This window comes from Cyprinus carpio, chromosome A4 (assembly GCF_018340385.1).
Source record: "Cyprinus carpio isolate SPL01 chromosome A4, ASM1834038v1, whole genome shotgun sequence".
NCBI classification, from domain to species: domain Eukaryota; kingdom Metazoa; phylum Chordata; class Actinopteri; order Cypriniformes; family Cyprinidae; genus Cyprinus; species Cyprinus carpio.
In genome coordinates this window covers 4,237,501-4,309,589 of record NC_056575.1, presented here as the reverse complement: position 1 = coordinate 4,309,589, position 72,089 = coordinate 4,237,501, and the positions used below count along the sequence as shown (strand labels likewise).

At 36.5% G+C, this 72,089-nt stretch overlaps 1 protein-coding gene across 2 annotated transcripts; it reads right to left on the bottom strand.

Annotated features, from left to right (window-relative positions):
* Positions 1 to 35,538: 35,538 nt before the first annotated feature.
* LOC109049808 (transcription factor EC-like) lies at positions 35,539 to 50,741 on the bottom strand. Of its 2 annotated transcripts, none has more exons than XM_042747728.1 (8): positions 50,499 to 50,741; positions 46,093 to 46,332; positions 45,644 to 45,745; positions 43,234 to 43,279; positions 41,161 to 41,217; positions 40,270 to 40,345; positions 39,321 to 39,468; positions 35,539 to 36,528 (listed from the first exon to the last, which is right to left on the bottom strand). In XM_042747728.1, the coding sequence occupies exons 1-8, from the start codon at positions 50,553 to 50,555 to the stop codon at positions 36,076 to 36,078; spliced, it is 1,179 nt and encodes a 392-aa protein (XP_042603662.1). In that variant the 5' UTR covers positions 50,556 to 50,741; the 3' UTR covers positions 35,539 to 36,075. The 2 variants fall into 2 exon arrangements, with proteins under 2 accessions (XP_042603662.1, XP_042603654.1); XM_042747720.1 differs by lacking the exon at positions 50,499 to 50,741 and adding an exon at positions 47,242 to 47,686.
* Positions 50,742 to 72,089: the final 21,348 nt, after the last annotated feature.

Sequence of the window (72,089 nt, the reverse complement as noted above, 5' to 3'; positions counted from 1 at the left end):
GCATTATTCCATTCATCATTGCTTTGTTCCTTTAAAAATTCGTAGGGCAGTGGAAGGGTCCGTCACTGGTGCGATTTATCATCTGGAGGAAAAGAAGAAAGATGTGCATGGGCCCTAGTTGCATATTTCACATAAGATGCGTACACACACACACACTTCTACTACTGAAGCCTGTCCTTTCACAGTTTTTATTTGTTTTACCACTTTAGTGGCTGCAGCAGAAGTGGTTTGAAAAAAGCCGCTGTTTGTAATTGTGTTGTTTTGCAAGAGATCCAAATGTATTCATCTCCTTTAATTAACTGCTTACTCTCTGTCTGCACCTTAGACATTAACGGCACGCACCATTTACTGCAGATTATTCCGACTACACTGCCTTTATCACGTACAGCTCATTAGGAGAGGCTCTAAATAGCCAATATCTTGCCATGTTGTAAATTCAAAATTTTTAGACTTGCAAGTTTTTAGGTCTTTAACAATATGCAAATCTGTAGATCTGAGTGGTGAGATCAACTGATTCTAGCAGATTTTATAAAAGGCAACTGATAATCCAGAGATGCTGCTTAAGTTTCGCTCCACCCTAGACTGAACGAACTAGCCGTTATCAGTTTCAAATATTGTCCGCATAAGTTCTGTCTTCTGCAGAAGTGTTCTTGCAATCGCAGGCCAAGACGTTGCACCGGAGCCTGTGATTTACCCCAAATGGGCTGCACTGTCGCGCTCTATAATATCGACTATTATGTGGTCTCACCACTGACACTAATGGGATGTTACAGCGATTTAAAATGATTTAATGGCTCCTAGGTGTGGCCCCTAATGGCCCTCTTTATACTGCAATGCCTATTATGAATGTGAATGACAGTGTTGTGAAGTACCTCCCACATCTGCTCAAACAGTGTGACAGGTGCCGCTTTACCGGCCGAGTGGAGGGATCAAGGGAAAAGAGGAGAAAGGCACATGTTGACTGCTCAGTCCCTCGTTTGATTGGCTTCTTCCCTTACTGTCCATCCTTCCTGTCTTCCTGACACAAAAACGACTTTGGAGTTATGATAACTGGAGGTTTATTGTCTGATGAAAAAGACAGGACAGTACGGAACTGTCCAGTACAGCTCTGGTTTGTTCCTGTGAAGTTTTCCATATACAGTCCAGGTTAGAGCTACTACATGGTCAGAAAAAATTTGCAAAAGTTTAACCTTTTCGGGGTACAACCCCTGGGGCAGTACCCTTAAAGGTACATCTCTGTACTTTATCTTCCCCTAAAAGGTGCATATTAGTACTGTATGTCAAGAATATTTTAATATACTAACTTGGGCACATAAGGTCACATACGTTATAAAAGAGAACTTTCAAGGGCACTGTCCCAGTGACAAGCTAAAGTAGTTAAAATCCAGGCATGTTAATCTGATCTTCTCAAGGAGGCCCAGACAGAATCTCCAGACCTTTCCGCATTACCTGCTGATTTTAGCATATTATCAAATTAGCCAAGCTATTTAGTTAACAGACACGTACAAAACTTGTGTGCAGCCAGACATATCCAGAGCTTTCTCTGGTTCTGCAGGTGCAGATTCTGTGTGGGCTTGGTTGTGACCCCTCACCATTGTCCTCTTGAGCAAGGCACTTAACCTCGAGTTGCGCCAGGGGGTTTGTCCCTGTAATAGGATCATGGAACCGTTGTATAGTGGGGCAGTGAAAGCCCTGGATATTGTTGCACCGACTGTGCATTACATTTTTTTATCACGGTTAAAGTATCAAACTGATGTTTTATGGAACTGTCAGTAGTAATGACTTCGCTTTCAATTGGAATGTGTTACATTAATAATCATGAACAACTTGGCTAGCAATGTCCTTTATAGATGGCAAAGCAAAGACTAGAGGGTGTCATCATTACTGCAAACACTAGCATAATAGCATGTTCATAAGGCTAATCTAGCAAGCTTTTGAGCAGAATTTGACCTATTCAACATGCAAGCCCCTCCAACACACATTCCTCACAGTCATCATGGACAGTTCACCGCCTGGGCAAAGCCTATTGATTGGAGAGGTCAGAGGCAGCCGAGGGGTTAAGCTAACTGTGTCACAGTCCCAAACAGTCTTGTATGAACTTTCCTCCCTAAAGTATCTATCCTGCCCTCATTAGCATTAAACAACCACAAGCAGTTTGGCAACAAAGCCCGGATCACTCATTCCCTCCTGAAAGGTGAGAGCCAGTGTCCAATCAGAGGGTGACACTGAAGGCTGAGAGGGGTTAAAGGAAATCGAAGGCTAGAGGACGATGGCATCACTGGACACGATCTGCCACTCATCGTTTTCAAGCTGCTCTTGTTAAAACCACACTGTCCACAGGCATTTTGAGAGCCAGGGAATGAGAGAAAGCCACTGGATTGACATCGCTAACAGTCATTACACGCTGGGTTGAATACTAGATTACTCCAAAGTGGCTCAGGGTCAAGTGGCAACGTGTTCGCTTTTGGCACGCGATGACTTTAATACCAGCCCCCCATATTAGACAATTGCCGCAAATCCCAGCACCGCTCCAACCTAAAAAAAACACACACACAAAAACCCGCCTGCCAAATGGAGCTTCAACCTCATTCACACCAAACAATCATCTCCATTTTGAGACAAAAGTGCACAGTCTGCTGTCCAAAATGGCCACTGTGAGAAAGCATGTCTAAATTCGAACCTGTGACTTGCCATCCTTTTTCTTCTGTGTGAGTGATACGACCTTTAGGTGCTTTGGTGACAATTACAGAAAGCAAAAAATTGAATGATTAGCTTTTTCTTTGCCTGGCGGTGGCTGTGTAGGCGTAGCGGTAATTATTTAGCTAAATTGGCATATTATAATTCTTTTTTTTCTCCTCCTTTTGGAAAATGAGTAATGAAGGAGGTGGCAGGCTGGTTGTTGAGAGGGGTTTGAATGAAGGTAAGTTATTTAAATAGCTGGTGTAAGCTAGGCTTGATGTTGATTGTCAATAGGAACAATAGATGCATTTTCCCAGAGGTCACCGGGAGACAGTGATGGGAGGCCATAGTCCTCCATTTTCCCTTTCTTTGGCTTTCCTATATTCAGACAAGGTGGTTTCCTTAATAGTGTGCACTTCTCTGGCCTTCTCTCTCCCCTTCCTCTTCCTTTCCCTTTTCCTAACGTGTCTCATTGTAAGCATGTCTCCTCAGTGACTGTAATTATTTTCCCCTCGGTATGAGATGAGCGTTTTGCTTAGTGGCTTGTATCCGGCCCTGACAAGCCTCGTTTTGATTATTGTATCAAATGATTTGGCAAACCCTAAACCATGGTGTCGCTAATTAGGTAGCGTTTGAGTGGAATAGATGACTGCGAGGTCCTCTCAAGGTCATTCCTGCCTCTCCGAAGCCCGGCAATAAATTTGAAGTTTGAACAGAGAGCGGCTCAACGGGGCCAGTGAAAATGAAGATGAAAGTCCCTGGACGATTAGATTTTTTGTGCTCACTGGGTTGTGAGAGCTGTCATGTGCACTCACACGTCGGCATTAACCTTTTTCTGCCTTGCCCCTTTCATCCCTACAAAACATATTCCTCCCCCTTGTCTCCTGTCCTGTTTGTTTTTCCCAGATGTATGTTTCGGCGAGTACGTTCTTGCATTTTTTTCCCCCGGATGTTCATGTGCTCTCATTCCATCGCACTTATTCCAGTCAGCTCTTAAGATGTCCAGGGACCAAAATCCTTAATGAAGCCCTGATCGGAGACCTTCTCCATGTCCCTGTGTCCTGACACCTGAAAAGCCTGTCTAGCGTGAAATAAGATGCACCAACTGTGGCTCTTTTGTTTCATCTCCTGAAGAGATAGCCATTATCATTAGCACAGTCCCTCACTGCAGTAAGCACACAAGGTTAGACTCAAGTAAAGCATCGTAAAGTTGGAAAGCAGCTACTCAATTTAGAGTGACACTCGCACCAGAGATGATATAGTCTTCTAGAACAGATCTCTGAATGATTTCTGTCCACCTTAAAGGACATTTCTGTAGCACTACACGTCCACCATAATTCATTGTCAAAATAGTTTGAATTGTGTTGTTTGTTTTATTACTGTTCAGTAAACGTCTTGTCATATCAATTTCAATCCAACTTCTTGTTTTGTGCAGACAATTCAATTCAAATTCACAGTTATGGATTGAAAGGGAGCCAGTTCTTTAATTCTGCATTTTGTACAACTAAGGTGACAAGTTTTAGTTTGGCTGCCATGTAATTTCACTGATAATGTGCTTTCGTGCTCTTAAATCATTGTTTCTCTGCAGAGCCGATGTTTCTTTTAGGCGGCGACAATGGGGGCGCATATTTCTTGCCTTTGTGAGTCTGTCTGCAACCACAGCAGCAGGGAGTGAGCTACCTGTTATTCCGAGGGAGGCCAGAGACACATTTATCTGTTTTTCAGATGGTGTTAAATCATACAGACGCAGAAAAATGGAAGGTCACATCCTCTTGCAATGGGAGGCCCGAGACTCACCCTAGTCCAAATATTGACATGGGTATGCTAAACTCAAGGCAATAAAAATCATCAATGACTAGCTTTAACCATCGTTGTTATTCCAACGCCGTGTGTCCTTGAATTACCGTGCAACACAGAGCCAATTCTTTAGTTTTAAGTAACGCCGGTGTTCATTTGGGTTGGATCATTTTCCCGGTCCGTCTCGTAGAACGTCGTCTGCATGCATCTCTGGATACTTAGTGTAATAAGAGTGCCAAGTCTTGCAATATCAATAAAATCAGTAAAGTAGTGTGGCAAAGGGGTCTGCATTAAATCAGAAGGGGCTCCTTCTTCATTCAAGGTCTATTGCTTGTGTGTGTCTGAACCACTGGTCAACGGCCTGTGTTTTTAAATACGCAATGAGGACCAGAGGCCTTCTGGAGCTCTCTGTGTAACCCTCTTTTTGCAACAAGGGGTGAAATCTGCATTCTGTGTTGTGTTGAGAGGCCTTAAATGATCACCTGGGAGTGGACTTGACCTCATTTGTGACATCTAAAGAATTACGCTGGAGGCAGAGGGTTTTATTCCTCCTATATGGGTGCCAATGAAGCCGAAGTTGCCTCGCACACACTCGGGCACAATGAAGGACACCTGTGTCAGATGGGGTATTAAAAGGCTGACACCTGCCCACTGGAACTCAAAGGGCAACGATTCTCATGTGAGATAACAGGGGCTTTTGTTTTCAGTCTGTTATTAATATAATGAATATATATCATGATTTTTTTATGACTCATTATTTTCCTGGCCCAGGAAGAGGGCTGATATTGATTGCGATGCAGAATTCATAAAGAGACAGACTCTGCTTTTGTTCCTCTACCGTTTCCCTAGTCATGAAGTGTCCAGTCGGTCTTCCAAAGGAGAGCACGGTGCAATTTTTTATTTTTTTCTTCTGTTGTATCTCTGTTGTGTCAAGCACGGTGGAAAGAATAGATCTTTCCCCTTTCAAACTAGTACCTCCTCAGGAATTCATTTATCTTGGTAAGGCCTTGTGTGCAAAGTGACATGGAAACTGAGGCGCTTTTGTTGCGGGAGGATTAATGGGACAAACGGAGCAATAAAAACGTCCAGCACTCAGAATCCCACTCAAACGCTGATCGTCTTATGTTCAGAACATCCTGTGTTAATCATAGAATGTGGTTCAGTTGAGGTTAAAACATTCATTTAATTTTGTAGTTTTGTAGTATGTGCACACACACACACCTCACAGTATACTAACAGTATAAATATGTTATAAATATTTTTATAATTACTGCTTAGCCAAAGAAAAATGGCTATATATATATATATATATATATATATATATATATATATATATATATATATATATATATATATATATATATATATATTCTGATAAGATATATATATACTGTATATATTAATGCTTTGACATTTTGAACATATCCAAACTTGGTATTCTTAATTATATGCAAATTATGCTTTCTTTAAGTTTTCTTGAAAAAATTGCACCTAAGAATCATTTTATTTTAAACCTTTTTCTTTTATTAATAAGTAGTAGCTTCTTACAAACACTTCCAAGAAGTTAAATTTATTAATGAGAACCACAAAAACAATGTGTAAGTAAAGTAGCTAATTAGTCAAACTATACTATGTTTATGGAAACATTAAATTTAGCATATTAATATAGAATTCTGTTAATATGCAGTCAGAGTTCTGCATATACTATGTCTTCGAGCATCCAGGTTTTAAAGTAGAAACAGTCCGATCTAAATATATATATATATATATATATATATATATATATATATATATAAAAATAAAAATAATTCACACCAAAGTCATACACTGACCTTAAACAAAGTCCCACACGCTTATGAAGGGGAAAATTGTGCTTCGAGCAGATGTACAGCAGTTATCCAGTCACCATTTAGCAGAATCTTTATATTTAATGTGACTTACAGTGCACTAATTGCATGGACAGTCCCAGCGGGTCGACCTGAGGTTAAGTGCCCTGCTCAGGGGCACAGCGGTGATACAGCAAGATCATGATCACAGTAACTCGCTGATTTCGACTTTAGACGTAACTCACAATCTGTGTTAGCAGTGTAGATCTTAAACCAATAGGCTAACACCACCCCAAAACAATAAACAAGACAATTAACAATTTACCACATGGAGAACAGCTCATATTTATTCATTAAGAACAGGATTATCACAGCGGTAGCCCAATAAACGTTGCACGCTGTGTTTGGCATCAGGGTAAACTGCGCATCAAACCTTTGTTTGAAACCAAGCAGGGCTTACAATTTTTTCTGCGGAAGGGACATATCCAAATAAAAGAACCAAAGCATAGAGAGTTTTTTTTTTTTTTTAATATCTCATGACAAATGGTATCCTGACACTACAGAATTACCAAAGTGTGTCTGAGAACTAATGAGAAAAATTTCCCAAGGGAATCTTTATCTATTGCTCCTTGGAGTGTACCTTGGGGACCTGCTCACCCGCTCCTCTGTCTGTCACTCCACCCCCAACACACACACACACTCACACACCACAACTCGCACTTGACACCCAGCTTCCTTTACACTGTCGGGAAGTGAAGCCATTTCACTTTGCACCTTGCAATTAAAATCCCAGAGAGAGAGCGAGAAAGAGGGAGATACACTTACTGTTGTACGATGCGCACATACTTGCCACATTCCCCACCCCTGAAATATGTGGCATACACATGTACGCAGAATGTGTCAAGATAGTGGAGTTGAGAGCAATGACAGGTATGGAATTAATTAACAAAAGAAATCACACAGTTCCCCTTTAGCAGCAGCATTTTATATCAGCTTTTTACATTACGCCTGTATGATTGCATGAGAGATGTGGTATTGCTGTGCTATTTACAGATGTCTGTTACACTTTTAGCTCTCGGTTTTGTTAAAGTAGATGTTGGTGAAATTGTATAGTGTTTATCTTTCAAATGCACCCCTACAAAAGAGTACCATGACGGTACTGTAGTACAGTGACAGTGTTTGGTAGCAATACCGTGCCAATTTTGGAGTTAAAGAAAATGTCTGTTGATGTATTTGTAGTAACAGTTTTTGTAATAATCTAGTCCCAACATACTAGTTTGACAACCCAGAAGTGTCCACATATGTTTTGTATACATTTAAAATTTTAAAGTTTTATTATTTAGAACCTGAACGATCACATTTGGTTTGATATATTCTTATTAAATGTGATAACATTTTTAAATGCATTTTAAAATGTGGCTTTAGTGCCTTTCAAATTTCAATTTACTAAATTTGAAAGCAAAAACAAAGATTTAAAATGTAGCAAAATTAAGGCATAATGTAACTGTTATCTGTAACTAGAAATGCATAGTTAGTAAGACAGACTTTAAATGGCTTGCAAAGTATTGGTTGAAAGTTTTGAAAAAAATTAAATAACAAAGACAGACAGACTGATCATTCTAAACATTTTTAAAATAAAGCAGGTACATCTGGCCTCTCCTCAGGTGAGCTGTGTGTGTGTGTGTGTGTGTGTATGTGTGTGTGTGTGTGTACGTGTACAGTGTTGTAAGAGAGCATGTCTAATCTGTGGCGTTACTATACTGACCTCTACAGGAAGTGTATTTGTCTGTGTGTGTGTGTGTGTGTGTGTGTGTGTGTGTGTGTGTGTGTGTGTGTGTGATGTGATGTGACCCTCTTACATTTTCTGGTAAATAAAGGCTGCAGAGGCATGTGTAATAGCTTCTAGTGATGTCCCACAGTAATGTTTGAACACAGCACCACAAACAGACCCAGACAGAGGAAGCTGTAGTATAAAACATTAGAATGGCTAAGAGCAAACAAACACACACTCACACACAGCCAGCACCACAACACGCTGGTCAAAGTTCAGGGTAATGTAAACAAGATGCTTAATGAGTGTTTCATAACTGTAAAATTTTTCATTGAGAAACAAATTGGAATTTCATATGTCACATATGTGGACTCTTCCGGATATCATATTAAAGATGGATTATGAGCATCTCAAGAATCAAAAAAACAAAAAAACAAAAGCATGAGTCCTTTTGGGTCATGCCATATTGTTACAAGGGAACTTGATGCATGTTGATATGTAGCTGTTGTAAATGTAAAAAGCAGCCACTTGTCACACTGGTGCCTCTTGAAATACCAACATGCTGTTCTTAACTGTTACCTGCACATATATTTCTCAGATATTAGATGCTTAGTTAGTTTCAGTCCTGCACTGTCAGTGTGTACATTAGTGGTGGGAATGTACAGTCATTCTTTCTGCTGGTTACATCAGTACATCGATAGATGAAGGCAAGTTACTTGAGTCATTAAGTCTTTAAATCATTCACTGAACCAATTCATTCAAGCACAAAACAAGTGGATGTCTAAATTAGTAAGTCATTGAATCATTCATTCAACCATTTTGTTCAAAAATGCTGATTCGTTCAGGATCAAAACATAGCTGTTGAGAGAATTAATGAATCATTTACTCATCCTCAAACAAATTAGATTTTGTTTTTATAATCTTGTAATAATATCAATTGTTTTTCTTTAGGCAGACGTGACATTGAGGGGAAAGCAAATGAACACTTTTGCTTGAATCTCCTGATGTTTCTCTTGATGAAAATTCGGAGTTTCAGAAGAGATCTCAGCAGACTGTGCACATATTTCCAAAGTCTGCGACCAAAGGTCAGTGATTTCAATATGAATATTTCCCTTCAGATCTGTCCAAGGCCAAATGATCTTTGATATACACATTAACATTATAGTTTTCCAGCACATCAGTTTTCCCATTAGGGAATTTTAGAAGACATTTGAATGAAACAACTGGGAAAAACATAAAATTTCTTTGAAAATGTATTTGAAATGTAATACAGAATTCTATGGAAGTTTAACGTCAAAAAAATTACATTTTGCTCTGGGTGAAGTAGAACAGTTAAAACATGTAACTTCAAAGTTGATTGAAATCAACAATTTTTATACATTACTGGTCATATTCCACACAAAAAAAAGTTATTTGCCCCCCTTTAATCACTAAGCATCTCTATCTCTCATTCTCTCACACATACCTCAGGGGGTTTGTAAATTGAGGACAGCAATCTTTGAGATGATTGACAGCTGATTCGTTCAGTGATGATGAGGTGCACATGTCCAAGGAAACAGACATGATGGAAAATTTGAACGGGCTGGTTCTAATTTCTGCTTTGAGTAATTATAATAAATGACAAGCGGGGGCCAATCGGCGCGCTGTGTACTTCTCCTAGTCACCTTCAAAGCATGTGTTTGCTCAACAGAGGAATCACCATGCCTCCCAATTAACCCATCAACTGACAGGAGGACGACAATTTTGCCACTGCTGCCGCCTCCTGTTTTCATGGTAAAACTTTGATTCGATTGCTTTGATTTTATTTCCAAACTTATGAAGCACTGCACAGATTTCCAAGCTCCTCTGTTGACAATAAGTCAGTTTCAGCGAGGTGATTGTGTTGAGCAATGGATGCCTCGATTTAATTTCAATTACACTGTTGAAGAGAGCAGTGTGTTGTATCCTCTGGACCCAATTAAAGCTGTTTTAACCTGTGAGAGAGACTTCAAGAATAACCAAAAAAAAGCAGATCTTCACACACAGGGCTATGAAAAATGCATCCGCTGGTACACAAGGGTGCATCTGGAGTCAAATTTGATTTTGGAAGTGTGTGCTTGTGATTTTTTGCTCTTTTTGTAGTTCTCTCGCGGCCAATCACCTCAGTTCTTGATTTGGATTGGATTTAGATTTGAAATAAAACCTAAAATGAGTCTTTTTCTACACAGTCTTGATTAAGTGACTGTCCGGCCCTGTTTTTCAGGAAGATTTGGTGATTGATTTGGTGATTACTTCTCCAGTTCTCTTCTGGATCTTCCATCCCACCATCCACCCCTCTCTCCTTTCTCCGTGAGAGGTAGGGTCGGCAAGCCGAAGTCTCGCTCCTCCTACTGTGGCCTGTAGTGTTTGTGTGCCTCATTACCTCTCTGAACATCTGCCAAAACACGCACGTCTGTAGGCCTCTCCTGCGCGTCAGCTGCGTTTACCATGGCTTTGAACACCTGGCCCTGCATGTTTTATTGATTGCTTTGTTGGTTGATGCTGGATTCCCCTACAATGTCCAGAGATGGGCTTATGTTTTAGGAATGCGGCCCACAATGGTTCAGGCAGGATGAAAGGAGATCGGAGATGGGGCTTTTTTATGTTACCCTGAAGAACTGGAGGCTGGATCCTTCATCATATACCTACATTTATGAGCTGTTTTCGCAACTGTCTGTGTTGTCTTGTTTTTTTATTTTATTTTTTTCCAGACTTTTTTGTACTTTTTGTGGTCAGCCGCAAAGTATTATACACCTCTACTGGGCATACTGTAAAAAAAAAAAAAAAAAAACTGGAGATAACGTTGTTGTACCTCTAAAGGTAATTTTTTTGAAAATGTAGGATGTGTTGTGTTGTGTTAGTTGAATATGCAGAAGTGTGAATGAGATTTTCAAAGAATAACAAGCTAAATTTGAGCCTTTCTCACATAAAGTTTACAGAAGACGACAATTGCATGCAAGGTGTATGGACTAATTTCATTGTCCTTTAATGCCTTTTTGGAGCTTGGATGTCTTTATATAGAAAAGGGCAGCATCAACATTATGCTAAACATCTCCTTTTGTGTTCCACTGAAGTTATACAGGGTTGCAATGACATGATTTTGGTTTCCTTTAATGTTTTCTGAGTACTCACCTGTCCTTTGTGACTCAGTATTAGTTTTAGCTTCAACAGTTATGGTACCACATCACATATATAGAAACAAACCTAAAGTCCCTCAAATGCTGTTAATTACATCACTGATTCACCCCAGAGAAAGCTAGACAGCACACTGGCCAAAAACAGAGAATGTCACATTAATTAGAGGAAGAAGGAGAGCAGGGAGGAATGTATAGCTGTGAAGTCATTAATTACATGCTTAGTTTAACCTCTTGACTCGGTTTCTATTTGTTCTAGAGGGGGTAAGACAGAAACATGCAGATGTGTCAGGACCTGCATTAACACTCCATATTTTAGAGCCTCTGTAAGTTGCAAACAGTCATCAGATGAAGGGATGTTGTCAGACGGTCGCTTTTTGTTAGCTAATACATCGGCTCGTCCGCCTGCGGTACGACTCTTTTGTTAATTCTTGACTCGCGTTTCTCGTCGCATTAGTTTGTTTAAATACTTTTAGTTGTATGACAATGTTTAAGAAAGGGATTAGAGCATAACAAATGGTCATAGTTACTGCTGGCATTTATCCATGTTGGAATATAAAAATGGCTGCTATTTATTTGAATGAAAATGCTCACAGTGCCACCCGCACATCAGATTTGAGGCCGTTCTGCTGATACGAGCGTTATTTTCAGTCCGAGATGAATAATCTCCCCTCATGTAGACTAAACACTAAATTAAAAAAGCTCTTTTTTTGATCTATCTCTTTCACTTTAATAAGGCGATGGTGGAAGTGCGCACCGGTGACTTTGAGAGATAAAAAGTGGCGGCGGTAGCCGCGCCGTGGGATAAGGGGAAATACATTTTGTGCATATGTAACGGGGCTTGATTAACAGCCTTCCCAAGCAAAAACCTAATTATTTTATTGAGTCAGGAGACGGAATCTCACCCGGGGGATTTGGCATTAGCTTTCAAATAGAGAAGAACTATGTCTTTTCCCCCGCCTCTCGGACGACCAGCAGTCTGACAGAGGGATGAGCCCCAGGTATGGGTGGTCTCAGCACATGTGTATCAATAAGGAGCTTACCGGCAGAACTGCAAAAAGGAGGGAGTACAATACCAGAGCAATTTGATTCTAAGCCCCTTAGGTCAATCCGTTGAACCCTTTTTTCCCTCCACAAGAGATTTTTTTTTTATCAGAACTCTTCCTATTTTTTGTAACTCAAGTTCTGAGTAGGCAAGAATAATGTTTGCTTTCTTTCATCCAGTCCTTGATTCCACAATAGCACGGTTTTCGGGAAATGCAGCAATGTTTCTCACTGGACTTCTGTTTAACCCTTGTGCTGTGGTGAAAATCTTTACATAATTTGGTGTTGCTGGTCAAAAAACGGCCAGCCTTTTAAAAATTGCTTGTAAATTTGTCATTATGCTATATTAGTTGCACTCCGACAACAAATCACCCTCTACGTGGGTCGGTGTCTCCAAATGCTAAGGTTAGAATTTAATTGTGACGCAAGGGGGAGAGCACGACGGTTATGGACAAAATAGCAACGTACATGTCACAGGACGTGTTGCGAATAGTTCACTTAATACCACTGTATACACAGCGGACAGAGAGCGGCCACCTTTGCTCCCCACTCTGCAAATCCCTGAATAAGAATGTGACATAAATTCTGCACATATAAAATTAGTAAATGCCACTGTAGCCATAGTTAAATATCACACAATTCCCCAAGGAGGCCCCTTGAAAGTTACCTTGCCCTATTTTGCAATAAAAAAGAAGTGGGGGGGGGAAGAAATGGATGAGGAAATAGGGGGGTTGTAGGCAAAGAAAAGACGACGATGAAGAAGAAGAAGTGGTGTTGGCTACAGCTGTATGCAGTTAGAAACAGAAAAGAGAAGGGTTACGGTCCAGGAACAGCCAAGGTGGCTTTTGCATTTAGTGAGACCTCCCCTCCTGCCGACTCATATTGAAACTATCAAATAAAACACGCCATCGAGAAGGCTTTCTCATATGGCTCATTAGGGGTTAAGTGCAGCCTAATCTCTTGTCTAATAAAGTTACTTTGAAGTGAGGAAAGTGGGCGGTACAGGGGCCGCCGAACATTTTGTAAATGAGCTCAGCTAAAAGCCTCGAGTGTGTGTGAGCTTCTCAATGCAATCTGTCACTTTGAACCGCAGTCACGTTTAGATATACTCTCCTGCGATGTATCCGTCCTCTCCGGTTAAGGTTTCCTCAGCTTCGCTTTGCATGATGGGAGATTTTCCTTTCCGTTCCACCGCCTGTTGCTGGCGTGGTGCCATGTGTGCGAGGGAAAGCCCCTCATTAATTTAGCCACAGATTGCTGTTAGCTCCTCGCGCTCGGGTGAGAGGTGTTTAGAAAACAGTCAAACTGCAAACACTCACAGACTTAATTCTTAATTTAGCACGTAGTCACACTCCCTTAACATGCAATTTTCCGTTAATAGGCAACGTTGGGCCTCTGCCAGGATGCAACAGGTCCTCTTTGAATGCCTGCAGGGTGCTAAGCACTGTATCTTACACGTTGCAATATGGTTGTGATTCCCAGTGTAAATGTTATTGTACTTGTCTGTGTGTGCGCGTACGGAGTGTTTTCTATCATGATTTTTTTTTTTTGTTAGTTTTTTTTCCTTCCTCTCCAACAGGACCAGAGGGGGGTGAGATTCTTTCTTCGAACAGACCGTGTTAAATTACCCAAACCCATTTAGCGTCCAGCACAGAAATGGCATATTTAACATATGGAACTCTTTATTTAATGTTTTCCTTGTTGATATACAGAATCTATAACAAATGGTAATGATTCACAGCTGCTGAAGGGATGACAGATGTTTGGTCGAGCCTGGAATGATGAAAAGGTGCCTCGGTCCTGCAATAATGCACATTTACTGCTGATTGGACACTTAGGTCAATCGACTCAATACTCACAGAAACAATAAAAGATAAATCGAGAACGATTTTCAAGATGTGCAGTAACATACTATAAATGTCAATCAATATGCACTTTTTGACTTTTTTCAGTGTTTTCCTATGGTTTTATTATTGTTGGTATTTAATCCAATGTTATTCATTTTATTTTTCCAAATGCACATATTTTAGATTTTGCATACAAAATTATATATCTATATTATCACCTATTACTAGTGGAGGTGCTTATGTTTTGCATTTTTATAATTTTTTTTTTTTTTTGTATATTTGTATAATTATATTGATATAGATTTTGAATACCCCCCCCCCCTTTTTAAACGTATCATTTTAGTAGAAATAACTTTTTTCATTCATTTTATTTAATAGTTTTAATTTTGTATGCTAACTTTCTTTAACTTAAATGCATACTCTTGTGGACTTTCTACTCAAATTTATTCTGTATATTAACTTTTCCCATATGAAGCTGATGCTATAAAATAAATGAGACAACCTTGACAAGTGTAAATGAAATCAAACACCCAAGTACATATGCAGGGAAACTATTTGACCTCCTTTGCATTTATGTATGTATAACCTGGAGAAATGTATGTTTCTTATTCAGCACCTCTGTGATTGCCATATTCCCCCCAACTCCAGACCATCACAGGCCTAGTTAACACACCATGCCGTGTTTCAGCCTGTCATTAAATTGACTTGATGTAGCATAGCATGACAGCGAGAATGTTGATTTTCTGAAACCCCAGGCCTTGATTATACCAAGCTGACTGTGACCAAAGCAAATCATAACAATAATCGCACATTCGACAGTCTCCAGGGGGGCTGATATATGAATGTGCCATCAGTAATGTAATAACGGATGTATGGAACTTTGTTTCCAACAACAGATCTGCTGTGATCGTTATAGAGTGACATTATAGAGTCCCTATGGTGGTGCCAGTTTTCTAAAATGAGATCTCTGGAAATGAGGAATGGTGAGGTGGCAGACAGTTCTTTCAAATATGTACTCTCTTGAAAAGTAAAAAAAAAAAAAAAAATGCATTTTAAAGAAATGGTTAACCTAGAAATAAAAATTAGGTGCAAATGTACTCAACCGCAGACCAAGAAGTAGATGAGTTTGTTTCTTTATCAGAACAGACTTGGAGAAATGTAGTATTACATCACTTGTTCAACAATAGATCCTCTGCAGTGAATGGGTGCCATCAGAATGAGAGTCCAAACAGCTGATAAAAACATCACAATAATCCACACCACTCCAGTCCATCAATTAACATCTTGTGAAGCAAAAAAATAAATAAATGCATGTCTGTAATAAACAAATCCATCAAAACGTTTTTAACTTCAAACCATTGCTTCCGGCAAAAATGTGAGTCCTCTATTCATAATATTGCTTTTTTTTTTAGTGAAAAAGTTTTCTCATCTGAATCAGGAGTGAAATATGTAGTTCTAAACACGTTCCAAAACAGTTCTAAACAACTATGTTGGTGGATTTTGATGTGAAAGGACAACAAGGGATGGACTTTTTCAAAGTATAACAGGATCTTCAATGAGACAAAAATGCACAATAAAACCAGTATAACATATTAAGGAATTAAACAGGGTAACTTTTGATTTTGTGTTGACTTTTAGGTCTGTCAGAATTCTAGTGCAAAGCTTTTCAAAAAGTAGGCTTGAATCCAGCTAAGCTGTTGTTGTAGCAGCAAATACAAGGCATTGCCTTCAGAAAATACCCAATTCATTACTGTATATCTCTCTTCTGACATAACATGGTATAGCCTCTCAAAATCTCTGAAAGGATTTTGACATTTGATTTCAATGACTGACTTTGGCTATTACGAGAGCTTATTTTTTAAGGTTCTGGCCCTTTGGAAACCCAAAAGATACTGGCCTGGCTTTGAGGGGGAGGTGGATCATTTTGGTGGATTTGTCCTCAAACATTTGTAAAGCTTTTCATTGTTTTTTTTTCACCAAATTGGCTTTATTGCATTTTTGAGCAACCAGCAAAAAGCCCAAAGCTGTCAGTGACTGTCCCGCCATTACCTGCAGATGTTTGTTTGGCAGCCTCTATTGATAAAGATAATCTTTGATCAAACAGTGCGCATTGAACTACACGCAACTCCAAACCTATGCCTAGATAAACAAGGCGCTCAATCACTGCGCTGTCAGAGGAGTGTCTTCCGCCAGCTTAACCATCTGGGCCTGTTTTCCTGACAGCTTCATAAGAATTTTTTTCCTTTTCTAAGGCATCGTGGAATGATCCGTTCTGACAGCGCATGTTTGGAGTCCACAATGGGCTTGACACGTCTTTGTGTATTCAGATATTTACTTTGTGTTCATCTCATTTGGGCCCGTGGCACTGAATTCTCTTTCATATCAAGATAAATGTCAGAACACAATGTTTTTCCCCTGCTTGTTGTGATTAATCAATATTTAAGCTTGGGTGTCACGCCTGCATTGTTTTTTTTCTTTCTCGCTTTTATGCATATCTGTTTATCACCCTGCTGAGATAAGGAACGACCAGAGAGATCGTTTGAATAATACAACAAATTAGCAAACACAAGAAGTGCTTGTTATCCGTTGGCAAGCGGCAGTGAATTAAATATCTATTATTTACAGTTACATCTTGTTGCCAGATGAGAAACAGTTTGTTTACTAAACATGCAGATGCCGAAATGAAAGCATTGCGGTTGCATAATTCATGCACCACATGTTTGCGCATGTAAGCCGGGAGTCCTAACTCTTCCCCATGCATTAAAAATACACCACTGTAACGCAGCAAAGCTCCCAGTATTGTTATCATTTATTCAGTCACATTGACATTAATATTGCACTCGCACTGCTGCCCTCCCGCTCTGTTTTTCCGAGCTACCGGGGCACTGTTCGGGCCGTCCTAGGTTCTGCTCTGCACCGAAAATGAATCCTTATTATAATGACACCTAGATTAGCCCAGGTGAGATGGCCCGCTGCCCTTCAGGGCATCTCGGCATGCCGTTTAATCCAAATGCCAATTTGGCGTGGGTTTGTTTGGCGTGAGGGAAGGTTGCATGGAGAGGGGAAGGCGCTCCTCCCAGCTTGGTGCGTCTCTAATTGGAGTGCAGGGAGCGGGTGGAACTGCCTGGCGTCAGTCAGTGTTTAGGATGCCCGGGGGCAGCGCTCTCCTGTGGGTATCAAAGTGCTCTAATTAAATGCAGGGTTCATAGCATGGCCCTCTGCATTATAGACCAGGAGGAAAGCAAGAGCGGCCAGCTGTCTCCTTGCCTTTCACTAGCCTCTGCTAATTACCTATTGTCCAATTGACTTCCCATTCCACTACCTTCCAAACAATGAAACAACGACCCCCATCTTGCTGTTTTTATTTTTTTTCCCCCATCTTCCTCACCTTGTCTTAGCCTGGCCGGCCTAATTAATCTTATGGAGATCTCCTTCCTCCTCCAGCTTCCAGCATGTCTTGCCTCCTGTTTATAATTTGATTTGGAATGATAAAAGTATGTGTGGCTATAAAAGACGTGTGTCATTTTCCCGAGTGCTGGGACGTGCCAGGGCTATCAATCTTCCCAACGTGCCCGGCAAACTAATTTCTCAGAAAATTAACTTCAATTAATAGCACAAATCCCCTCGGCGTGGCTGTGGAGGCAGGCGTCGCTTTGAAGGAGAACCTTCAAAGATGTCTCACGATGGTGTTTCCCTCGCATCCACACATGCCCTTTTGTTTCCCATAGCATAGGAAATATTTGCTGCATCTACACAAATATTCCCACATCAACATGAAAAATTGATTACGCTCGCGGAGCGGAATGCTAAAACGGAGATCGGGTTAAAATAATGCATTCAGGCCGTTTGTTTTTCTCGAGCAACTAGCACCTTTGTACTTTAAATCGAGAGTTCTGGGGTTTATTTATTTATTTGGGTGGGGGGTGGTCAAAATGCAAATTTTTGGGGTTTAACCCTTCAGTGGAAGAGTTCAAACTAAGACCCAACTAAAATAGATTTATTAATTAAAACTAAAACTTTTTCAACTTAAAAAATGGTAACTGAAATTAAATAAAAAAATTAAATATAGAAAATCATTTACTAAAAGATTGTAAGCGTTTATTAAGTATACAGGGCGAATTTTGATTTCATGTTGACTATACATTGGTAATTGTTCTATGCTAATGTAGCGTTCTGTAAATCTCTAATCAGTTTCCACTTGTTAAGTTTATGTGTGGTTCTATAGTGTTTAAGGCCTTAGCTTCCGGCTCCCAGTGCTAGCTGTGTAGCATCTGTGGGCCACTCGGTTGTTTAGCAGCCAGCCTTCTTCTTCTGACTGCACTCGAGTTATCACACTACTAAAGCTGTTGGTGTCAACAACCAGCAAAACCACAGGCTACAGCGAGGAGACGCGCACACACACACATACAAATAAAATATGGATGCCATGACGGCCGTTTGAAGGGTCCATTAGAGGGGCCGTTCGAGGCAGTGATGGAGGGAGATAAGTGTCAGACCCCCGCTGCACTGCGCTGGAGCCCTGCCAGCTGTTTACTGCATCCTGGTGCAGCTGCTTGTTACTGTCTGACACAGTCAAGATGATATATCTTTCTCTATCTCTCAGCTTAAAGCGGAGCATTTCTTCCCAACAAAGCGGCTTTTGCTGACTCACAGGGCCTGCGAGCGGGCCGAGGGGACAAAATAGCACAGCCGTTATTCTTTAAATAGGATTTTTTCACATTTAGGCCATAGAATCATTCTTGGAAACTGGACTTGTGTATCTGTCAGTCTATGACTGCAAAAGAAAATAAGTATGAGCATAATGAAGTATGTGAAAAGCATGAGAAAATAACTGAGGGGAAAAAATGTACACAAGTTTGAGAAAACAGCTATGAACTTATGAAGATAACATTGTTGTCTCCATTATTAGATAATTGGACAACCAATCATTGCCTTTAGAATAAAATATTATAGTCGAGATTAATCTCTATTCAGTATTGTTTTATCATTAAGATACAATTTTTGTATTAATGTTTTTAATTTGTTTCTATTTTTATATTTTTTGTTTTTCATTTTAATTTTAAAGTTTTAGTAATTCTCTTGGATTTTTTGTCATTCTCAATAGTTTTTGGTAAATATATCTATATATATTTTATTTATTTATATTTCAGTTAATTTTTTTTTTTTTTTTTTTTTTTTTTTACAAAAGTACTTTTCCTGTCCCAACGTCTTGTTTAAACAGGAAATACGTCAAACCAGAAAAAAAGGTGTGCCTGTTAAGTTATTTTATAGGGTTTATGAAGAGGCATAAAAAGCAGCATCCTCCCCTCTCAGGTCTTGTTTGGTTACCAGAAGCATTTAAAACGCTTTTATCCCATTTTTTCACAGCAGCTGCTGTTGTTCACCTTGATTCGCTCCACAGGACCTAAGTAAACCTACTTGCCTTCCATCAGTAATGCAGGATGACGGTTTCATATAGTCTGGCAACACAATAATGCCTTTATTGAGATGTCTTGAGATGCGTCAGAACCTATCACACACCTGCTGCTCAGTCTAAAGGAATTGTTGGCATGTGTGATTGAATGAGTGTGAGAGCGAGTGGGCTCCATGCAAACCAATGTTTCCTGCCTCTCTACCCTGCCTGAGGCAGTGCCTCCATTGGGATGGTTTATATGCAATAGCAGGCTTCTGCTTATTGATCAGTGCTAATGTCTCAATGATCTTACGCTCATGAGTCAGTTCTCTCTCTCTCAGTCGGGGGATATTGCAGCCCCGGCTGTTGCCTTCATGTTTCAGACTGATTTACAACTGCTCGTTAATTAGCCACCATGCTAATGAAGAGACAGTTCTTGTCTGCTCCGGTCTCGTGCCTTTACACCTGCTGAAAATAACAGCTTAGACCAGCCTGAAGTGGTTTGCTGCTCTTAATTAGCCATCAAGCTGGTTTTCACAGTTTGGTCTTTTTTAGAAGGGATAATAACATTTAATTATGTTTACATTTATTTATTATTTATGTTATTTATTATAGCATCCTTGCTTCAACAACTCACAACTAATATGTGGTCGATAAGAATAGTTTTTTACTTTTTAAAAGAAGTCTCTTATTCTCACCAAGGCTGCATATAGTTAATTAAAATAACAGTAAATTAAACAATTTAAAATTTAAAACTTTTTTCAATTTGAATATATTTTAAAATGCTATTTATTACTGTGATGCAAAGCGGAATTTTCAGCATCATTACTCCAGTCTTCAACGTCACATGATCCTTCAGAAATCTTTCTAATATGCTGATTTGTGCTCAAAAAATATATCTTTTTATCAGTTGTTTTTTTAATGATGGTTAAAAAGATATTTTAATAGAACTTTAATAAATAGAATAAACTATTAAATTCATAGTTTATTATTAATTTAAATAAATTAAAAACGATTAAATAAAATAAAATAATACACTTTTTTAATAGAAATCTTTTGTAATTTTTTATTATGCCAATATATAGTATGTGTATGTATGTGTGTGTGCACATACACACACATTTTATATCAATACTTGCATTTTACTGCATATATAATATTCAATTAAATTCATATATCAATACTTGCAATATACATAAAAAAAAACACACAAACAAACACATATATTTATATTTATATACATATATTTAACAAATTCTGGTGTATGCTCGGAAATTTGTAGTAAATATCTCAAATTATTTCAAAGAAACAGCAAGTAACACAAACGTGAAACCTTTAAGTAGAAAAACTGAATATAATGTAAACACAAGACTGTAAAGACTGTATATTATTGTAAAACATTCTCCTATAATCTTATACAGAACAACTTTTTTTTATAAAACATAATTAGAATACAATATTATAAGTTAAACTATTTTGCAGTCTTATTTTTGAAAGCTTTTTATTGGAAAAAAACTCTTTGTAGTGCAGGAGAAGTCATCAATATTTTATAAACACTGTAGATTTTGTGTATATTTGCTAAAGTTAACAGTTTAGTCACATTTTAGGAGTGTGTGTGTGTGTGTGTGTGTGTGTGTGTGTGTGTGTGTGTGTGTGTGTGTGTGTATTTGCATGAAAGCTAACAGTCTAAACCCCACAAAACTCACATTAGTATTATATGCAACACTATGCCACACTATCACCATTTTTTAATACCCAAACGTCTTTAACCCAAAACTCCACTTGTTCATGTGCGTTTGTGCATCATTCTCTCTTATTTAAAGATGGGATCGTAATTCAACTGTGCTTGTAAAGTCTCCAGCCTCTGTGTTTGTGCTGGAGCTATTCTCTCAGCCCCTTTTGTTTCCATGTGCCTTTAAATCTCCCCTCAAGTGGACCTGAACTGGAAACAGTAAATTAAAGAACAATGCTAAGGTACGGACCCTTTAGATCTCTCTCTTTATCTCTTTGGCTGATGTGTTTGATTATGGAGAAAGCGAGCAGACTCTCCCTCGTTTGTTTTCATTAGGGTGATTGCCTCAACGTCTGACTGACCTTCAGCTGTCCTCTCAGTACTAAAGAAATCTACACACACACACACACACTGGCTGTCTGTCTGTGACTAATGGCATGTGTGTACAGATTCAGTGTTAGGGTCAGCACTGGAGCATGATGGGTTTGGTGTAATGAAGGAGGCTTTGACGGACATGGTCACAGAGTTTTCTGCGTTTGACTCTCTTTAAGCAACGACCCCTTTATTTAGGGCTTTGCCATTTAGATGCTGCAGTGTTTCTGCTGTGTTTTAGCAGGTTGTGGTGAGTTTGCTCTGATGATTTTGGAAGTGCGCTCAGTTGGCTGTGACAGTATCTTGTTTCTGATTGGCTGTGACAGTTTTTCGGTTGTTGTTCCATGCTGCTGTGTCCCTCAGCTTAGATATGATGCAATAAAATCTGAGAAGTTGTAGTTGCGATAAAATTTCATGTGTAACACTCAAGAGTTATGGAGGATTCTCAGAGTCCCTTATTAAATCACACTTTAATGTCTGGACCAGGGCTGGAGCTTATTATGTGTGTAATTATCACATGGTGCTCTGGAATACTTGAATCTGATTGGTCAATCACAAACTTCTGTAGTTAATTTTACTTTATATTAACATTTATTTGTTTGTGTGTTTGTTTGTTTGTGTGTTTGTTTGTTTGTTTGTGCTCACGTTTACAGATGTAGCACTAAAGCAAGTTATTTCTTTTTTTCTTTTCTGACGGTGATTAATATTAATAAGTGGCAGTGGAAAGCAGGATGCTGTGGGTGGTGTTGTGTAGTGTGATTGAAAGCCTTTGTTCTGCGGAGAAGCCCATGAACTCTCCTGAGTCGGACACCCACGCAAAAAAAAAAAAAAAAAAAGGTTGAGACAGAGGGGTAGAGAAAGAAAAAAACTGTTCTACTGCATCCCCTGTTTTCCTTGACAAAGATGAAGTGTGTTTGTCATGGTCTTATTGGATAAAGCTTATTAAAATGAAAACAAATCAAGAATCACCTTTTATTGTATTTTATTTTATTTATGTATTTATTTTATTTTTTTGCAATGTGTTATGATAATTTCATCCAGCCTTTTTTTATTAATTTATTTAATTTAATTCCAAATTTGGTGATTCTTATTAGATTCTCCTAAATAAAACACTTTCTAGTGTTACTAAATTATTTTTAATGTTTTTGTTACATTTTATTATGATTACTATTATTAAATAATTCTTTACATTTTAAATGAATAACTGTAAATATTTTTTTCTCACTACACAATTAAAAAAATTTGTATCAATGCCATTATTTTTATTATTTAGTATTTTTTTTGTCAGGACATTATCCATTAATTTTACAGACGTTTCCATTAACCCTAAAACACAACATAATGATATTCAAAATACAGGTTAAAAAAAAAAAACGCAAAAAATTTCAAACCAGAAAATCCCTTCTTATTAATACAGTACATTGTGCCCTATTTTTGCATTTGCATTTTACATTATAGTATATTAGTATAATAGTGTATTTGTAACACATTGCATGATTTCATGAGACTACTGGCACAAATAAACCACCTTTTTCAACATCCCTAGACATGGAGTGCTTTGTTTTGTTTATATATGCAAATTTAAATAAACATATAAGATCACATACTACGCAATACTGGTTGACAAGTTACAGTGAGAAAACTTAAAGACAAATTACTGTATATTGTGTCAGTGTAACTGGCATCCAAACGACAGACGTTCACGCTTTCCCTTGTGTGTGTTTGTGCCTCATGTTTCTGTGCGCCATGGAAACAAAATTGGTGCTAAGTGCGATTGCGTGTTAAGTTTAATGCTGTTTTCAGAACGTTTTGCAGCACAAACACTAAAGCAAGCATGCACAGCTATGTGCATTGTGAATGCCCTTTATTAACCAGGAAATATTTTGTACTAAGACACTAATTTAGGCAGTCGAGAGGGGCAGTGAATTAGTCATGGGACTGAATTTGAAGACACAGATGTTCTTTGTGCACGTTGTGCAAGCCCTAGGCTGCAACTTGATGAGTTTATAACTGTCAGCGAAATTGAAATTATTATCAGGTTACGTCAGTTAGCAACATTTCTCTTGGCCATACCGAGGGTGTAATTAACTTTTAGACCTCTCTACTTGAGCCAAGTTTCTCAAAGCAGGTGTGCCAACTGAAACAAGCACAGAGCCATCTTTTCTCGCCTTCGTGCCTGTCTCGCTCTTTTCTGCTCTCTCTAGCTTTGTGTCGATGTAGTCAAACGCTCGCTCTGGAGGGCCTTGTTACCAATATGAGCGACTTTCAATTTTTTTTAGCCATCAATGCAAAAGCCTTTCCTCGCTTTGTAACAATTTAGTGTTCCCAGGAGACCTCCTTGTGTTCTGAGCGTGCTTCAGTCGCCCTGGCACTCTGGAATCGCTTAACGCAGCAAATTTCTCATCAGCAAAGAACTGTGCTGAACTGAGAGGAAATAAAATCCAGGGAATTTTTTTGGTTAAATGAGTCCTGATGCACTCATCTGGTCTATTGTATTCTAAAAGGGGGTGTTATTGACTTGTTATTGATTTCTGAAGCATCCTGTGACTGAAGACTGGAGTAATGATTTTTTTTTTTACAAATCTAAATTTTAGTGTGTAATGATATAATGAGATCATTTTCCCCTGTTACAGAATGCATTTAGTTTAGTGTGAAATAATGAAATTCAGCTGTTTGTTTCCAGTGTTGATCAGCTGAAGTCTACTGTAGTGGAGTGACTGTGGCCCCTTAGTGCAGGTGTGCATCTTTCCGTTAACATTCCAGGGCCCCTCCATCACTAATGAAGGATCATGCCTGGATCTCTGTTTATTTACTGGCTGCGAAACTAGATCTGGCCAATTTAAAGCTTTGCTCCCTCCCTCCCTCTCTCTTTCATTGATACATGGTTAATGGTTGTCAGATGTTAGTAGGGCCCGAGATGTATTTGTTTGCTCTGGCTGATTTCCTCAGACTAAACAGGTATTGGTCCTCGGCAGTTGGATTATATCAAAACACGAGTGACTGTGGCCACTCCACCTGGGAAAACAAGATGGGAGCCGCTCTGACAGGAGCAGAACATCTTTCTTAACATACGAGCTGTTTACTGAGCGAAGCCACCTGACCTGCGGCTGTTAGTTTAGCGCTAAATCCTGCAACACGGATGGGTGATAAGGAACGTGTGAAAATAACATTTCTGTGTTTGTCTGCAAGAGTGATCCAGACTGAATTATGAGGCACGGACACCACAGGCCACATGCTATATTTAGTTGAGCAGATTGTTGTAGGAGAAGGAACATATTGCTTGATTTGAAGTAAAACACTTTTCTGATTAAACCGTTTGGTCTGAGAGGTCCAGTTTCAAAACACTGTTGGGCATCAGATCCAAAAAAAAAAAAAGTCTAAAAAGTGCTGGGTTTACATCTTCTGAAGCTGTTTTAGGCATCTCAGTTATGGCTTGCTGTCTGCGGCGAACCGTATGTTTCTTTTGCCGTTAGGAAGTGTTTATGCACAGGTCATCAGCTGTCTGCTTAGATAAAATTTGGCGTTTTCTGCGTGCTCCATATGCTCAATCCTGGTGAGCTCAGCAAAAACGTATCTGTCTTTAGATGCGATGTAGTTTATGTTTTCCTATCGCTGATCCACAGGTGTGTCACGTCCCCTTCACAGGTGCGTCGATATTTGTACTTTTTAACAATGCATTCATCACACAGCAGGACCTTTTAAAATGAAGGCAGAAGGATTAGGGAATCTTAAAATAAATGGTGGCCAGTCACAGCACTCTTATACATTCATGTAACTGAATAACTTAAATCTTGATGTTGATGTTAATAAAAAATATGCACTGTAAAAAAGACTAAACTAAACTTAAACCATGGTACATATCCAAAAAATGCTGATTACATTTTAATTAAATGAATGTATTATTACTTTATAGACAAGGTAACAGAAGAGTTTGAGAAAGCAGAAAAATAATGACATTTAATTAATTGTTGATTTGAATAATAAATAATGCATGCATTTTGTGTGTTTTTGACGTCTACCCATTTTTTCAGGTCTCTTCAGCTGTACAAGAATCTCGCGGTGGACAGATTTCAGTCATCATGTCACGTTTGTGCTGAGGTGTGTGGCGTCTCACATGCGATTGACTGCGGCTCCCATCGGCGACTGCAGCCTCTCTTCATCCCTTCATGGAGCTTTGCACGGGAAACGGGCGGGAAAGGGTCAGAGCGAGAGGTGAGGCCTCACTGAAGTGTGTTTATTTGTGAGGAGTCACAGTGGCAGGTGTATCGGTGAACAAACAGGCCTTTGTTGTGTGGTGAAAGAGGCCACGCTGGTTTTAAGAGCTCACTTTTATCACCTCTACACTGAAGGTTGATGGAGGTATTATGACTCTCTCTCTCTCTCTCTCTCTCTCTCTCTCTCTCTCTCTGTTTCTCACTCAGTCTCATACACTCTCTCACTCACACAATCTTTTTTTCCTCTTTTCTTTCTCTCTGGTGAGCAGTCTGTCATTTTTGGGGTGCTATTCAGGTAAGAGACATTGATATATTAGGTGAATTTTTTGTGTGTGATATACTTTTTTATTATAATTTTTATTATTATTTCTCCTTTTAATTCATAAAAAATAATGTTATTATTAAATGTTATTTAAAAGTGATTAGATAGTTTTTTTTCTCAGTTTAGTATGTCAATTTAAACAAAATTAATTTTTGAATGGTTTTAATTTTAGTATCGTAATTTATAATAATTTTATATATAATTTATATTTTATATATAATTTATGAATCATTTAAGTATTAATTTTAGTATTTTATAACTATAAAAACCCTGATATAAATGTATTCTATACATTTTTATTTTTTTTGTTTCATTTTATTCTGATGTTTTGTTCAGATAGTTTCTTTGGCATATGCATTTCACTTATACGTGTACATTTAATTTAAGTGGTACATTAACTAGACAGTCTTGAATTCACATCTCTAAATTGTGAAGGACTGTTCAATTGTGAGAAATTATTGCTGGAAAAAAATATAAATACAATACCGACACAAAAGCAGCACTGCTCAATTGTAGGGTGGGTAGACATCTGAGCAAGGCATTCTGGGTAGGTGTGCATGTACAGCAATACAGCACAGTTCCCTGGTAAAAATAGTTCTTGTTAAAAAAAAGAAAGGAAAACTGCTCAGGATGGGCATTAGCATTTTGGTATACACAAATTTCCATGTGCAAATAAATAGAGGCACTGATATATATACTGTATATATAAACACCTGTCTACTCACTCACACTCCGTCAATCCCACACTTACGTTTAGCATCTTTCAGTGGAGATCATTATTTACTAAACAGGCTTCCTAATAAGTGTGGAGTGATTACCGAGAGGAACGCAAGGAAGAAAAAAGAGAAAAACCTCTGCTAGAGGAATATCCATCATAATTGATGTGTTGCAAAGCAGATTACACACATTAGCGCACACTGTTTTGAATATGACAGCTCCAACTGAACATGACAAATTCCATAATGTGGTAAAAAAGGAAGGTATTTGACTCTCAGGGTATTAGGATGCTCGGCAAGCAACAAAGCAGCATTTGCATGTGAGTGTAACCAACCCCCCACCTCTGTTCCTTCGGCCATAATTATCTCTCATTTGTTCTTTATTTCAGAGGGACGGCTGTTGCGTTCGTCTCGTAGCGCTTCTCTGATTGAGCCGGGCTAATCCACAACACACAGTATTAGATTCGTCTGAGCCGCTGCTGTTATTTACTGAAGCTGCTTACTGTAACAGATACACAGAGCTGGTTCACACAGCTATCAAGTGCTCCTTTTGAAGACATTCATAAATGATAAGGATTTGAGAGATTTACTAAAGCACTTCTACTCTGAAAGTATATTCAGAATATGAGAAATAGAAAATCATTTAGGTGTCATACAACCAATCTTATAGTATTTCACTTATTATTATTTATTAAAACAACAATATTTTTTACTTTTTCTTTTTCGTATTATTATTTTGTATGTGTGTAAAGAGGTGGAGAATAACTACCTTTGATTTGTTTTTTTTGTTTATGGATTTTATATATAGAGAGATTTTAATGGCCTGTAGATATTATTATTGTTGTTGTTCTTATTGATATTGTCTGTATGTATATAGTATTTAAAATTAATTTAAATTTTTCATTTCGTTTTTTTATATATATTGAGAAAATGTTTAATGGTTTGAAGATTATTATTATTTACAAAAAATATATATTTTTAACTATAATTGCATTTCGACTGGATTTATTTGGATTGTTATCCTTATAATTACAGTTCTTATTCATCCTCCTTTTATCAGGTTAAAATTTGAGGGGGTTTGAATTGAAACACTCCTCAGAAGTGTCATTTCTTCCACACAAATCCTCCATCCCTCCACCTCACACTTCATGATAATCACCTTCCAGCACAACAGAAGGAAAAAAATAATATCCCACCTTCTGATTGTAACACCTTCTACAATATTTTAGTCCTCTTTACCAAATACAAGCTTGAATTGATTTTTATCATGCAATATGTGTATCTGCTAATAGCACATCACAAGTCAGGTCGAGTAAATCTGTCGTTCGTTGCACCGAAAGACAAAAAGTGAAGCAATGCTCTCGCCCGCCACGCTTGAGCACAATTAAACACTTGTGCTCAGATTTCTCTCTGGATCCATATGTGGTTTCTCCCACACAGTCGCTCATGTTTTCTTCAACACGTGTAAATTCTAATAAGGCTGTTTAATTTCTGTCACACTCCTGGGTGTTATCGAAGTCCTTGGCAGATATTTTACTGAACGCACACTGTCGCAGATTTGTGTAAATTGTAAGAGTATGTTTGCTGACTAAAAGGCAAATGGAAAATGTGTTCTCTGCATAACTGCTTTTTTATTCTATTTATACTGATAAGAATGAAATGATTTTTTTTTTTCATATGCTCTCAAGTAGTTTCATCAGATTCCTCCTGGGATGTCAGTTATTTTCCTATGAGTCAAATACCCATGTTCTTGTTTGTAAGAATTATTTGAAGCATTTAGTGATCGCTTATGGTGCTGCTTTAATTGGTGTTAAATGAAAACAATCAGTGAGGTTGTGTGTGGCTGCAGGAGTTGTTTTGAAATGTTATGGGCTGTAAAGTGGCGTTCAGTCTCTGCTCCAACACTGACCTCTAGTGGCTGGTGCTCCCTGAATAGTGTATTAAAAGATCACACACTAAACAGATCCGGTCTCCTGATACATCCTCAAACCGTGACCTGTTTGAATGACCATTTTAAATGACTTTTCCGTTAATTAGGATGAAACAATTATAGCTGAAAGGAATGAAAGTGACCCTTACAAAGAAGAATTAAAACATAATTAAATGATCATTTTTTACAGTTATAATAACTTAATATCCAAGAAAAAAGGACAACCTTTACCCATGACCACACCTATGCAGAAAGACAAATGAAAGAATTATATTGAAAAAGAAAAATAAAAGTCACTTTTAATTACATTAATTGAAGGGATTTGTGTACAATGTAATAATAATATAATAATAATTGTTATACTATTGTATTATAAGTTTAGTATTATGTAATAAGAATCTAATAATAATAGTCAAATAATATATATATATATATATATATATATATATATATATATATATATATATATATATATATATATATATATATATATATATATATATATATAATGGTTATATATTTTATTATTATTGTATTTAATATTGTATGAAATATTAATATGCAATTTATATCTCAAAAAAATAATATTTGTTTTTGTATTATAGCATTCAATATTCATATTTTTATGATATTTTATTAATGTTTTCGCTATTTTGTTAGAATAACACCTTTTAAATTGCCTTTTTAATATTTCTTTTAAAAATTAATTTTAATATTGTATTTAATATTAATATTTGTATTTTGTCTTTTTTGGAGAACAACATTTTTGAAATAACATTATTTTTATATGTATTTGTATATAGAAATGATTTTATATTTATTATATTTTAAATATTCATGCTATTAATAAAAGGACAATTTGTGTTGTGATACTAGTTTTTCATTGCACATGTCAAAATGTTAAGATATGAATAGACACTTTTTTCCTGTTTAGGCTGATATCGGCTATCTGATTAACTGATATCCCAACCTGGCTGCCTTTCGAAGTTAAGCACATGACCCTCGAAAGCAGCATTGACTCAGTTATAAATATTTAACCCTGACTCCCTCTTGACCCTGCACCTGTTAGTCTGCTTTCTTCCTCATTCCCTATCATCCTCTTCATCAGCATGTCATCTCATACCCCTCTTCTGTCCCGCAGCTGTAGGCCCTCTTTCACATCTTTCGAGTAGGTCAAACGCCGAGTGTATACTGCTCAGGCTGTAATAGGCATAATAGGGTCAAGCCTCTGCATTTAATAAACAATTATCCATTAATAATAAATAAGTCTCTCTCTAAAGGGCGTGGCGACGGCCCGCTGCAAGCCTGGAGATGAATAATGCACAAAGTCCTGGTCAAACGGGCCGACCCACACAGCCCCAATTATCCCGGTGTGATAATGAGCCTCTGAAACCCAATACCACTGTATGAACACACACACTCACACACACTCACTCTCTCTCTCTCTCTCCATCACCTCATACAGCAGTGTGTCTAGGATTAATATCTCACTCCAGCTTATGTTATTTTCTTGGTTTCCCTGCAGTGTTTAGGAAGGAGAGGACTTCGGTTATGCGGCACTTGCCTCTCATTTTGAATTACAAATCAATCACAGGTGCCCTGCCAAGGTCTCTCAGACTATCAGAGGTCATGATGAGAGACTGATGGGCCGCTGGTGGATTAGCATAGTCCAGCACAGGCTCTTGAATTAAAGAGACCCTGTGGACCCTTTCAGAATTCCCAGCTCGGCCTCCCCAAACATACTATTACAGCTTATAATGGAATGAATGCTTTGCACTTTGCACTGATCAATTATAGATATTAAGCATAAAGAAAATATACAGGGCTCCCACAGGACCACTCGATATCTGACAGCACTGGGACAGATATCAGTCAGTATCAGATGTGGGTTATTTTGAAGTTCTATTAAACAAGATGCACATTAATAGTCATATTTTTTCAACTGTTTACCAGTGACCACTATAACTGGTAACGCTGATATCTGACCTTTTGTCAGTGTCTTAGCCGAACTGTGCAAATCCCGAAATTTGCTGGCAACATCATCAAAAGATTATAAACAATTTCTGCTATCACATCAGATTTTGTGAGTATAAGTTACTATACATTTCTACAAATTTATATTAAGTTAATCACTTTTTTATCACAATGCCACTTAACTAATTTTATACTATCCTTTCATTTAATTTTAGCATTTAATATTTAGGACACACACATACACAAAGTTATCTAATTTTATACCATTATTTATTTAATCATAATAATATAAAAAAAAAAAATACATTATTGTTTGTTAATATAATGCATACAACTTTTTAAATAATGATTAATATGATTAAGACTGACAGTGATTATAACAAAGTAAAAGTGTTAATCGTGTTTGTTAATGTTCTAATGTTTTTACATACAACTTTTAAAAAAAATATTAGTGTGATTATGATTCTAACAAGGATTTTAACTGAAAATGTCAATTTTTTTCTTTTTTTTTTTCAATTTAATCATTTTAATCATGTTTATTTGTTAATTTATTTTACATACAACTTTTTATATATAAAGTGTGTGTATAAATCATTATTAAACAGTAATTAGTATATATTATGATGATAATTACAATGACATACAATCTCTCTCTCTTTATATCTATCTATATATTCCCTTTTTCACTATACAGATGCATACATTGTATAAAACACATATCTACACATAAGTGTGTATATACATATAATGTTTAAATTTTATAGTTGGTTTGGTTCTGCTTTCCAGATAACCATGTATAGGTTGAATTTTGCTTTTTATGGTGGTTTCAGAACAGATTCATCATGGTATATTTGCGAAAGGAACGTGTACATTAGAGTTTCAGTGCATTTACGTCACACATGTGCCAGTAAATATAAGTAAACCTGTGAATTAATACATAGTCATGTATATGCATTAGAGTTTTCCTCTGATTCCCCGTGATTTCTTTTCCAGGATGTAGGTTTGGCAGGAGGGAAATTAGCATTAAAGAAATGTCTTTGCTAGATGACTGTTCTCCAGCACCTCTCTCTCTCTCTCTCTCTCTCTGTAAGTGATCTTGTCCATTAATGGCTGTCTGGAACTCTGTCAGTTCACTTTTGTCCTAATGACACACTCTCGTCTCCACATCCGCACCGGCCGTCTCAACATCCTGCCCTGATCCCAGTGATTTAAAACACACTCCACCGTACCCCATCTTTATTGTGGAATAAAGCCTGAGATACCTTTGCTCTCCCCGTCTGCATCTGCGGCACATCTGGAAGTGTGCGTCTACATAATTGGAAGTCAATTTGTTTGAAGTTATGTTTTGGCATCTGGTTCAATTCATTCGATCTCTGGAAATCACATTCAGGGGTTTTATAGCACTGCCCCAGCTGGAGGCTTTTCATCTCTTTGTGCGTCGTCGTTAATTCGGCGCGCTCTGGCCAGTGATGTGGGAGTTTGTGAAGTACTGCTGGGTGTGGTCCTATAAACACAAAATGGAGGCTCGGCCCCAGAGGATTATGGGAAGGCTGTGTAGTGATGTGGCAGCGTCTGGTCAGTGGGGTTCACCTGGGGACGTTACGATCACCTCATATCAGTACCAGCCTTAAAGTCCTGCTTACATCACACTTTGTTCTTATTAATTGTTTGATTCAAATAATATTTGAAGATTCTATTCTAATGAATTGCCTTTACATGTAAAAGTGTGATATTTTTCTAAGACATGCCCGACAAGTATAACACATGGCCTGTCAATGTTTTTGTAAATTGTTCATTTAAATGTTAAAAGTTATTTTAAGTTGCATCTCAGCAGATTTAGTTACTTTATAAATTTACATTGTTATTCACTTAAATTTTTTTACAATCAGTGTTATTTCAGTAAAGAAACAGTTATAGTTTTTTCTTAATGTTTTGAATTTGTTGTTATTTTTGTATTTTCTATGTTATTTTTATTCATTTTTATTTCAGTTTTAGTTATTTTAGTACAAGTTGATGAAACTCAATGATAATGAGAAATGTCTTGGAAACTAGTTGATATAAAAATCTTTTTTTCAGTTAATGTTTGTTTTATTTGAAGTAACATTTATATATATATATATATATGAATTGCCTTTTGACTGCCTTTGACTGATATATATAAATATATCCCCTCAAGTATCTTCATTTTTTCTTTTGTTTCCAAGATTCATAGACACCAAAAGCTGACTGAGGGTGTTTTTTCATATTGTCCTCCTGTGGCACACGAGCATCCCAGTGTATTACCACCATCTGCTGGTGACAGACAGGACAGCGGCAACAAATTCAGCTCAGATCAGGTACAGGAACAACTTTTCTGGGATTCTACATTGATGTCCCATGTCAGTTGCAGTTTTCCTAAGAAATTCAAATAGATTGACCAATGGCTGAAGACTGAAAATAGAGGATTTAATCTAGTATATTTTCTGCTGCATAAAACATTGCTGTGTGTAATAATATGCATTTTTAATATGTATGATGTTAGGGTTTGTTTATGTTATAGTATTGAGTCTTTTTGCATGTATTTAAAACAAAAACAATATCTCTGAATTATTAGTGGTGAGATTTGAACAAACCCCCAACCCTAATTATTTAATGATTTAAATTTTTGTAGTGTGTAACTAAGACCATTTAACCAGTGAAAAAAAATCCCATAGAGTTGTAACTAGAGACCTGAATATCAGAGAACTGAAGGTGGACTCTTTTGATCTGGACCAGTTTGAAACAATGTAGCGATACAAAAAAAAGAAGAAAAAAAACATTGTAGCCCATGAGTCTCACCAGAGGTGAATTTTGCATGTTTCACACAGATTGTCTTCAGAAAATGTAAAAAATACTATTTCATGTGTAATTCAGTGTTACTTGTGGTTTCTTTGTAATTATTTGATAAATTTACTAACAATTTCTGAGTGAAAATTGTTTCAAAGTAAATCCTGCACTAAATATTTTTCAGTATACCTTCTCATATGACTACAAAAATTGTAGATTTCTAATCTTGCGGAACGCTCTAGCATATAGTATGATTGCTTTTTTGCATTGAACATAATATTTGTTCCTTTTTCAATTCTTTATCCATATTGAAATAAATCAAAGGACTATATTTCCAGAGGGAAAATGGTTTGGAAGTGGCAGAGAAAAAGAAAATAGGAAATTGTGCTTATGAAAATGATTTCCATGTTTGTAATTTAATGAAAATCCATATTTACTTTAGGTAATTGCTCTGGCCAATTAAGCGTAAACATCACTGAGCACTTTGTAGTTGGAGTATCAGAGCTTGATAATTATATGGCAGTTCAATTTTATTTTCCGTCTGCGTCAGAGATGCAAGTCGAAGCTTTTTCGATTTCATTACAGAGAAACATATAAGCTAATAACATTCTCAAACATTCATTTAGCCTGGCTTTGATGAACACGGGCTATCTGCCGAAATGCATTGACATGTTTTTTCAGCATGCTAGTGTTTGTTGTATTATTAATGTGTTATTTCATTTTCGATTCTGGTTAAATAATATCTGCTAATGAAATGTTTCTTTAGAAGGCTGCCTATTCTGGGCAAGTCCAAAATAAAACTTTAAATCAACTTGACTCATAAGAGACTCAGAGCTGCTGTGTTACATGTTGTTGCTAACTATTTATGATCGTTAGTGTTTGTATATGCAGTAGAACTCAGCTCGTTTGGGATTCAGAGTCTCGTGTGATTTTGATCATAACTGTTCTTTGGTAAACTTCTGCTGTGGATGGGTTTTGTGGTGGTAGTTGCTCAGAAGACTGTTGGCGTATAATTAGGGGTTGTTTGAGAGTCATCCTCATCAGCGGTCAATCAACACGTCACTCAAACTCTGAGGCTCCCAGTGGGACGGTAATTCAGACAGGCCCGGCTATCATCATCACTCATTAGGGGTCCACAATCTGTTCTTAAAAAAAGTTCTTAATGTAAGAAATAAATGTCTGTGTGTTTGTTTTTTTGGTCAGCATAAGAGTTTACTTACCAACATTCTTTAAAATGTCTCTTTGTGTGAGTGTGTGTGTTTCAGAGGAAAGAAATTCTTAGGGGTTTGGAATTACTTTGGGTGAGTAAACAAAATTATTTTTCATTTCAAGGAATTTTAATCCGGAATATAATAATGGCTCATATAGTATGATATGGAGCTCATACTCAAGAAGGAATACAACTTAAATATTATTCAATAGCCCAAACTGAGTAAAATGTGCAATTTGGTGAAATTTGCATAAAAATGTCTTATTAAGATGATATTTAAATGCTTAGTTGTATGATCAAAGCTCTGTGGTTTTTATTGTGGGGGCAAAACATATAATGCAGTGCAATATGATGATGATTAATCCTCAACAGCCATCATACTTAATTCTGAAACTTTAACATGATTTTTCTAAAGATGATTTATGGATAATCAAGTAAACCTGAGTTGCTTCAGTTCAGTAAGTGTTCATCTTGAAATATTACTAACAATATAAAAGTTGCGCTTACTTCATAAATATCTTTTTTAGAATTATATTAAGGCCTTTTATTTGCTAAAAAAGTATAAACTATCAATCAGATGACAAAAGGCATGTAGTATGATTATTTTTTTTATTTTTTATTTTTTTTAGCAAAGTTGATTATTTTGATCATTTTGAGGCTTTTAGAGATTTGCATATCAAATATAATATGGTAGGCTTTATACAGTTAGGACCTCGACTGAAACTTTGGATATGAATGAAATATGAGACAATGTGTTCAGTTTATCAAAAAGGGGTTTATTGTGTTTTCCCACACCCCTAGAGTTATATATAAAAAGTAACAAGTTAGATTAAGAAATGTTTAAGAATACATGGATTAAAACATAAATACATGAACAGCCTGTTTCTGGAAAAATACATTATGTATGAAATATAGAAAGATGCGTTAGGGTTTTTTTTTTTTTTTTTTTTTTTTTTTGCTTATAGCATAATAACGTCTGCATTGCTTCTGGTCTCAGTGGTAATCAAGTTAGCCTGCTTTGGATAAGGCACAAAAAGATCTCTCTCTAAACTGGTCCGTCTCAACAATGCCATTAAGTTTCAGAAATATACATTTGGTGATCCAGTGATCATACGTAACCAGTGTTATTGCTGTATAGACAGTCCATTATTCACACAGTAGGTTAATGTCAGTAGATCAATGAGTCAGTCTCCCTTTTTTGATGTGTCTGACTCAACATTGGAGTAAGATCTTTGTAATCCAATGGAAATGGGAGGTCAGTTACACAGTGTTACAGGTCAGCGTCCGGACGGTCAGAGCTCGTCTGCTTCCTCTGAGCTGAAGCTGCTCCTGCGGCTGCTCTCTTTGGATGCCGCGGGCGATCCGGCAGAGAGGAGTGGGTCGGTCCCAAAGGGCGAGAGAGGGTCGTCCATCAAGATCTCGTCCAGCCGGTGCTCTTCTTTCAAGGTGCTGCAGAAGAAGTCAGTGAAGTGGGAGAGAGGATCGGAGTAGGTGTTGGAGCCGTCGGTCTGTTCAACCATGGCTGCCGGTAAGGGTGCCCGCTGGGTGTATTCTGGGTTGCTCATGTCCTCCTGAGGGCAGACGAGTGGCTGGCCCGGCTGTGGCGGGACCTGTGTGCTCGGAGGTGCCGGTGTGACCAGCTGGTGCTGCTGTTGTTGCTTTAGGAGGTGTGATGAAAGTTCAACAGCTCCCATAGAAGCAGCCATACTGGGCAAACCATGAGCTCGAGCCTGGATTTCCAATTCCTGCCAATGATAACACACACAGGCAGGTGGGTTAAAGATGAACTGGCCATAAAATAATAGAGAACACTCTAATTTGGTCTCTTTTGCTCTAGGCCTTCATCAGCCCCAATAGGGAGTTTATGTGCCATAAACACATGAAGGGATGCATTCAACTTCAAAAACTCATGCATCACAATGCTATATTCTAAAGGTAACGTCCACCCCGCAGGGCTTCCCATTAAAACAGGGCAGCTAAACAGTGCATGACGCACAATTATTAACTTACCCAGACCTTTGGGCTTAAGCTGCCACCATTGTGAAGGTTTTTGGCAAAAGTATTCTTAAATGGTCAACATTTCAACATCATATTTATTCATTGTAGTCAGTTACTTTTACTTGGCATCTGATTTTAGCTGCTGAAAATAACATTTACATCTTTAAAAATAAAATAAAAATATATTTTATACATTTATAATATCTGACCTTTTGGGCTTAAGCTGCAACCATTTTTTCGAAAAATATTGTTACATTGCCCTACATTTATTAATCTAAGTGTATTTTACACTTATTTAAAGTGTAGAGCCATCTAATATTAGCCATCTAAAGCCATCTAATATTAGTTTATGAAAATAACATTTACATATTAAAAAAGCCAAATTAATCCAAATATTTTACGTAGTTTATACATTTAGAAATATCTGACATTTTGGCCTTAAGATGAACCATCATATTGTTTTAGTAAAAATATTCTTAAATTGGCCAACATTTATTCATTTTTGTGCTTTTTACTCTGATTTAAATGCAACTAATATTAGTTGACGAAAATAACATTTAACATTTAGACACTTTTGCAAGTGTCTACACTAACAGCTATGGCCTCATATTTTCCTCTTTTCATTACTCCCATACATTATCTGTAGCAGAGACAGTTTAAATGAGCTATTGCATTGCCTCTTAATGTGGGTATCTTCAGACACTCAATTGAGGCATTATTAGCATTAGCTTTTGGAAAGGGAGCCTCAGGGTAATTACTTTGAGGGCTAATTGCGATGTCTTCACATGTGTGAAAAAGACTCGCGTGCAGTCTGCGAATATGTCAATACCGTGAAAATGTAATGCATAAATTCAGACGAGGAGCCCAGCTCTTCAAAGTTATTAGCTCTCATAATCTAATTCCAGGCCCATTCCGCTTCTGACAAGTCTGTAGCTGCTATTTATTAATCAGGTAATTACCTCAGCTCACCATGTTTCAAAGCAGGGCGGAAAGGCGGTTACAAACATCAGTAGGAGCAGTCCAGGCCACTCAGGGGATCTGTTTTTGTACCTTTGTTTTGAAGCTAAGCTAGATGGTGATCAAGCCACCAGTTAAAACCACTAGTTACAGTTATATAGTATATTTGAGGCCTGGTTTGAGCTGCTATTGTATTGATACTACTAACTAAACTATGTTTGTCAATAGAGTGGCAGTCATTTGGCTGAGTATGAAAACCTCACACTATATCGCTGTATTTTCACTACATTTTACCATGTCCAAACATTTCGTAGAGCAAGTTTAGACAATAATTTAACATGGCCTCCTAAATGCTCTTATTTAATGGTGGGAAGCCCAATTCATTATAGAGAATCCCTTTGTTTACATTATATGTGTGATTAAATGATTCACTGATCAAATAAACAACTCACCAATTCATTTTTTAATTGATTCATTTTAGTCAGTTTTACCTGGACTAAAATGGCATCTAATTTTAGTTGCTGAAAATAACATATATTTAAAAATAAAACGAAAACCAAGTATTTTACATATTTTATACATTTATAATATCTGAAATTTTGTCATTATTCACTTACCCCCATGCCGTTCCAAACCTGTAAAAGCTTTGTTTGTCTTCGGAACACGATTTAAGATATTATGGATGAAAACCGGGAGGCTTGTGACTGTCCCACAAGGATGCACTGTTTTCTTTCAAATCAAAGCTAAATACATGTATAACAGCGCATCCTTGTGGCGCGGCTGGTACAAAAGAGCATACGCAGCATACAGTGATATGGAGAGACACAGAGGAATTGTTGAATAAAGTCGTTATTTTTGTTTTCTTTGCTTACAAAAAGTATTCTCGTTGCTTCATAAAGTTACAGTTGAACCACTGATGGCAGACTTACTTGGCAGTCTGTTGGACAGTCACAAGCCTCCCGGTTTTCATCCAAAATATCTTAAATTGTGTTCTGAAGACGAACTAAGCTTTTACGGGTTTGGAACGACATGGGGGTAAGTGATTAATGACAAAATTTTCATTTTGGGTTGGAGTATCCCTTTAAGCTGCAACCATTACAAGTTTTTTTTTTTGGTAAAAAATATTCTTAAATTGGCCAACATTTCTTCTTCATATTTATTCATTTTACTCAATTTTACTCTAATTAAAATGGAAACAAATTTTAGTTGACGAAAATTAAAGGATTCACTGATTAAATAAACAACTTGCCAATTCATTTTTGCCCTTTTTCTTTTTTTGCAGGAAAATATTTTGTTAAATGCTGCTATTTCTGTCACTGTTTTTGACTCAGATAAATGCTCCATTTGTAGAATTCAATTTTCATCTGATAGTTTATAAAGATATTATAGTCTTAAATAGCTTCAATGTAGTTTTTCCACTTTTTTTTTTAAATGTAAGCTAGTCTTTTTTCAGCACTTCATTCCTCTCTTTAGTGTTCTTCCTTGTCACTCACTCCTACAGCCATCTTTTTCCTGCCATCTCTCATGTCTACATCTCATTCGCAATATTCCCCTCATTCTCTTGTTCTTTTTGTCTCTTTACCTGGATTCGTAGCAGGAGTCTTCTGTTGGCCTGTTCTAGTTTCTTCTGTCGGCTCTCGAGATCACGGGCGTGCCGCTGCTCTTTCTGCAGCCACTTAATGTATTCCACCGAGGCCTTGAGGATCGTCCCTTTGTTCCAGCGCATATCACTGCCGAAGAAACGTTAAAGATAACCTTTCAACACCGCCTTTGCATCAGCAGAACTTTCATACACAGAGAAAAGCCTCACAAGGGTCTCCTTTTTTTCCAGGACTAAGAAATTGTGATTTACATGGCCAATTATTCATTCTCGGACATTACCTTGCCTTTGAATGGGAATTTTAATGGAATAGTTAAGCACGTCTGCAGAAAGACCATTCTATGGCTCCTTGTACGGTAAAATTAATCCCTGAGCAAAAATAGGTGTAAGAAGAGGTAGAAAAAATGTGGAGTTGGGAAGCCGAAGTAAAGTGCAGTCATTCCTGATACCATTACTTTTTAAAAGGAGGAAAGTGTCGTGAAATTGTCTCTTTCTTTGGAATAAGATGTTGGCCTGATCGCAGCTAATAATCTCCTTTATCTTGTGTTAATGGCAAGGTGACAGCACTAGCCTTCCATTTAAATTCGATAAAAAGTTCAATTAAGCCGGGGCAATGGACTCCCTGTCTGCACTGTACTTCATCTCTGGGATCAGTTGTGCTTAAACTTTAGTTCAAATGGTCTATACTTTGCCTTGAACCTCATTTTCATCATTCAGATGGGGGTCTGTTCGCTCTGTAAGTATTTCTTTGAGAAATGAGCACTGTGCTGTCATTTTCTCGACTTCAATGTCATTTTGCCCTGTATTCATGAGTCTATTTCTGAAGTGATTGGTTTGCTTTTTTTTTTTTTTTTTTTTTTTTTGTTCTTTCCTCAGACTTTTAGAGTTCAGCTCAACTGTTATTGCGTGAATCCAGAAGATTTTGACTTACGGGTCATTTGACTTTGGTATCAGCGTTCCGAGTTCCTTGATCCTGTAGTTGATGTTGTATCGCCGTCGTCTTTCAACTGCCAATTGAGAACAAAGTATGTCATACACCACAAACCTAATATTAATTTGAAATATAAATGACTAGTAAAAAATGCATGCTTTATTAAATTAAAGTATGAATGGTGTATTCTTAAATATAAATAAATAAATTAAATATATAACCCTCATATTTTGTTGAGAATGACTTAACGGTCTTTAAAAATAAATAAAAAATAAAATAACGTTAACCTTATTCTCCTCAGAATATTAAAGAATATGTTCTCTGACATAGTTAGGATCCATTTGGCAAATGCTATTGAATATTTATTGTGTCACAAAGCAACCAAGCATTTTTCAGAAATGTGCAACTTTGCTTCATTTTGGAGTCATTTTGAGCCCCATTAAAGCACACCACAAAAAATATAATAAAATCATCAAAATAGACAGTATTTGTTCATTTTTGTTAGCAACAGCTTCTTGGAATTTTGGAAAAGTATCAACCTTGTACTTAAAGGGAAAATTCGAAACTCCGAAAATGAAAATTCTATCATCATTAACTAAAAAGAAGATATTTTAAAGAATGCCATTAACCGAACAGCTGATGGTAGCCATTGACTTCTATGGTATGGAAAAAGTACTATAGAAGTCAATGGCTACCATCAACTCTTGGTTACCAACATTTTTCATAATATCTTATTTTATGTTCAACAAAAGATAGAAATTCATACAGGTTTGGAATGACATGAGGGTGAGTAAATGACCATTTTAATTTTTGAGTGAACTATCTCTTTAACTATTTTTAAGTACCTCCAAACAAAAAATTATCACTTTTTTAAATGTAAAGACCCCTTACTTAGATTGTGGTTGTTTTTTTTCTGTCTTTCTTTGGCCAGGACTCTGGTGTCGTGTTCTGTAAGAGAAGAAAAGATGGGAATGTTATTGCAGAAACTAATAAATGTACTGTATATCCAAAGGTAATGTGAACAGCATGCTGACACAAAATGTGTCTTTAGAAAGCTGCCAGATTAATAATTTTAGCAACTTCCACAAGATTCCTGACCCCTGCCTAACACTCACAAAACAACACTAACCTCTGTTAACCCATCACATGCAACCAAGCAATCAATACAAGCCCTCTTTCTGTGTGTGAATAAGCAGTTTTCATTCACCCCAGGCTCGTCAACACCAGATCTCTGTCTTAATGTAGAAAAGCTGTGTATCTTCTTTTAATCCTTCCTGACCTTACCATTAACCAATCTGCTGACATCCCGGAGCGGGTGAGGAGGAGGGAGGCAAAATGCTTCTGCATTCATATTCACATTCACATTCTTCCAAATTATATAACTGGGAGCAGTGATTGGATTTCTCAATTCATTTCTGCTGATTTAATAAGGTCATTTGAGCCGTGCGTAACCAAACAAGAGCGCCGTGCAGCACGCTTATGTGAAAAAGACAGTAATGCACTTATTTTCGTGCCGGAGTGAAGAGTTCTTCAGGCATCCTTTCTATTTCCTGAATCAATTAGCTTTACTTGATGCATGACATTCATAAGAAAAAAAGGCGCCCTCAAAGGAGGCATTGTGCCGTGTCTATCATGCTAAGAATACATGCTACCATATTCCGCTCATTGAAGCATTGATAATGAAGAATGAGAGCAACACAATGGTGAGCTAAACGCGGAGCGTGCTGACTCTTAAAATAAGACAGCTGGACAGTAACATGAAACATACAGGGCTGTGTTTGGCTTTCAAAGCCCGGGCCTTATGGGATAAAACATATGGAATGAGCCCATCTGGGTTTGCTTTGCTAGATCTATTTACAGTATGCCCTTGAATTTTATTTATATATTTATTTATGTTTTGTTCCTGAATTTCCAGAATGGAAGACCATATAATGTTGCTTCATTTTTAATAGTCTTGCCTACATAAACCTTTAAAAGCCATTATATTTGTGTAAATTACATTTACGTGTATGCATTTTAATGTATTGGATTCAGCATATTTTTAATCATATTTTCATATTGACTTAAATTATTTTTCATCAAATTATACCATGACTAAAGTGTAACCAAGAAACATATTTAGTTTTAGTAGTAGTGCTATATTTTTTATATTTATTATGAAAACATTTATCATAATATTATAACATATTATTGAAAAATAATAATATATAAAAAAAATTAAGTATTCCAAATGCATAAACGTAAATGTAAATATGCACTACAGTTTTGAGACAGCTGATTCATCTGGTAAAATAAGTGCTAAAATGCTATTTATCATTTTTATAATACAGTTATACAATAATACAATACAATATCGTTTTTATAATACTTTTATAAATATTTTACAAATACATAATTATATAATATATTATTGATATTATTGATCATTCATTTTTAATTATTGATATTTTGCAAATATTCTAGTTATAATTGTTTTGTTTTTTCCCAACAATTTCATTGTAAATAGATTATGGTGTACTATAGGACTGTAAGTCTGCAATTTAAATAGTTTTTTAAGTACATATTCTATAATATATACAAATGATAATAAAAATATGTAAAATATAGAGCTAACAGAGACATGGTGATAAGTTTAAAATTCAAGAAATACTTTATTTATTTTTTTTTTTTTTTTTTAATGTGTACTTAATCTTATGACCTCGTCAAAGCTGTCTCAAGATGAGCAACAGAAAATTAATTGTCTCAAAGCTGCAGTCATCTCTTTGTGGTTTAGATGCCCTTAAATGATTTCTCTTCAATGTGTAACTAAACTGCATCTTTCTTTCTGAAATGCCTTTGTTAACAGCACAGGTCCGGCTCGGACAGGCGTCTGTGCCCTTCTGTGCTCCGTACCTGTGACTTCCATTTTAACAGAGAGCTTTGTGGGCAATGAGGGTGTCAGTCCACCGTAAAGGGCAGTCATACCTTGGTCAACGCCGTACACCTCCTGCATGATGTTGTTCAGGGAAACTTCAGAGGAAAGAGAGAGAAAGTAAGTCTAGATTTACACACAGGTATTAAATGTTCACCATGTGTAGTTCTTCTGCGTGTAAATAATCTTTTATTGCACCACATGTAATATTTTGGGTGTTTTATGTTACATGCATGATTTTTAACAAAAACTTTCTGTATTAAGAGTAAAAACCTAAAACATCAAACACTATCTGTTAAACAGGCTTAGTTAGAGTCTCTTGATTTTGATGATTATTTTACACTGATTTTGAGGAATAAACTGTGTTGAATTCAGCTGGAAGTGCTTTATTTTTCCAAATGAAAGCATTAACAAATGTAAAATATAAAACAAGGATGTGTAGGATGTTATGAATGAAGGGTGTTTAAATTCTGGATATATGCAGAGGTTATATGTGCACACTGTAATTAAATATTATTCAAAGTTGTAAATAATGGTCTTTCAGTTTTTCTACTTTAAAATTTTGCGTCTAACTCAATGCTGTATCTTTTATATTTGTGACATTTACTAGCAATGTCTAAGTAAAAAACTGTTTCCACTATTTTTGTGCAGATTTAGTATGAGCTTGAAATGAGCAGAGAAAATCAGCAAAAAAAAAACAAAAGAGGGCGCCGTGGAGCAAGGGATTTTAATTTTTTATTTTGGCTAATTAATGAATGTTATTTTAGTATCATTGAGATACTATTATAGTTTTTATTAATATTTTGAATTAGTTTATTATTTTTACTTTTCTTTTTAATTTTAACGTTTTAGATTAAGTTAGAGTTTATTATTAGTATTATTATTAGTTTTAGTTAACTATAATAAGCTTGAATTGAATAGAATTTAAATGTCTTTTTTTTTCTCGCCTGACTACCAATCCCACGAAAGCCAGAGCTGTGGAAAGCCAATTTCTGTCATTGTTATGGATGAAAAAACAAAGTGTACAGGATTGAAGAGGAGGTCAGAGCATTAGAGAAAGACAGAGGTGGCAGGCATTATAGTGTTTCCTCCGCTCGTACACACTCTCCATTATCTCAGTGGGGGAAGAGCTCGCTTATCAACATGAAAGATTGCCAGGGCCCCTTGACTGTTCGCGTCGTAATCGCTTCAATCCATTCCCATCATGTTAGCAGATATGTTGACACGGGGAAACAGCTTGATGCGTCGTGCTGTATGACTAATTAGAGCGAATTGATCTGTTTAAGCATGGTATCATTTCTGAACAAGTCCACTGGGAGAGAAGATATTAGCTCAATTCGATGCTTGACTGCTTACTCAAATACAAAACTCTCGCTCGCTATTTCTCTCTCTCTCTCGCTCTACTTTCTCGCCTTATTCGTTCCCATCATGCTCTTTATTGTTTTCAATAGAATCACATACCTCTCCAGTGAGTTCAGGTTTTGATGTAATCACGACTCAAGTGATGCTTTGTCCATCTACAGACGTCAGTATGACCTTAACAATTTCATGCTGGTCTCACACATACTTGGGCCACTTGTGTGCCTACATGCTTATGTAAGGCTTTTCATTGGCTCTAGCTGAATTGCAATTCCTCAGTAGAACGTGCATTTAGTTATTTTCTCTTGTTTTGGAGGATTAATCACTCATTAACATAGTCGAGCTCTTCTAAGACATACCTCTCTGCATGCCGACATCATTACCAGACTAATCTGTATTGTTCCACTGTTTGAAGCCTGAGATTTAAGTCCGTTCCCCTTTGACTCTCAGCTGGATTCGGTGTGACCTCACGCAAAGACAAACCCCTTTTCACAAGCATGCCAAAGTCTGGCACATGTTTGTGTTCTTAATGTGTTTAATTCATTATATACGAATGTCACTTATATTTAGGATTCAGATATGTTTTATTCATCTAATTATGTGTGCATTTTATGTACTTAAATGTACTTGATTTTGTCATTTTCATTTTATTACATGTTAACACTTTACTGAAGGTTTATATGATGCTTTAAAAAGCTATTTAGTTGTAGTTTTTCTAACACTTTAAATGATTTTTTTAATATATTAAAATTACATAATGACATAATATAGTATTTAATATAACTATTGATATTGATGATTATTTAATAGTTATCAATATTCTACAAATATTCTAAAAATATTTGTATTCTGTAATTATTATATGTAACTTATTATATAACAATGTTCTACTTTGAGATAATAACTCAAATTTGCACTTTATTTATATATATTTTTTGTATGATTTTTTCCTTGATATTTTGACTTTTAGTTTAGTAAAATTTTGACTAATTTTAATTAGCAGAAATTAATTATAATTTCCACTGTACTTTTCACACTCCTATACACGGATCATTATTAATAACAGTTCAACACAGGGAAGAGATGAACTTGGCTTATACTTACATTATTTTGCATTAGGATGCCTGGCTCCATACAATCCAAACCCCCATCTTTGAACCCGGTTTCAAGGCTAATAAGATCATCAATAACTTCATCCATTGGAAACTAAAAGAAAACAGTGATTATAGCGCACTCTTTGTCCTCCGTCAACAGTGGTTGAATTGGTCAATCTGAGATGTTTGTTTGCTTGTTTTGAGTTTCATTTGCAATGTCATCTCATCAGTCGTTGTATCAATGCAAAGTAAAATGAGAGACGTGTGAATAAAACTGGGCCACTAATCCAATAACAGATGATTCATCATCTCAGAAAGACGACTGTGAGGATGAAGCACCTCTTATCAGAGCAGCTGACCCATCCTTTCGATGTCTACGTGATCAGAGCTGAATGTTTGAAGTTATTGATGAGTAAACACACACACAGACTGTGACACAGGTACTGTATTAGTACTCACCTCGCTGTCGTGATTGTTGGCCAGCGTGAGCAGGGTGACGGGGCTTCCTGGCGTGCTGCTGTCGCTCACGGGCGGCATGTGTCCGTTGCGCATGACTGGCACCGAGCCCAGGCCCGGGTGAGGATGGCCAACCGAGTGGGCCTGGCTAGCAAGTTTGCTGCCCAAAGTTAGGTATTGCTTGACCTGCTGGGCCTGAGTCTGGTGGAGGTGGTACTTGGAGCTCTCCAGGTGATTCTGAACTTCAAAAAGAAGAGAAAAAATTACATTTTTAGCTAATGTAGGTCTATAAATTGTCTTTACACTTAAGTGTCTTTCATATCACTTTTTTCCCCAACATCAGGCATCTGTGCAACCAAAACCAGCAAAAAAAAAAAAAAAAAAAAAAAAAGGCGGTGTTTTGCACTTATTTAAGTATATACCAAGCCCAACATCTCATTTTAAGCACATCACACCAATTACCTGCTTAAAACATCCATAAAAGTCACTTAAAGGGATACTTCAACACCAAAAATTAAAATTCTGACATCATTTACTCACCTTAAGTTGTTCCAAACCTTTATGAGTTTCTTTCAGCTGCTGACCGCACTTTGAAGAATTTTGGTAACCAAGCAATTGATGGGAACCATAGACTGTAGCAATGGCTACCATCAACTGTTTGGTTACCAACATTCTTAAAAATATTTTTTTTTGTTAAACAGTGACATCATAAATGATGTCAGAATTTTCATTTTTGGTTGTATTATCCCTTTAACCAGTATAATCCAAAATCAGCCAAAAACACAACCAAAAAAAACAAAAACGAAATCCAATACGATGGACAGTTGACTTAAAAATCATTGTTTACTCACCCTCATGTTGTCCTGTAGGACTGTGGAACACAAAAGAAGATATACTTTTCTTGTCTATGCAATGAAAGTCAATGGGCACCAATGTTGTTTTTGGACCCCATTGAGTTCCATTATATGAACCGAAAATCTTCAAAATGACTTCTTTTGTGTCCTGCACAAGAACGAAAATCCTACAGGTTTGGAATGACACGAAGGTGAGTAAATAATGACAGCATTTAATTTCTAGGTGAATTACCCTTTAACCAAGCACCAGACGGCTCTCGTCTTGCTCAAGTCAAAGCAGAACATAGCAAGTCCTTACGCTGGAAACTCGAGCTCCGTCTCTCATCTTGTAGAAACTACAGTCAGTTAAATGTGGCATTCTCAATCCCTGTACGTCCTCTAAGGTAGGATCCCAAGCTGTGGAGAGGAAACCGAGTGACTGTCCCCTCTTGTTCCTGTGCGGTCTTATAAGCAAGCAGGAGGATTTCAGTGACCTAATTAGTACTAAGGAGAGGCCTTTCCTTTTTATTGTAGGTCGTAGTAATCACCTCAAGCGGAGAGATTACTGATCTGACAGGTTTGATCACCACAGGGCCGAGGTCTTTCGCCTATATCGCTCATTCGCTGGGACCGCCCAGTTCTGTTTGCGTGAAGCGGCCAATCCCAGACTTCCCCCTTCTGCCACTTCTGCTTCAGGGGGTCCGGGACAAATACTACTTGTTCTGTGCGGTTTTCAAATGACCCAGGGGCCCATCTCTGGATCAGACTCACTAGACAACATTGTCTTGTATCTGTTCTCAAAAACTAACTGTTGTGAACCCCGGTCGCTCCTCTAATTTTAGTCTATAAGATATCGTAAAGCTAAATATAGGAGGGAATCATTCATTCAGGGTGACGGAGGCGACCTCTAGTAGTCATTATTATGTTGTCTACGCTCACAAAAGCACAACTGTTGAGTTACTTTTATGGCGCTTGAAGTATTTTCAGAAAAATCCAAAAATGAACTTTACTGACCGCTGACCAAAAAACACTCAATTGTGTGAACAAAAGTTGTTTAATTGGATCAAAACAGCTATTTGCTCTAACAAAAGAGGTATTTATTACTCATGCTCGTTGAATCAGAAAACATTTGTTGGACTGCAGACTGTATCGCCCTTCAGTGGAAATCTTAAATGGAAAATATTATCCCATACGCACCGAAATAGTTATTTAAGCCCTTGAAGGATGAATCCAAGAACCAAATCGGATCTTCTATGCCCTTCTGACTGCATATTCAACAGTTCAGCGGAGGTCTGTCTCTGTTTATCAGCCATTGCAAAGCTCTTTTCATTACACATACTGGATTTGGCTTCTAAAAAGACCTAAGAGTGTAACTTCTCTCTTATCCCAGGCAAAGGTGAAAGAAGCCATTGTGTGTCTGAGGGCTCATCTCTGCAGTGGGGAAGGGAAGGGTTATCCTTCCCACTGCTGGTTGTGTTAGAGGTTCACGTCCTTGACTCACATCTCCCCTTTCAGTTGTGAACGCAGGATATACGACTAGTAACTAATTACAGCCAGTAATGTGATTGAAGTTGAAGTGATTTTGATCACAAATGCAGTGTAGACAATTGAAGCTCTATGTGTGAAGATGCATTAGACGCCAACATCAGACACTCTGGAAGGTTCATTTACTAAACATTCAGCATGCAGATTATGAGCTGATCTAACATTAACATTAATACAGTTTTCAGGGTAGGCTTTCTGGCAATCCTAGTATAAATGAAATTTGCTAGATTCTAAGTTCATAAACTTATTGTTATCCACTTTTGGTAATTTTCTATTTTGTATCTATCATATAATTTTTTATATTGTCTACAATAGTAAAGTGTATTCATTCAAAGAAGTGTGTGTGTATGTTTATATATATATATATATATATATATATATATATATATATATATATATATATATATATATATATATATATATATATTACAAAAAGATATGATGCCCATTTAGATAAGAATGGCACATATTGGCAATATATTAAATTAGTAATTGTATTTAGTATCATAAGGCACAAAACGCATTGACAGTATTGAAGTACAAAAAAACTAACAAACTTTTTTCACAGTTGCAAATGGACACATAAATAAATTTTAAATGAATATATTAAAAAAATATTCTTTACCTTAATTTGGACTAAAAATTTGCATCTTGCTTAGAAACCTGTAAGTGTGTCTTGAATGGCGAGGTATAATCTATTGTGCTTGTGTTGATGTTGCTTAATTTTGTTTCAGGATTAGTCAAGTTCTGGTTTCACTTCAGAAAAATCTGCGTTTTGAAACACTGGGGAGGGGAATGATTTTTACCGACTGTACCAATCATGGACAAAACCTTTTCATGGCTAAAAGGTCAGGTATTATAGTAAGTTGGAAAGAGAAGTTAAATCATTGCAATATAAACTTATAGGATATATTTTTACTCTGACAGATGTGAATCAGAGCTGTTCTTTTTCTGTTTTGTTTTGTTTCTGAAGAACTCAGTTGTGCTATACTGAATATTCCTCCTCAGCATCAATGCTGTTAGACCACAAAAGTTTCTGAGGGGAAGAGAAAGTAAAGCACACACACACACTCACACATTCACTAAAAGAGCAGAATCACATTCACATCTAATATTGTTCCTTTTCCTTAAAAAAAAGGTTTAAGATTATGAATTTATAATTTGATGCTGTTTTCTTGCTATTTTGATGTATGTTAAAGAAGCAATAAACATATTTGGACAATTTAGTCACACTTGAAAAAGCAAACCATCAAGCCAATTATCATTAATTTTATATAAATATAGCTTTCTTGTATTTTATATATTTATGTTTTTAGATTAATTTTCTATATTTATTATTAAAATATTAAATGCTATATGTTTTCTAATTGAATTTTTCTCAATAATAATTTTGAGAAATATAGATCTAGCATCATATTGAAATATAACACTTTTTATTATATTATTTAAACTTATTATATTAATTTTGTTTAAGAGTAACTTAAGTGTCCAAATACTGTTTTGGAACCAGTGTGCTCTTTGTAGTTATTCTAAAAGTCTTATTAAAACTTGGCATTCACAAGATAACCATCTACAAAAGTATTACAGATATTTATTAATATTTTACATTTTTGCTAGAATCATAAATATGCTTGATTGTATTATCTTTGTCCATTTAACCAAGGAACCAGCCCATATATATATATAGTAAATAATTATATTTATGCATTAAACACTTTTATCCAAAAAATAAAAAGTTAGTTATGGTATGTGTATTAACTGGGAATCAGGTCCATGGCCTTGATTGCAAACCTCTACAAGTTGAGCAACAGGAAGCAATCTCTCCAAAAAAAAAACTATTTCATAGATTCAGAGTAACTAAAGTTTAACAAACTCACAAAAATGTTCATTAAAGCACAATAAGCAGGTTTCAAGAACATTTCCAAACTTGTTTTCATTAACATTACGCTCAAAGACAAACAAACAGTATTTGAACTTAAACTCTCATGCAGCTCTCATCCCAATTTCTCTCTCTCTTTTGCAGCTACATACCGGCAGCAGTTGGATCTCAGTGAAAGAGATGACTTTAACCACACAGCAACGGCTCATGGTCCACAAGAAGGCCTTCAGGTATCACGTAAGCAACATACACAAATGGCCTGCAGTCTTGCCCTTAAACCACAAACCAAGAAGTGCTGGAATCAGTCGGTCCAGTGTGAATGCAACCCAGCTGGGAAAGCAGAAGGATAACTAAGCGGGTGTGCGGCTTTCCTGAGCTGTGTGTGCAGAAACACTGGCCTGGAGAGGAAGGCATGACACATCAGCTTTCTCAGCTCTCCAGCTTCCTCTGTACGGGATCGTTCCTGCTCTAGTGGTCAGCCAAAGGCCTGACGGAGGCAGATTTTCAGGTGCTAGAGACTCTGAGCATTTTGTTCTTGGTGCTTCCTGTCTGACCATCTTTACAACCTTACTCAGCACATTCCCCTGAGAGGTTATCTCTTTAGCGCACACACAATGTGCTTAAAATGAATCAAAAGGACACAAGTGTGGACACACTTGCTTGCATGTACACTCCTAAGTAGTGAAGTGCACACACGTTCAATACACAAACAAGTACACTCAAGGCCAAAGAAGTGAATAGTGGTGCTTACTGAATCCTCTTGGGTTAAAATAACTGAGCAAAGCTTTGGTAAAGCACATTGTTTTGACTGTTTTTCATTCAATTTCGTCTTCCAGGGCAATTTTTTAAAATTGCACCATGGATTTTTTCCCTACAAACTGCAGTAACGCAACAAATCTGCCTTACTGCTGGTTTAAACCACAAAGTCAAATGCATTTTAAGCAGTGTCAGTGTTTTTTTTTTAGGTAAGGCAGATACAGAATTTTTGGAAGCCTGTTTCCGCATCAAAATAAAAAATAAAAAAAGTCACATTTATGAGATAGAAAATGACACTGTAAGATTTCAATTTGTCATTGGAAGACATACAGTTGCAGTTTTGGAGAAATTAGCAATTAGAAACAGAGTCATATTGTGAGATTTAAAGGTGCAATTATGAGAAATTAAGCCACAGTTGTGAGATATGAATATGTAGTTGTGAAATATGAAGTGATATTATGAGATTTAAGGGTGCAGTTGGAAGATATAACATTTTTGCTATTTTGAGAAATTAACTACCAGTTGTGAGATATACATTTGAAATAGTGAAAAATGGAATCGTATTATGAGATTTAAAGTTGCAATTTTAAGAAACTGATTAGCAACTGAGATATGGAGATACGAGATTTAAAGTCGCAATGGGAGCAAAAAGGTTGATATTTTGAGAAATAAAGTCGCAATTGGGAGAAATCTTGTTGAAATTTGGAGAAATTGAGTCATATTGTGAGATTTAAAGTCACAACTTAGCAATATGATGTTGCAATTTTTTACTCATGCTTTTGTACTCCAAAAATATAAAAAGAAAACTCATAGTACATTATAAAACTAGTGTCTCAGATGCTGTAGATGGTTTGATGCATCTGAACTCTTCTTGGAAGCAAGAAGATGCTTTGGAAGGTGTTGAAATCATTGCAGAGCTCTAAAGTAGACAGGACGTGTGTATCAGCATCCTTCTGTTGCCTTATTTCCTGTGTTAAAGGAAATGCTGAGGAAAGTTTCTAGTAATGGAGTTCCTTTGAACCAGTGTGTGCGTGTGCGCTAGTGTATCTGTATATGTTTGTATATTTACTCCTTACCGAAAGTCCTGGTTGGCCATTTTTCCATGTTTTTCTCTGGGCCCGGTTTGAAATCTCACCTTTGTTAGTCCCACATACAGTATGTATAAAACATGAGCTACTTCCTGTAAGAGTTGGGCCGCTTCTGAGACAAGACTTCAAAGTCCAGCTCACACATCTGAGAGCTGTTTTATCCAAGTAGAAAAGGAATGCATAATAACCAGAAGACTTTAATGATTCATATATAAATTAAATATTACAACTGTATGATAGGAGTGTCAAACTGTCCTCCCTGAGCTCAGTGCTGCAATCCAGTTTATCAACAAAAATAAATATATTATGTGAACGATGTCCAAAATTTATACATGAAATTCACCTGAATTCTCTTTCCTTGAGGATAGTCACTTCAAAAATGTAAGCACTAAAGTCACTCTTAAAATTATTATTTTTTTATTTTTATTTTTTTTGGTTCGTTATTTTATTAAATAATCCAGAAATCTTGAAAAAAAAAAAAGTCTCGTGGTTTTCAGAAAAATATCAAGCAGAGACTGTTTTTAAAAATAATACTAAGAAATGTTTCTTGAGCATTAAATCAGCATATTAGAATGATTTCTAAAGGGTCATGTGACACTGAAGACTGGAGTAATGATGCTGAAAATTCAGCTTTGCATCACAGGAATAAATTTCATTAAAAAAAATATTAAAATAGAAAACACTTGCAATTTATTTATTTTATTTTATGGTAAAAGAAATGGTATTTTACTGTATTTGTTTTATTTTATGTATTTTCTTTTATGTTTTAGATGTGCTTGTGCTAGTATTCTTTATTATTATTCCTTAAAATAAATGCCAGTTGGTTTGTTATTTTGTTAATGCAATGATATTCATACATTTTTAATCAAGACTTGCATGTCCAAATATTCATTATATGATATACAGGCACACTTTTAAATATAAAACTCTGTTGTAAGCATCTTTATAAGACCCTACATACTTGGTAGGGTAACGTTTGGCAGAAAAAGATCCAAATATTACTCGTTGGCAATGTTATACAAACAGCTTCATAGGCTGCTAATAGGTTTGTGCATTTAAGAGAAGGATGAATAGAAATTTCATTCCCCCAGAACAGATGTGATTACGTCTAATGTGATTTTCGATCTAAATCAATTACTCCTTCAGGGACGACAAGGCAAACCGTTCACAGGCACACCTGAGAGGAATTCACTCTACCCCGTCCCATTCAGACCCACCTCCCCGTGCACAGGCATATTTAACTGAAGAGCCAATACAAACAGCGACTTTAATCTAATCTATTGAAGCACTGAAGAGTAGCTGTAGTGAATCCGATCAATAAATTGCTTTCATTAGGAAATTTATCCTCAATAGTTGGGGGTCGAACCAAGTTTCAGACGCGTCTAACCGTAACCCATGATTTTCTAACTCGGCCCCCCACTTTGCACTGATCCCCTTAAAAACTCAAAATGACCAAACCACATCACATGACTTCCCTCCACACGCCAGGCTCACAAAAAGGACCCAGCACTCTCGGGGCAAGGGCTTATGGGTAAGCTGTGGTTTTGAAAGGCCGTCTTTATCTGGGTTTGGGCTAATCACTGGGTTGAATCACCTAAATGGATTTGCCTGCACTGTTACTTTTTGGCTGTGGACAGTAGTGTTAGACACATCGTAAGTTAATTTCAGGATTTATCACAGTGAGAGAAGCTGGGGTAAGGAATGCTTGAGGACATTTCTCATGTACACAAACATAGCAAACCGAAAGCATTGAGTATTAATGAACGTACACTATATAAATGTACACTACTGTTCAAAAGTTTAGGGTCAGTAAGTAAAGAAAATAATACTTTTATTCATCAAGGACACATTAAATTGAGCAAAAGTGACAGAAAAAACTTTATATTAATCAGAGAATCATGAAAAGTGTATCACAGTTTCCACAAAAAATATGAAGCAGCACAACTGTTTTCAACATTGGTAGTAATAATATTTCTTGAGCAGCAAATCGGCATATTTGAATGATTTCTGAAGGATCATGTGACACTGAAGACTGGAGTAATGATGCTGAAATGATGCTTTTCTATCACAGGAATAAAATATATTTTACAGTATATTAAAATAGAAAACACTTATTTTAAATTGTATAAAATTGTTACATTTTAAATTGTTAAAATGTTTCACAACATTACTGTTTTTACTGTATTTTTAATCAAATAAAATGCAGCCTTGGTGAGCATAAGAGACTTCAGATCTTACCAACCTCAAATCTTTGAACATTTGCGTATTTTTCAGTTCAAGTCTATGAGATTTTTTTTTCACCTGTTTTCTCATCCGCCACTGTAGACCAGACGCTGAGGGATGTGTTACAAGCCAAAGTTTTATACTTAGGCTTAGGGTTCTGTTCATATCACTGACATAAAGTAAGAGGAATAGTAATCGTAAGCACCGCCATCTATATTAATATATACTGATTTACCATGGCCGAAAACATCACAGACTCCTTAATAGTAGACCAGATGGTTTTATTTTGAGCACTCGAGCTCTCGTGTCTTTGTTTGGTCTGTCTGTTGTAAAATAACTGAACAAAATCAATCCATTTCACTTCTAATGTCATGAAAGATTGAAACAGGGGATTAAATCTGGCCTTTAAACACAGACTCTTGTCTTATCTGATTGGAAGAATGTGCATAAAGTGTCTAAACTCTTATTTATGAGTGTTAGATGAAAGCTGTATCAAAAGTTTAACAGGTTGTCACTCCACGTATCCGCACAATTGCTGGCATTATCCTGAAATTTGAGTTTATAATGTGAGTGATCGTATGGCTTGTGTTCCAGAGTAAAATATATTTAACTTCACAAACTTTTTTTTCTTCCAAGTGCACATAAAGTGCATTTGTGGGCTAAATTTGCAAAGCCCTGTTCAAAAGCTTTAGCTTGAGATATAGTCATTACGGCTGAAATCTAATTGTGTAAAATGAAATAATGCAATAGCTGTTTAATGAAGACTAAGCAGAAAATTAGATCAACTTTGACCTTACCCGAACTAATAATACGCGGTTTGAAGGATGACAAAGAAGTGTTTGTATCCATGTTCTCTTCAAGTCAGTGTCATTTGTGTGTATGTGTGTGTGTATTGTGACTATAGAGAATCTACACAGCATCCATGTGCATGTGTGTACATACACAGAGGCACAAGTGTGTGCCTGTGCTGTAATGTGCATGACACTTTAAAGCAGCCATGGCTGTCTTGAATAGTGTAAAAGCATTCAGTCATCACAATGAGGCACATAAATCTATTGATAACACACACACAAAAACACACACAGTAAGTTTGTTTATATACAGTTCTGTTCATACTACGCCTAACATTTTAGCTCTATTTCTACTCAGACATCACTGAATTGTCCTCAAATTATGTAATATAACAAATGAAACCTATAAATATCAGCTCATTGACAGTGTTATCAAAGAGAGGATGAACTTTTCATATTTCAGACCTCTTCTCTGTTACGACTTAATCAAATGAATTGTAATATCCAGACATTTCTTTAAAAATTACTATACTGATTTTGTGATTTAAATTGGATCATTGTAATTTCCTTCCACAGACCGAACTCTCCACACTCTCTTCCAGCCCAAATTGATTAATCAGCACAGCCTGAGTTGAATTTGATGGTGGAGTAGAAGAACAGACGCTAGTACAAAGTGACCAGTGTGACGGCCTCTCATGTTCAGGATTGAATGAAAGGCCTTGTCCGTCTGGCTGGAACAGAGGCTGATCTTCTGAATGGACTCTTCTACTGTCATGGAGGAAATCACCTCTGATTTTTGGCATATCATATAAGGTATTTTTGGGGTTTGTTGGGAAATTGGTCATGTACAACACAGCTGATACCGCAAGAGAGAGGTTTATTACACAACAGGTGCATCATCTACAGCTGGCCCGGAAAGTATTTTAAGCCACACATCTAAATGTGATTAGATTAGGTAACAAAACATTAAACAAAGTGCCATTTATAAACAAATGCTACAAGGGCTTTTCTCAGAATTAACTTCAATTTTTGCAACAGTTTTGATTTTGAACTTTTCAATTATCAGATTATCTATCAAAAATACTTGCTTTGATATTTAGTTTTCTAGTGCAGTGAAATTGCATGCACATTTATACAGAAGCCCATTTGTGATTTAACAGTAAAAAAAATCATACTTGACATTTCACAATTATTTCACAATATGATTTATATATCACAATATGACTATAATATGCCACAAGTGCAACTATTACTAAAACTATACAAACTCAATTACATATAAAAATATGAATTTATTTCTCATAATAGGGACTTTTTCGCCTCATTGCGATTTCATATCTCACGATATGGCTTAGTGCCTTACAATGTGTCTTCATAGCTCTCAGTTTGAACTATTTCTTATTATTATGACTTTATATCTTACAGCTGTGACTATTTCCCATAATTGTAGCTTTACTGTGTATCTCACAGTTGTGACTTACAATGACTATTTCTTGTTATTGTAACTTGATTGCAATTTTATATTTCACAGTTATGAGTTTCATATGAATATTTCATATTAATTTACTAGTCTATTATATTCACAATATTATATTAAATATTCAAGATCATACATACTCTACTCTGAAATCTCACTGAAATTCTTAAGATGTTTAACTAAACAATCAAATAATACACTGACTCATTACTTTTCCAGTTTTGTCCAGTAAATGTGACTTTATATTTCATAATTGTAACTTTATTTCTCACATTTTCTTATAAATCTAAAAGTTACTTTTTGTTATTTAATAGCTTGAGGGAGAAACACTACTTAATAAAACAAATATCTAAATAAGATTTATAAAAATTCTAAACCTGTTTTGAACCAGTGAGATTGGTATATATTAAGTGGATTGATATCAGTTATGATTTATGAATGCTGAGTCATTTGTGCTGAAGAACAATACCTTTTCTAATTTATTTCCTTTTTGAAGTTCTCAATTGGCATTTTCACATCCCCAGAAGTCTTTTGAATTCCTATAAACCAGAATAATGGCATTAATAGCTGTCAAATACCGAAAAGGTATCTTTCAGACCACGTCACCACAATGACGAACAATAACATTCTCCATTGGAGGGAATCCCACATTCTTGAGGGGCTTTCCCATTTTGTTCTCATCTCGTTTTTCTGTCAGCTGAGTACTTGGGTGACGTTAATATGAGACGATGCTTTTCTTTTCATCACTGCAGGGTGCTCCTCAAACCAAAAGCCTGACTTTAAGACCTATTAGGCTATTAAATGGCTGATATGGCACACCCAGGTATGGGAAAACCACCAAAGTCAATCCTGTACCGCATTGGAGGTTCAAGCAGCTGCCCAGGACATGGGAGTGAAGTGGAGGGTGTCTGTCTGAGTATGTTAGGATTGTAATGAACCGTTATGAGGTATATAACCTTATCACGTGCTGGCAACTTGAACATTTGGACTCCTGCAATTGAATTTAGCCTGCATGTGCGTGAGCAGAGCTAATTGCACGTGATATGCAAGGACAACACGGGTCAGGACTTTCTGTGCCACTACAAAGACGATGAAAGCAAACGCACATGCTTTTATTTACACACAAACACACACTTCGACAAGCGATGCATAACATCAAGACTAAAAATATGTCATATCTTGCTTTCTCCACTCAAAAATGTTTTAATGTTCTCACCTGTACAGTAGATATTAACAGAACCCTTTCATTAATTTAAGTTTAAGTAAATAACAGAGATAGATCCATATATATATATATATATATAGATATATATATATATATATATATATATATATATATATATATGATGTTTGGACATGTTACTTGTTATAGTAGAATTTGTTTCTTTATATGTCCAGTATATAAAATGCATTTACCGCTGTAGCTTCCATAAATAAATATTATTTTTAAATATTACGTAAAAATGCACATGAAATTTCCATTTAAGGACTGTGATCTTATGGCTGTTGTCACATTAGTCTAGGACGCTTTAGAAACTGAAAATAAGAAGTGTAAAATGCCCCGTCACTGTACCACACACAACACCAATGATACAATTACATGAATTAAATTATCTAGCATAACACTTACACATTATATAAGTTTTCCACTATACAGCTAGTTTGTAATGCGATATTTCATAACAGTTTAATTTTATGTAACATAGGAAAGATTTGACGGATAAAAAATGTTCCCTGTTCCCTGAAGTTTGCACATATTGGGACTTTCTCTAAAATAATAAACTTTATACGGCCGGATAAACCAGTATATAAACAATAGCTCAATCTACTATGATTCTAGTATAGAAAACATTAAATGCTCAATTGACTTACCGGACCGTACCAGTTATATTCCAGCATTTTGATTTTACGGGCAAGTATCACTCTTAAAAGCCAAACTGTCGCTCTCTATGGCACAGCAATATCATGCATTACTTGTGTAGACTCATCTACGAGTACCTCTAAGCCATCGACGCCCATCCCGAGCCCGTTTAGCACTCCTAAGCTTACGACCTGTTGATAATGAACCTGAACCCATTATTTTGAGTTAATGAATTGAAAGAAATGTGGCAAGGAATGAAAGCCACAGGGCCAATTACTGACACTCTTTGATGTATTATTCTCCCTCACTCACTCAAATGGCTCTGCACATTTTGTCTTCATCCTCTGTTTTCCATTAATTATTCTGTTGGGGTCAGAGTTCGGCCGGCTAATTGTGCAGACGGTCCAGCTTTGAGAATGGCAGCGATTCTCCAAAAGCTGACACCCTCTCTGGCTGTGCTCAGCCACCTTGCGTTATGCCAATTAATCCAATTCTTTGATATTTTTTCCCTTTCTTTCTTTCTTGTTCAAACTCTCTTTCTATCTCTTCTTTTGTAATTTATAATCTCTGAGAGTTATTGGGGGTCTTGGACTGACTGGGAGTTTAAGTCAACTGGAGTAACTTCAAGTTTAGTGTTGGTGACACTTGGAGAGCTTTATTTTACATACTGTACTTACTGGGGAATGTTAAGGGAATTTATTTATTTATGTATTCATTTATATATGTATGTATTCAGCACTTATTCAGAAACCTCAAATTTTACTAAATATTCATAGCAAAAATTGCTGTTTGGGAGGGCAACTTTAGGGCAAACATTGTTAATAATAAAGTATTAATTTCACTACATTTCATATGAATATTTTATATTTTTATAAGAATATTGTTTCTATTTACTATTATATTCGCAGTATTATATTAAGTATTGAATGATGACCTTTTTAAGTTAGATGTAAGCAAATGGATTTATTTACTGCAATGAAAAGCCTGTGGAGAAATCCACTCTTTGACAACACAGAGGATTCCACAGGGTGCCACAGAAAACAAAAGAAATATTATTCTAGAGATTAACTTTCCTCAATGGGGCAAATAGAGTAATCTGAATGAGATTAGGAAATGCTAATGACGTTCTCCTCTGATCTTGATTGGCATTTATCTGACTTCCCATAGGAAGTCTTCTGGCTAATACTAGCCACTTTCCTGCTTTTGATGTATGTAGCTGAAATTGGAAGATTTATCACCACTTTATGGTTTTATTTAACTGATCCCACAGTTTAATAATTTACATAATCATATTTCCCTTATTTTCTTTTCTTTTATTATCTTCATGGTCTATTATCCTCACAAAGAACTTGTACACCCTAACTGGAGACGAACTCCTGTGTCTCTTTCAGTCATTTTGTCCAAAAGACGCCAGCAACTAATCAGTGTGGCAGAGCCATGATGCTGAGATGTCAGCCTCGGGGTTTTGTGAGGGCCCCTGGTGATACACCATATTAAGAGCCACAGTGGCCCTGTTTGATACATGTCTCCCCATCAAACGCAGACATGGACTCTCACTCTGATCAGAAGCCAAAGGTCAGGCAGGACAGACAGATAGTATCTTTGAAGAGTCTAGTTGTTGCTTATTACCATTTAATCAATACGATCAAAGCAATTCTATCTAGTGGAAAATCACGTGCAAGATCCATCTCATAACAACTGACAAATATGGCACTGTTTTATAATCACCTTCCATAAATGAATCATCAGGTTAATGTTTGTACTTTTGTGATAATGTTGTGATGGTTAATAACTATTATCACTCATTATTATTATTATTAGTTATTAAAGCGAAAATGTAAATGATTATTGCTACAACAATTATATTGATAACAATTATTATTTCTATTATTATTATTATAGCAATAATATTTTTTTTATTATTATAGACCTTTTCATGCACTCAACATAAAGCTTCCATTCAAATTTTTAAATGCTGTGTTTTAAACAGTCCTGTATGTGTGAGATTAAGGGGTAAAAAAAAAACATTAATTTCTCTACCAAAGCCCATTTTAAAAATCATTGTGGTTTTTTTATTTTCATTAAAAAAAAATTGCACACATCCTCCCATACTGTCATTACCATAATGCCAGAAATCAGTACTGTAATGTGAATCAAATCATAAAATTTAAATAATTTACATTTTAATTAAGCTATTTATACATCATGGTGGTAGATATATTTGTCTGATTTAAATAAGTTTTTTTTATTTCTATTTTTTTTTCTGTAGCACAGTACAGTAGAGTTTGAAACGTGATCTGCATGTTTTTGTCAGATTCACCCATTAAGAAATTATCTCCTGCTTACATTTGTGCTCAGGCACAAACAGCAATGTGGAAATACACATTCTGAAGTTTTATTCTATTGCTGGGATTTTATTAAAATTGAAAATGTAAAACGTAAAACCTTTACTGCTTGTATTAATCCCTGGACACCTAAACAGAGCCCACACCCCTTCTAGCCAGATCAGGTCCCACAAGTGCCCCGGGGCACAACGCTCTGCCCCTCTCAAGGCTAAAAGCCCACACTAGCATATATTCCATGCACTGAAACTTTTTGCTTTGAATCCTATTAGTGGCTGAACTTGGTTTAACTGAAAAAGACTGCAGACTTCACTCAATTAGGCCTAATAGGATTACAGGGCTGGTATGGGCCGGGCGGTTTAAATAAGACAGGAATTTTGGCAGACACCTGCTACATGTACTGCATTAATCGTATAAAGGAGAGTACGCTTGCTTGTTAATGTGGCTTGCACATGCCAGGACATCAGTTGCCATCTTTGTTGAGACAAGAATGAAGCTTGTGATAAAATGACCGATCACTTCTTTTATTTGATGCCAATACATCTGGTATTCGGGCATTTTATGGATGTCTGAGCATGTGTGTAACATGTAATTAATACAATCTTTATTATCATTAAAATTTATAGTAATTATATATTTAATAATATGTAATTCATTGTTTTATAATGTTCTTATACAATTTAACATGATTAGGGAAAAGAAAATGACACATTTAAATTATTAATGCATTTAACACACCTGCCTAGACCTGTACATCATCATATATTACATGCAGTTGCTGACGAAGGTGATGTAGGATGACTGTGTGATGCAGTTATATGCACCTAAAAATTCAAGATATGAGGTCAAAAATCACCCTGTATGGGTTATGTCTTGCTTATCTTTACTTAAGCAATGTTGTATCAGAATATTTCTCTCTAAAGCTACTTTTTTGTTTGCTTTTATCATCTAACACAAGAACTTAAAATTTAAAATACAAATTGATGTATCATTAATTTGCGAGTAATTGGCACATCATTACATTAATCATTAATTAGATTTTTTTTATCACTTCACAGCCCTAAATAATATAATATATAACAACAAATGCTACAAATTCTTTTGACCTTTTGAATTCCTCCTTTTTCTTAAAAAAGATGAAGGGATGTCTGGATCATCTGGACACAGGGGGTAATCCAGGGAGGTCAGACAGATCAACAGATTTCTGTTTTTTACACACAATATATAGAATTTAAAAGACCGCTGAGTCAATCCTATTAGCAGAAAACGACCCTGACAGATCAAAGAGACCTGGAAAGAACGAGCAACATCACCAAACCGCAGAAGTCAGTCCTTGTTGTCCAATTGCAAATGTTGTAGTTGATCAAGAGTACTTCTGATCAGAGTCAGTTAATTTTAGAAAGGGAGAACAGTCACGATATTGAGTCACTCGGCTGTCCTGGAAAAACCCCATCTCATGTTACAATGTATGACAGGCTGTTTGTCATATTAAATGATGCTAATACAGTTTTCTCTCTCTGCTGATTTACAATGATTGGGTGGAAATGGATTTTGATGTAATCATCTTCCCCTGCTTTTATTTCCATCTTTCCTTCCTTCCATCTGTCTGTCTGTCTTTCTTTTCAGCCATTTCTCTTTGTCCTGGACAACCGAGTTCATCAGAGGTCATTTTTGTGATGTGATAAACGCCACCATGTTTCTCTAGAGCTGTGATTCACCCACCCTGCTTTAGCAATGCCTGTTCATTGCAAAATAGATACAGTTGTGTATGTTTGACAGCCTACATCCTTCACAGATGGACGCTGCTGTGATTTAGGTTAAAAACGCTTAAATACTCCATACAAAAGGAAACAATCTGTAATAACAAACAAAGCAATAGTGACCGTGTAATAAAAACAGTTACTCGCACTTTTGTGGTGCGACATTACTGTCGGATCCAATATAGTCAGCACAGCATGGACTCTTAGTTTCAGTCTTTCTGAAAATCCTGTGTCGAATTGTGCCTTGTTTGTAAACGAATCCTTGGTAAAATGCAGTGAAAAAAAAGGACCAAGTTCTTACTGACATGGCACTGTACAGCGTCTTGTTGTCTTCAGAGCATCTTTATCGGTTGGTTTCTGTGTAGACCTGTGTTTGCCTCTCTCGTTATTTACACTACATGTACAAATCGGTGGGCGGGGCTAAACAGGCAGTGATGTAGAATCGGTGGGCGGGGCTAAACAGGCAGTGATGCGGAAGCAGCCGTTTTTCTTCTTCTGCGGAGGCGGGGTTTAGCCACACTATTACATCATAAAGTGGCACATTTTTTCGTTTTGGCAGACTGGCTTCAATATAAGCTGTTTTGAGATAAACGAGAAAGTTTTGAGTTCCGAAACTTACAGGACATTTTTATAGCTCAATGACCTCTTATTTGTCAAAAGATCAAGGGATTTTTGATTTCTCAGTTCATGACCCCTTTAATATTTTGAATTAATTTTAATATTTTCTGTATTCATTTTAATTTTGTAGTGTCTTTTTTGTCTTTTATAGTAGTTTCTTTTATTTAAATATGCCTATATAGTTTTTATTTTTTTATAGTTCATTTCAGCTAACTATTTTTTATAACGTATGGTTTTTTAGAAATTTTGGCTTGGCAACTAGCTGAAAAGTTTTTATACATATTATTTCAGTTAATGTATATTTCAAGTAATGAAAAGGTTTTGGGGTTTTTTTAGTTAAAAGTAATAACCCTGGCAGGGAATCTCCATTGGGATCTATTGATCATAATGATTGGGGTTAAAAAATTACAAAAGAAAAAGAAACATGCACTGATTAATCGTTCACAGTAACATGCATTTAGAAAATAGGGTGAATTAAAAATTTATGCCAACTTTAAACCATTTATGTTATTTCATGATCGTTTTTGACAGCAATTTACAGGGCCATACATGTTGATGGTTGTTTTTAACACAGTTTCCAGTCATTCCAGTCATCCGCTGTGTCATCCGCTGTGTTAATTGTGACTTTCACAGATATGATCTGTTACTTCCAGTCCAGTGGGTCGCAGGATGTCAGACAGAGTTTGGATCCGAGCCAGACGGGGTGGGTGGTCTCCTTCTGCTTTGGTCTTATTAGTCAGTCAGTCAGGATCCAAACAGCACCCCCCACAGCTCCGTCTCCCTATAATACGTCTTCCCATAACCCCTCGGCTTCACGACCTGCCTCCGACACACTCAGGATAAACCTCATAGGTGGGGGGCGTGTAGATACACAGTTATAGATCTGTGTCTTCTTGCGTGAAAGTGTGTGTGTTTGTCTCCCGTAGCCTCAAGGGACAGTGCACTTCAGAGAGACGAGCCTCTTTCCTCCAAACACAGGTAGTGCTGCAATGTTTGAAATACACAGCCCCACACAAAAACACAGATGCACACACACACACTTTAAAACATGAAAGGCCTCTTGTGGACCAGAGCAAACACAAGGCAGCTTTGATGTGCTCCAGCCTCTTCTATTCCCTTTCCACCCCCTAAAACTGACTGTTGCTTTGCTTTTCCATCTGAAAACCTGATTTCTAGCTTTCTCCTCCTGACAGTTTTTAAAGGGCAGCTGAAGTGTTTTTCCTCTGACTGATCAATTTAAGCAGATCTTAACTCATTATTAAATGATCACAAATCACAAATATTTTTTTTTGATTATCAGATCTTTTGTTAAAAATGTTTATATATATATATATATATATATATATATATATATATATATATATATATATATATATATATATATATATATATATATATATAGAGAGAGAGAAATATTAAATTATATTATAGCTCTATTACTGTATATCAGTATGTCAACTTTTAGTGATTTAGTGCATTTTTGTCTGAAACAAAGTTGATAGTTTTATAAAACATAACTGAAAACTCCGTTAATCTCCTGAGCTATTCAAAAGCCAAAAAAACTTTGCCAAAAAAAAAAACTAAAATAATAATAATAATAAAAATAAAGAATGAAAAGAGAAGGACTGATCATATATAGAAACAAACTCACACCCCAGTTCAGGACCTTTTGCTTTTTACAGTCAAAATAAACACTTGTCAAATGTGACTAGTGTGATAACAGAGGTCTGCTGTTCTGTCAACACATAGTGTGGAATTACGTTCTGAAACAAAACCACCAGCAAATCCACAGCATCGGAATTCCAGACAAATGAGTCCTGGGACACAAAGGGCTGTTTGGGTGGTTTCTGGCTCAAATGTGCAGACATAGGCATGCATCTATAATCACATTATGGGGTTAAGTATCAATGCGGCAGAAAGGGGGAAAAATGTCACTGATTTTATACAATGCATTTCACACGTTAATTATATATTTACACCTATAGCAAGTGCTGCTAATTGCAATTTATTCCTGGTATCTAAGAATTGTTTATATGGATTTATTTGGAACTGATTTTTTTTTATTTCACGCTTTATATGGCACATTGGTTGCCACCCTGTCATTGAAAAGACGTACTTAAAGCTAATATTAATCATGGCCTTAATGTACTAAAATTAAATCATATTCTAATGAAATAATATAAAAAATATATATATAAATGTAAAATAATGTAAAAAAAAATATATATATATATATAAAATTCACATACATGCCAACTGAATAACACAGCAACATAATGTTCTGTTTTCACTATTTCAAGGAAAAGCGGACCCAAAAATGAAATTTTGCTGAAAATTTCCTCTCCCTCAGGCCATCCAAGATGTAGATGAGTTTAATTCAGCGGAACAGATTAGGAGAAATTTAGCAATGCACTTGCTCAGCAATAGATCCTTTGCAGTAAATGGGTGCCGTCAGAATGAGAGTCCAAAAAGCTGATAAAAACATCACAGTTATCCACAGGTAATCCACACAACTCCGGTCTGACAGATAATGTCTTGTGAAGTGAAAAGCTGTGTTTGTATGAAAAAAAATCCATCAAGTCGTTTTAATTTTAAACTGTCGCTTCTGCCCAAAATATGAGTCTGTAATAACACTTCCTACAGACCCTTTATCAGCAGTTTGACGGCACCCATTCACTGCAGAGAATCCACTGGTGAGCAAGTGATTTAATGCTGAATTTCTCCAAATCTGTTCTGAAGAAGAAACAAACTATTCCTTTAAATGCCATCAAGCAAAAACAAATTGATGTATCAGAGATTTTGCATACCTCCCATCGAGTCCAAGTCCAGGTGGAGGGCTGACTGCTGTGGTAGGGCCCCGGGTTCAAATTGGTGTTGTAGGAATAGGGGCAGGAGGAGAACGAGGGCTCCGGGAACCATTGGTTCTGCAGGTTTGCTACATTAGTCGCAGGTTCTGATTGAACACTGGAGAATGACTGGAACATTGCGGATTCCTAAGGCTGCACAGTGAAAACACAACACAAGAGATGAGCGAGCTGTGAAATGTGATATGTCACTGTATCTACACTTATTTATTGACTCTTATTTAGTGTATCATTCAATGCACGTTTCATTCAAATTTAGCCACTTTCAAAACTTTCTTAGATTTGCATCTTGAATAAATCAGTGACCTGTACTGTATGTCAGAATCCCTTCAGAAGACGTTCAAAATTAATTTAAATAATCCAGATGACCCTGTCCCTAGGGTTCATTTGAAATCACATTTGAGGGATGTTTTGTTTCAGCCTATGATCATATTTTGCAATACGTTTTTGTTTAGACTCAATTCAACTCTGCATGAGACAACTGAAACAGAGCTGAAGTAATGAGTGGCAGCGTGCTGCATATATAGTCTCTCAGTTCAACTGTCACACTCAATCAGTGATTTTAGTATAAAAAAAACTTTTGAGCTAATTGGCTGTTTCAGTGTTATCTACTTTAACAGCAGTAGTTTCTCATCTGATATTGACAGACGGTATGAAAATGTTTGAATCATGTTTACACATTATTGTGATATATCATTGAAGGAAAGGATTTTTTCTTATATTATATAACTCAATAATTAACATTACTGTAAGTATACTGTAAGTACTATAATGTACTGTAAGTGTTATTTACAGAATAACATCAATACCAAGTCTAAATTATTTGCTTGGAAAATGTGTTGTGATTGTACTGCGTGATGCATCATTTTCTTATCAATTTATTTTCATTGTTCAAAATATTTTCTTTATTATTTGTTGTTCTGATTGTTTCTGTCTTCGCGTGAATATTTTCGGTCTGTGATGATGTAAAGAGGCTTTGCACAGTGCTAGAAAATGGCTGCAAATATCCTGTTGTTCTTCAGCGCTGATCCCACACTGGTCCTGAGGAGAGGACATTGTTCCTGAGACCTTGGCATGACCAGCTCTGATGGACGCAGATGCCACTCTAAGATCTCAGACGTGATGGGCTTATGAGAACATGTCTTTTCTGCAGGACAATGTGTGATTTAGGCCGTTTCTCCTGCATGATGAGGGACTAATGAACTTGCCGGACACATGGATGACTGCAGGGAGAATTACAGAGAACTGGAAGTCTGGGAAAACTAGTTTGCCAAACTAAAGTCCAATTAATAGACTCACCATTTATCAGTCTGTCTATCTATCTACCTATCTTACTATGTGTACTGTAAAATTGACGTGTCTGTCTCATATCTATCTGTATGTCTGTCTATCAGTCTGTCCTTCTGTTAATCTATCTATCTGTCTATCTATCTATCTGTCTGTCTGTCTATTTATTTGACTTTCAGTCTCTCTCATCCTGATGTAGCTACACTTCAAATGATACATTTTAACAGCTGTTCACTATCCGTGTTTGACCACAGTTCTTATGTAAAGAATGATTCTTCCTTACTGTTTGACCCTTCTGTATTATTTCATTTCAGATATTCCATATTTTACAAAATGTAGGTAAGATGTAGAGTTATGCAGCTTGAGGATCTCATTCTATCAGTGAGACAGTGACGCCTCACACAATCAGAGAGGCCATGCTGAGAGCCAGACAGCACTGTGAAAGGAAAGAGCTCTATAATGGAGGAGCAGGAGGTTGAGCACCACGTAATTGGCAAGTCTTCCTCCTTTTTTGCCCACACCTCTCTACTTCCATGCATGGTGCAAGTGATGTTAAATTGCCTTCTCTCTTTCTATGTTCCCTCATTATTTCTCTCTTCCTGTCAGCATTGCCGAACAGTAGAATATGCGATCCTAGACACCAGTCAGGTTCAGAGATGGACCGAAATGCTGCTAAAGAATGTTCCTGTCCATCTGTCAGCATTCCAGGGACAGAGCAGCTTTTAGCTTACTATATTTGAGACAATTGTCCTTGTCTATGCTTCACTTGGGTTTGTGTCCACATTGGGTCAGTATTTGTGTGTAAGCCTCTCCATTATGAGCCTAGTAAGTATTCCTCCCAAACAACAGGGGCATTTTATAGAGCTAATACTATAATGAGGGAAGGTAATGACACTAAACCAGGGCTTTTGTCACAGGCCTCTATGTCTGCAGGCAATGTTTGACACATTCAGAGGTTAGAAATCCAAGCCATTTTCCATTTTCTACAATTTACTGAACAGTAAAACCTTATATTTGACATTCATCGGGATGCAAGGGGTATGCTGGCAAACGGATTGTCGTGCTAAATGGCAACCAGTTGCATTTGGCATTCTTATCATATCTTTCATGTTGATTTATATTCTTTGTGTTCTGGTACTTTGCTAAAGCAATTATTTTGTGCATTTTGCTTGTACAAATCATACAAGTGATCAGGTGTTTTGCACTTAAGATTTAGGTCTTTTGGGTGATAAAACAAAGCAAGATAAAATGCATTAAAGAAAGTACTCGAGTCGTATCTAGGGAACAGAATAGCATGGATGTAACTCGAGCCAGTAAGCAACATGGTGACAAGTTTTGCATGGATTAACGCCAATAAATATTGACTTTTAGATGATAAACATGGCATTTCCCCTGTTAGTGTTGTTGATTTGAAGAGGGGTCATTTTTGGATGTCACAAGGGTCAAGATGAGGTCAACGAGACACTGGAGAGCTTTAACTAGTGATTTACAGTGTATAGTAAAACCCTTCAGGCTTATGGGTCATTGGTTAGCTCTGGTTGCTTAGGTGGAGACAAGGAAGTATAGGATATGCTTAGGAATTGTAGCCTCAGGTGAAATGCATATCAGTGCAAAATGCCCTAACAGGAGTATAAATCTTGCACTGCTTTTGTTAAAAGTCTAGAGGAAGAGCTTTAGAGTACGTATATGTGAATGTATGTGATATAAAATCTGTGCGTGAGATAAAAGAGAGATCTTAGAGGATGTGTCTCAGTCTGATGAGCTCTCCTTTCCCCCTGGGCTTCATTAAAAGCTTTCCCTCAGAAACAGCACTGTGTGGCGCTTTGCCCCTCCACCAGCTCCTGGCTGAGTGACAAAACACTTGTTTCCTCTCTCTCCCTCTTTCTTTCTCACGTTGTCTCTTAGGTCCTCAAAAGGCTTTGTTACAGGCTTTTCAAGTAGAAGCACCTATTTATTTGCTCTTTTCACTGCTAATTCTTGTTTTTTTTCTGCTCTCGCTGGCTCTCCTCAGATGCCGAGCGGGCTGTGGTGCTTCTGCCTGTGCTCAGGCCCTGAGTCACTGGGTCTGGATAATGGATGGACAGGCTTAGAGATGGAGTGATGCATCTAAAACACACTCTCATACGAAAGCTGCTGTAGCTAGATTAGTGCTTAAATGTAGTACATTTTCAAATACTCAAATATTAAACTCAGTTTTATATGATGGGACACGTTTTCAATTATCACAGGTGAACTTATGGTAAATAAATGAACTACTTTGGTTTGATGGGGTTTATTTATTTGTTATTTAGATGTTCCCAAAAAACAATTACAATCAATTTTTAAGGAAATATAATAAAATAACTGGTTATTTTAATTTTATTATTAATATTATTTATTTATTTTGCATTTTCATCCTTTGTCTAATCAAAATACTTCATACAAAACATGATTTTTTTTATTAATTTCTTCAAACCCGGGTTTAATTTGTAATAATTTTATGGGGGATCAAGGTTTTCCTGGTTAGCATGGTCTGGTTAGCCCCTGCCAGTAGATACTTTAGCTAGTTAGCCATGTCTTCTGATAACTACTTTTTTGTAGGCAAGTATTATTACAATACATATATTACAGAAATTATATTATAGTAGATGTTAGTTCACTTTTATTGCATTGCATTGCATTAGCATGCATTTAAACTTTTCTTGATGTTGACTGCAAAGAACTGAATAGTTCCTACTGTGCTCTATTCTTCGTCTATCTGTAGTTTTTCTTAAGGAGTTAATTTGCACAATGCTAAGGATTTAGATGGCCGGAGTGAGTTTATTTGCTTTGGTGATTTGTCATGTTTAGTGTAATCTGGCAGCTGTAATAGAGCCTGTCTGGACAGTTCAGACCCAAACTCAGTCGTCTATCTCTATTGTAATCCTGTTAGGAATACCCACTGAGCTGGCTTGTGAAGTCACTGTTTGCATTCCCCACACCTGATGAACCCAGAGTAGGTTTTGCATTTTTTACTCAAACTCAGGTTCACTACATAAGTGAGGCTATCTCATAAAGGCAATAGGTTTTTGTATGTGAAGTCACTTCTTGTTGGTAGGCCCTTAAGATTTATGTTTAAACAGTACTTGCTCAAAAGTACTTGCCATTAAAGGAACAGTTCACCCAAAAATTTTGTTTTTATCAGCTGTTCGGACTCTCATTCTGACGGCACCCATTCACTGTAGAGGATCCATTGGTGAGCAAGTAATTTAATGCTAAATTTCTCCAAATATGTTTCGATGAAGACACTAATTTCCATTTTTGAGTTGTCTGTTCCTTTTAAGTAAATTTTATAATGCATTATGTTTTCTCATGCACCCATTTGGGGAAGTTATTCTTATTATGAACATTGTCACATATAGTAGATACAGAAGAAACAATATTAGCAGCTTTTCCCAAAAGCACCAGACAGGGAAGTAGAGGCTTGTGTTTGTGTCTGTCTAGCCAGCGCTCCTCTTGAGTCGGTCTCATCTCAGACATGGAGTCTCGGTCAAACCCAAGAGCCACAGGCCAGGGAGAGAGCAAACATTCAGTGTCATCTCTGATTGGCCAAGGTTGAGCAGCGCCTCACCTTCCCATGAACCCCTTCACTTTCACTGATTGGACGAGGTGAGCCAAGCCTCACTTGTGTCTGAACCCTCGCTCGTGCGAGACGCTAGTCATGTGATACAAGAGCTGCTTTGTGGGCCTCAGAGACGCTGACGGACTCAGGGTGGGTGGAATTGTTCTTGAGGGCTCTCCAACCATCACCCGCCATGGAGAGCTCATTCATCACCACGCTGTCATGATAGCACTACTCATAAGAGCACCAAAACCGCCTCTCCTCCACAAGGCAATTCAGACTCCCTTCCATTAATCAAGCAATGAAGTCTGGAATGTGAATGCCGAGATGTTTGATTCCTGCCCTTTATGAACTTAATCTGGGCTGGATGAAGGTATTAAGACTTGAATGTTGGAGATGAACCCCGTGTATTAAAGATTTAACTGCAGTTCCTCTGATTCCCACATGAGGTCACTGTGTAGACAGCATGAAACTCTGCCTTGATGGCTGACAACTTGAGAAGTCTGATAGTTTGCACAACTTTCAGTTTTTCTTTTGCTTGCACAATAAAACCCAATCTATTAGGCAAACATCTTCAATCATTACACAATTTCTTAAAATGACTCATTTCTGTTTTTTTAACAATTTCTTAAACATCACAGTATTATGTCAAGATCATATCTTTTTGAATAAATCATTCATTTATTCTAAATATAGTAAAATGTGAAGATGATTATAATATAATAGTATATATAGTTAAATCTTAATGTATTATAATAATAATAATAATAATAATAATAATAATAATATTATCACAGTATATTTAAAATTATTTATAAATTATTTATTTAAATTATTATTAATAAAATAAATTAGTCTTGGTCAAGAAATTTGATGAATTAGGATGTCAAGATCAAGTTATTTTGAATAAATCATTAATTTGTATAATGTGAATATGAGAATATATATATATATATATATATATATATATATATATATATATATATATATATATATATATATATATATATATATATATATATATATATATATATATATATATATATATATATATATATATATATAATATTAATTACTTTTATTTACTGGTATTATT

Bases quoted from the DNA above. Each gene is read 5' to 3' on its own strand.
- LOC109049808 (XM_042747720.1), bottom strand. From the start codon at position 47,301: ATGCCACATTTAACTGACTGTAGTTTCTACAAGATGAGAGACGGAGCT. The intron at 43,280-45,643 runs GTAAGTATAAGC...CTTTCCTCTGAA, and splicing joins GCATCCTAATGCAAAATAAT to GTTTCCCTGAACAACATCAT. The intron at 36,529-39,320 runs GTAAAGAGACAA...TATCATTGGCAG, and splicing joins GACTCCTGCTACGAATCCAG to GAATTGGAAATCCAGGCTCG.